General features: G+C 45.6%; 3 protein-coding genes across 7 annotated transcripts; 2 read left to right on the plus strand and 1 right to left on the minus strand.

Moving 5' to 3' along the window:
- The first annotated feature begins 2,936 nt into the window (after nt 1-2,936).
- On the plus strand, nt 2,937-6,981 carry LOC123166484 (iron-sulfur cluster co-chaperone protein HscB homolog). 2 transcript variants are annotated; one of them, XM_044584290.1, is made up of 8 exons: nt 2,937-3,245; nt 4,210-4,283; nt 4,397-4,830; nt 5,690-5,780; nt 5,871-5,960; nt 6,216-6,281; nt 6,432-6,500; nt 6,583-6,981. In XM_044584290.1, exons 3-8 carry the CDS (start codon nt 4,505-4,507, stop codon nt 6,718-6,720), a joined length of 780 nt encoding a protein of 259 aa, XP_044440225.1. In that variant the 5' UTR covers nt 2,937-3,245; nt 4,210-4,283; nt 4,397-4,504; the 3' UTR covers nt 6,721-6,981. The 2 variants fall into 2 exon arrangements, with proteins under 2 accessions (XP_044440225.1, XP_044440224.1); XM_044584289.1 differs by having other exon boundaries at nt 2,940-3,245; nt 5,684-5,780.
- Nucleotides 6,982-11,565: 4,584 nt separating this feature from the next.
- On the plus strand, nt 11,566-14,544 carry LOC123167033 (uncharacterized). The gene is made up of 2 exons (XM_044584872.1): nt 11,566-12,215; nt 14,065-14,544. The coding sequence occupies exons 1-2, from the start codon at nt 11,590-11,592 to the stop codon at nt 14,294-14,296; spliced, it is 858 nt and encodes a 285-aa protein (XP_044440807.1). The 5' UTR covers nt 11,566-11,589; the 3' UTR covers nt 14,297-14,544.
- Nucleotides 14,545-18,107: 3,563 nt separating this feature from the next.
- LOC123165584 (telomerase reverse transcriptase) lies at nt 18,108-29,372 on the minus strand. 4 transcript variants are annotated; one of them, XM_044583259.1, is made up of 13 exons: nt 29,012-29,070; nt 28,809-28,889; nt 28,604-28,672; nt 28,092-28,145; nt 27,831-28,010; nt 26,231-26,821; nt 24,421-24,547; nt 23,303-23,432; nt 22,570-22,753; nt 21,002-22,078; nt 19,677-20,173; nt 18,891-19,157; nt 18,108-18,761 (listed from the first exon to the last, which is right to left on the minus strand). In XM_044583259.1, the coding sequence occupies exons 5-13, from the start codon at nt 27,993-27,995 to the stop codon at nt 18,488-18,490; spliced, it is 3,312 nt and encodes a 1,103-aa protein (XP_044439194.1). In that variant the 5' UTR covers nt 27,996-28,010; nt 28,092-28,145; nt 28,604-28,672; nt 28,809-28,889; nt 29,012-29,070; the 3' UTR covers nt 18,108-18,487. The 4 variants fall into 4 exon arrangements, with proteins under 4 accessions (XP_044439194.1, XP_044439193.1, XP_044439192.1 ...); XM_044583258.1 differs by lacking the exon at nt 28,604-28,672 and having other exon boundaries at nt 22,570-22,669; nt 29,012-29,372; XM_044583257.1 differs by lacking the exon at nt 28,604-28,672 and having other exon boundaries at nt 29,012-29,372.
- Nucleotides 29,373-71,382: the final 42,010 nt, after the last annotated feature.

The raw sequence follows: 71,382 nt of genomic DNA on the forward strand, positions 1-71,382 counted from the left end.
TAGCCACTGGTTCTTGTATATTCTTTTTCTTTTTTCTTTATCCTCAAGTCTATGGCAGGTTGCTCCTCCTTTAACGTATCTTTCCATAAGCCCTCCCCCATTCTGGGTGCAGCACGGGAGCCTGCCCGTCCCAGGTTGCAGCGGTCCACATATAATTATTTTTTGCAAAGAGGCTCGCAACCCAAAACAAACAACCCAAAAAGGCCCACAACACAAAGGCCCACAACCCACAACAAACAACCCAGAAGTTACAACCAAAATGGGCCTTTTATTTGTTCCGTGCGGGAAGAAAGGAACAAGTCTGCTCGGTCTGCTGGGGGATCGGGCTGCGACAAACAACCAGCGACGTCATCAATACTTCATTCGACTGAGACCATTTTATATTTCATTCGAATGAGTTCCAGACGCTCCCTTTAATTTACAGGTGTAAATTACGGGGCCAGTAGCGATTTTGGGCTAGTAGCGAAACGGAGACGTGTATTTACAGGTGTAGTTGCTAGCGAAACGACATTTCAAACATGGCCTTACGGAGATGATGTATTAGTGAACGTTCTCTCGAAGCGGATCTCTGGAGCGTCCGATCCGAAGCACAAAAGTCAACACGGTGACATGTGACAATTACGGTGTGTGCATTTTTCGTTCCAATGCACCCCCTGAGCGAACCACACAAAACATTCGATCTCGATCTGAGGAAACAACGCAAGCCCCGTCTTATCCCTTATTCTCCCCCTCAAAATCACATCCGGATGGCAAATTCTTTATCTAGCACATCCTCCAAACTAGCATGGATTGATCATCAATCTCACCACACTACTACATGCACAATATAGCATTGAAACTGACATGGAAAACATATACATCTACCAAAACACTATGAGCATCATTATTCCCGACAACCGAAACCTACCATACTACCAAAACGACATCACTAGTATCTGATCTACCAAATCCTCTAATCTACCACATACTCACATATCTAAGCTACAACAAGGTCATAGATCTACTCTACAACGAGTAGGGAGTGATGCTACTTATAGCCATCGGAGTAGCAAGGCGGAGTCGGTTAACAACTCGAGGAAGAGGAGGAAGAAGAATCACCATTGCCGACCACTGCTGACCGGAGAAGATGGCGCAACTTACCTGCTTTGTCGATGAAGAAACATCCTAGGAGGGAGTGCTCGAGGGGGGAGGGGAAATGACGGCGTGGGTTCAGACGGTGAGCCGAAGGGAGGTAAATAGGGCGAGACAGTCAACAGGAAATGACGCATGTGTCATCTTCCTATTCACGTGAGCTCGGCGTTGTATTGCCCCTGCTTGCACGAGATAAGTCTGGTTGAGTGGAAACCGGGGATTCTATTGTTACTCGGAGGCCTAACTAAGAGGTTCTTTGAGATTCGTGTGGGACAAGATTTTAATGCAACCTACCTGAACAAACGGTCCAAAATTATATCCATGCACCTAACCAAACACGTCCATAGCGGTGCTCGGGACGAGACAAGAAGCGGCACGACTCGTAACTCGATGGCGGTGCAGGGTGAGTTGCCTCTCCGCCCTACTCCTCCTTCTATCTTCTCTCCGGTGAGCTTCCGGATGTCAGCATGCACCCTCCTTCCCAGCGCCAGTTCGCCTCGTCCTCCAGACTCCCCCGTTCGTGCCCCGATCTCAGACGCACTCGCTACCAGTGGTCGTTGTCTCCTCCCCCCCCCCCCCCCCCCCCCTTGGCCACCGCCCCCTCTCCCCATGTCCCCATGGTGACGGCCTCCCCCTACAACCCATGGACCCCCTCTTAACCTAAATCCCCTCTTGCCCTAATCCCCTCTAATTTAACCTATTTGTTGGGATTCTTACTGTCTTTTAATTCTGCAGGTTACTGCATCGGTGTATTGATCCATAGCGGGCCAATTTAAGATATCCGAGGTTTCCCTGAATTTTTTAGATGATTCTACAACATTTTGCTTTTGCCGTGAGATGCTTGATTGAGTGTTGCGTGTGAGGAGTAGGATAGAATGTTGAATTTTTAACTATTTTTTAAGAAACACCTGTAATGTTATTCATACTCATAACAATTACAGGTGCACTATTTTGGATCTAAGATCCAAGAAAATACAAAGTAACTCATATGACTAAAAATTACAATGAAATCCCTTGGAAACACCTTCGTTGTATCAATCTCTATTAGAAGAAATACTTCAAAGACTTCGGTAAAGAGGTTGTAATTGCTCTATCACTCACACAAAATTACCAATAATGATTTTTGAAAGCACCTTGAGTCGCCCATCCAAAAAGATGAGAAGCCTTGATCGATGAACGTACTTGGGCCGGGATGATCCCTTAGAAGTGCAGGCCATCGGATCACAATATCTTCACCATTGTGTCGATTTCAACTCCACAAAGAATCAAACCAACAAAAAAAGTTTGGCACACCGACATAAACTCATTACATCCGAATTATCGGATCTACGAGGATAAAAAACTCTCTAATCTCATGGCACCGTCATAAGAACGTGAGTAAATTTATTCTCACAAAATACGATGATCACTAGATGATGACGAAGAATATAGGATTTTTGAAGATGCCAGGTCCCCCACCTCTTAGCGTCAAGATGGTCACTAGATATTGAATTTTTAATTATTATTTTTTTAGGGGAAGGATGTTGATTTTTTTACTGGTCGTTGAAAAAAAAATTGAGGGGTGCTGAATTTTTATTTATTTATTTAGGGAAAGAGAGGTGTTGAATTTTTAATGGAAAGCACTCAGAGGCGGATCTACAGCCTACAGGACAGGATGGGTCGCGGCCTAGCCTGGAACTTTAGACCGGAAAATTACTTATGTCCAGAAAAAAAAAACAAGGCCCAACGCTTACTCGTCCCGACCCATCATCTCAGCCAGCTGGCCCAACAAACAACGCACGCAGGCACACTGGGACAGACGCACAAAAAAAACGCACCGCCCCTAAAAAAAGAATGGGACAGACGCACCGAGCCCCTACTCGCCCCCGAGGCCCCGATCTCGCCGGCTCTCCGCCTGCCTCGCCGGACGCCATCGCCCGTCGCTACCTGCCTCGACGTCGCTAGACGCCAAGGAGGCGCCCCTTACCGGAGCTCGGCGCTTCCGCGCCCCCTTGGCGCCCCTGCAATCCGGCGCCTGCTGCCCAGTCCGCTGTCCGCCGATTCCGGCACTCGGCCTGCAGCAAGACAGCAACCCTGCCCAGTGGCCAGCCTTTAGCCCGATTCGAGGACTTGAGGCAAGTTTTCCACTGCGCCACTTCCCATTCCCCAATTTCTGATTTAGGGTTTGCTCTTTGCTGTCTATTGCATCGATCAGGTGGAGGAGTCAAGTCTATTGCGTTAACTAGGCAATCAGATTTTCTATCCAGTACATGAACACACAGTCCTGTGAACACATACACATAATTTTGCTATCCAGTACATGAACACCTGATCAATGTCATAATAATGATTTGTCTGATTGTTTGCCACTCTAACAAGTTACTCTAACAATGCCACTCTAACAAATTAATAATGCCACATTGTCTTCTTTGAACTTCTCAAGGTATGTATTGCGTAGGCTTCTCATGCAAAATTGAGAATTTTAGTATGCCTGTAAGACCATATTGATCTGTTTTTATTGCTATTGGTAAATTAATTAGAATGTTGGCATGCCATATTTCCTGTCAACTTTTTTAGGTGGACCACCCTGTTTTGAAATCCTAGATCAGCCACTGGAAGCACTAGCCATCGGACTACTGATCCATGTGATCATCACATCCGACTAGTGTGCTGCCGTCGGATAGGAGGTGTATGCACGTTAGATTGGAGTGGCCCAGTACGTGGATGTTTACAGTTGATTAACTAATATTAGATGCATATTTGTTGGATGTGACATAACCTGTATTCAGGTGCGTATAAACTATTGTTAGATGCATAGTTGTTGGATGTGTAAAAGAAGCTGTATTCAGGTGCGTATGAACTAATGTTAGATGCATAGTTGTTGGATGTGTTACAGAAGATTTATTCAGGTGGGTATGAAGTAGTATAATATAGTAATGTCAGCAGCATAACAGTATGTAATGTTCAGTTGTTTACAAAGCATATTGGATTTGTGAAACTATCAGTTTAGTTGCTTCATATATAATTTTATAAAGCATAGTGACTTGCGGTTTCATGCTTAGGCAACAAATAATCAAGTGAACCTGCTTATTTTTTCAGGTTGACCTGCCGTTCTGTCTGAGATTGTGGTGGTGTACTGCTGGTTGTAGTGGTGTTCTTCTCCCAGGTTGAAGGTAATTCTTGATCCAAACTTTGTGCAAAAAATTACTGCTGTCTTGTTGTATGGCATGCATGTTATTTGTGTCTTACAAGTAGATATTTTTCCCATGCTTGGTACCTCCCCCAGGTTCTCTCTGCCAACAAAGAACCGCTCCGCTGCTATACTTGCTTGGACCCCTTGTTTCTGGGGCTTCCTCGCGCCTTCGCCCACCGAGTGGTCCACCAGCCAAAGACCATGTGGCGCCGAGCCGGACCGATCTGCCTCCATCTCTCCGGAATTGCCGGCCGCCGCGTCCGACGACCCCCACAGCCTCCTGCTCCCACTGCCACCTGCTCTACCTCCGCATTCGCTTCATCCTCTTTCCACCACAATCTTGGAACCTTTCTGGATTCCATCAGAGTTCCTCCCTCTCGAAGCCTATCGAACCAGGCAGGCGGTGATGGCAGCATCGGCGGAGAGTGCTGGAGTTGTGGCGCCAAGGGGGCATTCCTCTCCTGCGGGTCCTGCAGGAGCGTGCAGCCCGTTGATCCTGCGGTCGACTATTTCCGAATATTTGGCCTGTGAGTAGCAACCTTCCTGAACCTTCCATCTTTTGTTGTGTGTTTGTGGGCAATCAGGCCATATTTGCCTTTGTGCTGTGTCTTTTGCTGAATTTGCTGGTATTCTAGTTTCGAAACAACTTTATTTATTTTCTTGTGAGAAAATGCTGCATCTGGTATATAATTTATGAGCACACCTGAATTTGCTGCATCATGATGTTAGCCTAGTTAGGCTAATATACTTTCGTGTTCCCCATATATCAGCAAGCAAAATAATAAGGCATGGAACTGGCTGATGAATGAACTTTTGTGTGTCGCGCAACTTTGTACCTATGATAACTGGATGCATATCTCCTGTTGGAATTATGTCGAATATTTCAAGTCAGGTTAAGTTTGGACTTGGATTTGTATGGTGTGTAGATAGGGTATGGAGTCGTGTTCAAGGACACTTGTATCCTAGGCCTCCTATATAATGTGGGGGTAGACACACGATATAACCAATGCCAAAATAATAGCACAGGTCCACGGCGGAGCCGATGGCATCTCGGTGCCCGGGTGTCTGGTGTGCGGCATTGTAGTGGTGTCAACGGGGAGGAGCGTCCGTAGTCACGCCCCGGGATGTAGCCGAGTTCGGTGAACCTTGTGAACAAGTCTTGATGCCGTGCCTCGTGTGTGATTTCTTGTCCTCGGAAAATCGACTATGCGATCGGATTTTCGAACATCTTCAGCCGCCCATGCACTTGTCAGTTCCTGTAATGCTACAATATTGTACCATATGCTTTATCTCAACCATCACTTGTTCATGTCTTAGTAATCATGTCATTGATTTTTCTGCCTTAAAATGATTTTTTGAAATTTTAACTGGTTTCTGTAGGGACAGAGGATACGACGTAAAGGATACCAACTTAGAAGGGAAGTACAAAGACTGGCAGAAGAAGTTACATCCTGACCTTGTTCATTCTAAATCAGAGGTAGAGACTGGCATCCTTAGCAAAAGTTACATATTCCCATTTTAGTTTGAGCCTTCAAACCTCTTTTGATATGGCTTATGTCTCATGTAGAAAGAGAGAGATTTTGCGGCTGGGCAGTCAGCACTTGTCATTGAGGCATATCGCACACTGAGCAAACCTTTACCAAGGGCATTGTACTTGGTAAGTTGTTCTAGTGGTATTTTTAAGTTCCACTGATGCAGGCGTGTTCAATCATCCTGATATTTCTTTTTAATCGAGCTCGATGTAATGATGTGCTGCTGGTTGGACCACCCCAGCCTAGAATAAAACCATCCGTATGGTAGCCAGCTTTTTTGGTTATAGGGAGTTCTTACTTTTGCCGACTTATAAATAAGTAACTAGAAAATTACATCTTACTATCAAAAGGCTTTTCAACCATACCAAACCATTTGGCAGCTGCAACTTGAGGGGATACACGTTGATGAGGAGAAGACTATCAATGATCCAGAACTTCTTATGGAGGTAAACAATCTCCTCCTATGCTTTTGCATGCAACCAACTAAATCATCTAATTCTCTTTTCATATAACTGCAAGAATTAATCATTTCACCAGGAAATATATCTCACCACAAGATCACTGTGAAGAAAACTATACTTTCATTTAACTTGCAGATGATGGAGATACGTGAAGCTGTTAGTGAAGCCGGTGATTCTGAAACTCTGAAGAAGATCCAATCTCAGGTTCTTCTGTACATTATTACACAATGCCATTATCACCTATCGGGAAGCATAATTGGCTAACATTATATGTAACCTTTCCCAGATGAAGAGGAAGCTCGAAACCTGGTCCAAAGCCTTCCAGGAAGCGTTCGACAAGAGGGACTTCGACGGTGCAGTGGAAGCTACACAGAGAATGAGATACTACGAACGTGCTATGGAAGAAACTGTGAAGAAGCTTTGATCTTAGCCCCGACTGGGAGCTATGTAAATTGTACGCCTTCAAGAAAACTAGACGGGTACGGGCGCTCCACCGCTCCGGGAGTCTGGTGGCTGACATGTTACAGGTCGGTTGAGTGAAGTCATCGTGAGAGGCAGGGTCGTACCACGCAGTTTGACTGAATAAAGTGACTCTGTTTTTACGTTGTTTTCCTTGTGTTGTATGCTGGTCGACTGGTGTGGCCGTGGGAAATTACTGCAGACAAAATACTGTGCAGTTGCTTTTCGTGCGCATGTACCGAAGGCAGATCGAACTGTAGCTCCCCCTGATTTCGCTTCGTATGTCAGAGGATCTGGATAAATCTGATCATATGCAGGGCCGGGCCAGGTTTTGGGCTCGGCTTGAAAAGGCCTGAACCCCAGGCTAAGCCTGAGAACAGCCTGAAGCCTGAAAATGTCCCTTTTCTCAAGCTTGAGCCCGAAAGCCTGGCACGAATGCTGTTTTTTAGAAGAGTGAACACACGTAAGCCCAGCTCCAAAACCTGACCTGAAACGCTGGAAGATTGAAGCCCGAGCTTGTCCCAAATTTCAGCTGCAAAATGGAGCCTGGGCATGCCTCGAATGGCAAGCCCGACTTGGTCTGGCCTGAGGTTGTCGAAGAACATGTTTGTACCAGTTCGGTGATCACTGCAAGATCTATCACAAGTGATTGGACGAGTTCTGAGAAACTTAGCTCAAGGAGAACAATGCGCCATTAGAGATTAATTGGATTTACAATAGTTTGAATTTGGGTAAACAAATCACTCTGTCTTCACCAAGGTTACGAGTTACAATTCCTCGAAACATTTACTTTGAGTACATTGTTGTGTTTTGAAGAATTCTTCACTCTGTCATCTCTGTGACTTCTGTGAAGACTTATCGAGTACTTTCATTCCAGTACTTAATTTTGTTAAGTTCTGTACTCATTATTCCTTTTGAGAATTGTGTCTTCTGGCTGGAAATACACCCCGTCCCCCGTGCCGCTCCCGCGAGCGGCCCGGGCGGAAACCTAATCCCCGCCGCCGCCGCCCCCGCCCCGCACCCCCCTCCCCTCCCTCGCCGCCGCCAGCGGACGCCGCCGGGCAAAGCCCGTGCGCGCGTCGGCGGCGGCGGGGTCCCCTATTCCCTCGAGGCACTCCGGCGGCGCGGGACACCCTTCCTCTTGGTCAGGCGACTCGGCGGCGGCGCGCGTCCGGCCAGCGTCGGCGTGGCCCGACGGTGCTGGTTGGAGCGGTGCGCGGCTCTGGGATGGCGCGGGCTGGCGTGGTCCGGCCGGATCTGGCGGCCATGGCCGGCGGCGCTCGGAGGTTGGTGCTGGGCGCTGCTCGGGGGATGCAGCGCGGCCGGCGGGCTGCGGTCGGTCCTCCGGGAGCTGGCGGAGCAGGGACTGGTGGTGCCGCGGCGTCTCGCTCCCGTGGCGTCTCGCTCCCGTCTTGCTGTTGGCTAGCCACGGGTCGGTGGCGCTGGCTGGCGGCGCCCGGAGCGCGGATCCAGGGATCTCGGCCCGGATCTGGTGCGCGTCGGCGCTGGCCGGCGTCCTTGGGGTGCTCACGGCGGGGAATGTGGCGGTTGTCTCTGGAGCCTTGCGTGGGGCGTAGCAGGATGGGGGTGTAGGTGGTACACCGGCACTGGCGGTGGCGGCGGTGCGAGCGCAGCCATGGCGGCGACGACGCTACGAGGCCTTGCCAGGAAGGGTCTTGGCGGGCAGCGGGCGTTCGGTTGCTGCCGTGTGAGGCGGGCGGTGTTGCCTCGGCAGTGTGGGTGCCGAAGTGTGGTCGGAGGTGTGGGTCGGATCCATTCTGGTGGCAGTCCCCTGGCGCGGGTGAAGGCCACCGTGGCGGATCTGGCGTTGCACCGCTCGGTGGTTGCTGCGGCTCCTTGTCGATGTTGAAGGTGATGGCTTTAGGCGCGTTTCCTCGGCAGTGAGGGGGGCTTCGATGGCAAGTTGCTGCGGTGACGGCGGTGCGGGGCATCTGATCGGGACTGGCCAAGATCTTGGAGGCGTGGAGATGTGCAGCGCTACGGATGAAAATCTTGTTCGGTTGTGGCCGGACCGGCGTTGATGGCACCTGCGGGTGTCATTCACCTTCCTGGAGGCTTCGCTGAGTGCAACGCCATCCTCCTCGCGACCTCGTATCGGCAGCTGTCTCCAGGGCGAAAGCCTTGATTCGTAGGATCGGCATGATGGCAACGTCTTTGAGGTTGTTACTCTGTTGGGAGCATTGTGTTGGGAGACTCGAGGTCCCATGATGTGCTCCTCCGGTGTTCACCGCTGCCCGGATCTTTCTCCTCCGGCACCATGTACGATCGTCGCCGGCTAATCCAAGGAAGCTGGAGTTGCTGTTCTTCGGAGGTCTTCAGTGTCGGCCGAGACGCGGCGAGGGGCTCGGTGTTGGGTAGGCTTTTTGTGTCGTAGTTGTGTTGTTGTGTTTGGTTGTCCTTATACGATATGAGTGTGGAGTTGGTCGCCTTCGTTGTTCGCAGCAAGTGGTAGACGTGGTTGTATGTCTTATTTCTTTTTTTCTATAAAGCTAAGGTACGCAAGTTGCGTACCCTCGAAAAAAAAGAGAATGGTGTCTTCTTGCTAGTTTAGTTTAATTGCTTATTGGTTCTCTATTTACTATCTTACTAGCTCGCTCTTGTCTACTTTAGTTACTACCTCCGTCCTATTTTATTAGGTCCCCTCGTATTTTAGTTCAAATTTTGACCATCTATTTACTAGCAAAATATAAAGCACATGTTAAAAAATATATGTATATTTTTTTGACATGTAATTTACATCTAGTAGTTAAATCTATGGTCAAACGCTTAGCCCGAAACTTTCCACACTAGAAAAAAGTTAGCCCAAAATAAGAGGCGGGCTAAAAAATCAGATGGAGGGAATATTTGTTTTCATTGCGTGTTCCTAAGTTTAGCTTTCTACTGTTTTAGAATTCATCATTTCTGCTTAGTTGGAGTTCTTTTATTCTACTGTTCTTCGAATAACTTCTCTTTTTCAAAGAATTTATTCCAAATGCCCATTCACCCCTCTAATTGTATACTTTGAACCTACAGCTGGTATCAGCGCAAAGTACTTCCTTTGCCTCTGTGATTTGATTTAACCATCTTAGCACCATCGCACCCACAGATCCAACATACACCAATCATCTCACTGCTCGCCGTCCACTCGACGACTAATGTCGTTCTCGGTGGGTCACCGCCCTAGCTTACTACAGTGGCACGACAGTTGAGACGCCAACGGCAGAGAACCTCCCAACCACCAATAGGGCCCGCCGCCAACACAACAGAGGTCGGGGCTAGGGTTAAAACTCTCAAATCTTATTTTGCTAACCAGTCGCTGTAGTTTTTTTTCACCGGGTTTTCTCATTTTGTGTTCTTTTTCTTATTCCTTTTTTCATTTTATTTTTTTATTTTTTATTTTCTTTTTTATGTTTATCGAATTCGTGAACCTTTCCCAATTTCACAGACTTATTTTCAAATTTAAAAACCTTTTTCAATCTTGTGAATTTTTATTCAATCCATGAACTTTTTCTCAAATTCATGAAAAAATCCGAATTTTGTGAACTTTTTTCAAATCTTTTGTGAACTTTTATTTTCCAAATTCATGATTTATTTTCATTTTTGCAAACTTTTTCCAAATTATGAACTTTCCAAGTCTTGAATTTTTACCAAATTCATGAAATTTTCTCAAATTTTGGACTTCAAAATTTTTGTGAACTTTAAAAAAATTATGAACATTTTCCTAAAAAAAACAATGGCTAACTCTCCGGGGTCAACGGCCGCTGGCGAACCGGTTAACGGTCAATGGTCGCGGGCCCATCAGTCAACCAATTTAAATAAAACACAGCTGGCCGGCGCATACAGTATTGTGCATGAGCGCCAGTTATCCTAATTGGCCCAAATTAAAACTGAAAAAATTCAGCCGCGGTGGACTGGCAAATTCTACTAAAATTATTCCTGATAAGGGCGCTGCAGCCGCCGCCGCTGCCGCAAGGATATTTTTGGTCCCTCGCCTCTGGCTAACATCTTGGGGACCTCACATTTTCAAGAATTCTACGTCCTTCGCCATTTTGTGAGAATAAATTTACTCTCATTGTTTTGGCGGTGCCATAAGGTTAGAAAGTTTTCTGTCCTCGTAGATCCTGATGAGTTTATGTTGGTGTGTCAAACTTTATTTATTGGTTTCATTTTTTGTGAAGTTGAAATCTTTCATCGACATCATGGTGAAGATATTGTGATCCGACGTCTTGCACTTATAAGGGATGATCCCCGGCCCAAGTACGTTCATCGAACAAGTCTTCCCATCTTTTTAGATGGGCGACTCAAGGCGCTTTCAAAAACCATTATTGGTAATGTTGGTGCAGGCGAAAGAGTAACAACATCGTTGCTTCAGTCAAATTGCAGTCTCTTTACCGAAGTCTTTGGAGTATTTCTTTTAGCAAAGATTGATGCAACGAAGAAGGTGTTTTCAAGAGATTTCATTGTAATTCTTAGTTATAGGAGTTATTTTTCTTGAATGTTAAATTCAAATCAATGTACCTGTATGTGTACCTACAATTATTATATGAGTATGATAAAATTTCAGGTGTTTCTAAAAAAACTCATGTTATTCCCGGCCGTGGTGGGCAGCTGGCCTCTATTGGTTCCTTTCTTGGCCATGTACGAACACGCATCCGAGCACCGGTCTGTTGTTCCTTGCTAAACATAGAAGACATTCTTCGTCCTTGCTTGCTTGTGTAGGAGACGATGCTCACAGTCACATGGTCCACATGACACGGACGCCAAGTATACATGCATATACTCCAACATTTCTCTTGTACAAACGCGCGCCCTGAACCCAACGCCCCATACCAAGATGTCCGAGACGACACGGTCCGTCATGGACGCGGCTCCCGGCGACACCGTGCCAACAGCCACCGGTCACGGTCTGCATGGCATCCCCGTGCTCATCACGCCTTTCCACCAGCCGGGCGGCGCCGCCGCGTCGACAGAGACGATGCGCACGGCGTTCCAGGGCTTCCTCGTCCTCCAGGGGCAGGGGGAGGCCAAGGAGGACGAGCGGAAGAAGTGGTTCAGGGAGATGCGCGGGTGGCTGATGGTGCTGGCGACCGTGGCGGCGTCGGTGACCTACCAGGCCGGCCTGAACCCGCCCGGCGGGTTCTGGCAGGACACCAAGGAGGGCCCCGGCGGGCACCGCCCCGGCAACCCGGTGCTGCGCGACGAGCACTGGGTTCGGTACGTCATCTTCTACTACTTCAACGCGACGGCGTTCGTGACGTCGCTGGTGATCATGGTGCTGCTCATGAGCGAGCGGTTCTACCACGGGGAGGCCAAGGTGGTGGCGCTCATGCTCACCACCTTCGTCGACCTCGCCAGCCTCGTCGGCGCCTACACCGCCGGCACCACGCGCTACGCCACCTCCTGCGTCTACATCGTCGTCATCACCTGCGTCTCCTTCATCTGCGTCGTCTACATCGGAGAGTACGTAGCCACACATCTTCGAACAATCTTCTATATATGATCCATATTGCATACATACATGCAAATTTATAAATGTATGTGTTAGACATAAGCGACGCGGGCGGGTGCACGTCGAGCCAGGCGCCGGTGCGTGGCCGCGTCAATGGCTGTGGCGAGTGTGCCGGCCAGTTAGCTAGCTGCATGTGATGATCAAGTCAAGAGTTTGTTAGCTTGGCCAACCCGTACGTGCATGTAGGAGAGCCGGTGCATGCGGTTAGTGGCCGTGGTTGTTAGCGGGCCATGCGTGTGTGGGTTAGTTGAGTTAGTGGCCAGTGGTGGCCGGGTCATGCGTGCGTGCGTGGTGACCTTAGGCATGGTAGCTAGCTAGGTGTGTGTGCGTGTTGGGTATAAAACCCACCCCCGGTGTATTGGTGAATGGAGCCGAGCCAGCCATATAGCCATTGAAAAGATAAAGAAGATTAGGGCGTGCGTGCGTCCACGGCGGTGTTCGTGCGCCGGCCCGGAATTTTTTGTATCTTGTGTCTTCTTCTACCTCTAGCCGAGAGTGAGAGAGAGGGTTGCGGTTCCAACAATTGGTATCATGAGCTTGGTGTCTTGGGCGTGCTTGCCGTGCTGGAGACGTGGCAGCGATGGCGGCGCTCGCCGGCGGCTGCGCGATGGAGGTGGGCGCCGCACGTATGGAGGTGGGCGGCGCTGTGGCTGCCATGGCGCGTGGCGGAGGCGGCGGGCGGTGACGTCGTACGTGCGGCGACCGCGGAGGCCGCCGAGGCGCTGCGTGGTGGCGCGGCGGCGCAGCACGGCGTGGCGGCATGGAGGTGCTGCGCTGCGGTTGAGGCCACAGCGGTGCAGGGCAACAAGCCGTGGCGGCGAGCCAGGCGCGACCGGTGCGTGTTATGGGTGCGCACTGGACGCGTCGGGCGCGTCGGGACCACGGGCGCGCGTACGAGCGTGCAGTTGACGTTGGGAGGAGGCATATGTCGCCGTTGTGCTCGAGTCCGTGCTCGAGTTCGGCTACATCCTTCCGGCGTTTGTTGCTGGCGGCTGCCATGGCGGACGTGGAGGCGGCGCGCGGTGAGCGTCTGGTGTGGTCGGGCTCGTCGGGCGCGTCGGGTGCGCGCGGGACGTACGGGATACACTGGTGCGGTCAGGCTCGTCGGGCGCGTCGGGTGCGTGCGAGACGTGCGGGGCGCAGAGGGACGCCAAGCGTGTGTCGCCGGCGAAGAAGGAGCTCGGCATATGTCACTGGAGACGTGAATGGAGCACGGTGGGACCGGCGTCGTTGCGCCAGGTTGGGTCCGCGGGCTGGGTCTCCGACAACGTTGAGGTGTGGCTTAGGGGGAAAGTGTTAGACAAAAGCCACGCGGGCGGGTGCACGTCGAGCCAGGCGCCGGTGCGTGGCCGCGTCAATGGCTGTGGCGAGTGTGTCGGCCAAGTTAGCTAGTTGCATGTGATGATCAAGTCAAGAATTTGTTAGCTTGGCCAACCCGTACGTCCATGTAGGAGAGCCGGTGCAAGTGGTTAGTGGCCGTGGTTGTTAGCGGGCCATGCGTGTGTGGGTTAGTTGAGTTAGTGGCCAGTGGTGGCCGGATCATGCGTGCGTGCGTGGTGACCTTAGGCATGGTAGCTAGCTAGGTGTGTGTGCGTGTTGGGTATAAAACCCACCCCTGGTGTATTGGTGGATGTAGCCGAGCCAGCCATGTAGCCATTGAAAAGATAAAGAAGATTAGGGCGTGCGTGCGCCGTCGTGTTCGTGCGCCGGCCCGGAATTTTTTGTGTCTTGCGTCTTCTTCTACCTCTAGCCAAGAGTAAGAGAGGGCTGCGATTCCCACAGTACGTGATGTTTTTGCAGGGCGATGGGGGAGATATGCGCCTTCGTCCTGAAGAAGATAAAGTGCATGCGTAATCTGGCGAAGCGGAAGTGGTTCCCGGTGCCGGCGGGTGTGGTGACGAGATCGCTGCCGGAGGAGGAGGCTGAGGAACGCAGGAAGAGAGCGGCGACGAGCAACCGCCCCACTTGCTGCCTGTGCTGTGGCTGTGGGCAGTCACCGGCGACGTCTGGTAGGCGCGACGTGGAGGGGTAGTGATCCGGTCGACTAACCTGTATGCCATGCACGTATCATCTCTAGCTTCTTCGTGTTGTCAGACTGTTCATTTGTCTTTGGTTTTGTTGCTGGTTTAGTTGTTTCGTTGCCAAGATCTGTGCGTCTCGGTGAACTTGTCGGTCTCTATAAAGGAGCGACTATATTTAAGTGGCCTGATTTTTAATTAAGTCTATTTTTCACTGTATATTACTAGTAGTTTCTTCTCTATATACAAATGAAATGTGCAATTTTACACATATCTATATTTTGCAAAAAAAAACTAATTAAGGATATGATGTTTGATGTCCAGTAGTGTTACCTAAACGCTCTTATATTTCTTTATAGAGGGAGTACTCCATTAAAATGGTTGCATCTGTGAACAGATTAAATTTAATTTTCAAAAACAAAGATAAGGATGAATCTAAACTATAAATTTGCATGATACTCTATGTACTATGAGTTGACTCGCTAATAAGCATAAAATCATCTCTTTTTTCTTATTAATATTGCATACATATGCATTGTAAACTGAAGGAAACATGAACAAAAAACAAAGTTTATTCTAAGGTGGAATGAATTAAAGGCGTTGGTATCCTGAAGAAAAAACTGAAAAAAAAAACTCAAAACAAAGGATAACAAAAACTTGCACATGTTGCATAGAACTTGCACTAATCCATAGTCTGCAAAACCAACCATATGAGGCGTGTTTGGTTACATTGTCAATCCAGCCTGGCCCGGCGAGCCTGGCTCTAGTGAGGCGGTTTGAGGGGATGCAGGCAAAAGAAAAATCAGATGCACATAGTTTGGTTGCTTGCATGTCCCTAGTTGCATGAGACAACCATTTTTGACCCGGCGTTTGGTTGCCCGCATTGCATTAGGCGCACATATGACATGGTGTTTGGTAGCAACCTGCATAAGGTGTTGTCACCACTTCTAACTAGTGGTGAGCTTACCACACACAATCTAAACATGTAGTGCCGGATAGTTAAACAAATGACAGTTCATCATAACTACTATCAAATGACAGTTCAAATTATTAAGAGCCATTGGCTAAATAGGGGATAGTTCATCGGTGTTGCTGCTACCAGATCTTTCTCTTCCTCTTCCTCTTCTTTTGCTTCTGCTACTGTTGCTTCTTCTTCTTCTTCTTCTTCCATCTTCTTCAAATCCTGCACTGACCTCTGTTAAGCCACATTGTCTCTGCCCACTCCAACCTTTTATTCTTCCAAGCGTCATTGTCAAATGCCTCCACACCTTGGCCGGAGCTAACAACATCGTCAGGCTCGACCTCTTCCTCCTCAGGCACGTGCTCATCAAAGCCCCACTGGAGGATCCAGTTATGCAGAATGCAACAAGCAAGAACAAGTTTAAACTGAGTGGAGTATGGGTGGAATGGCTTCTGATCCAGGATCTTAAACCTATTCTTCAGAGCTCCAAATGCCCTCTCGACAGTTACTCTAAGGCTGGAGTGTCTAAGATTAAACAGCTCCTGTGCAGTCCTAGGATAGTTCCTACCAGAGAACTCGTTGAGATGGTACCTGGTTTTCCTGAAGGGTGGAAGAATACTCGGCCGACATGCATAACCAGCATCTCCAAGGTAGAACTTGCCGTCGGGGATGTTGATCCCATCGGGTCGACTCATGTTGTCACTGAGAATATTAGCATCATGCGCTAACCCCTCCCAGCCAACCAGCACATATGTGAACTTCAGATCAAAGTCAACAGCAACAGGCACATTCTGGCTTGTGTAGTGCTTCCTACCCCTGTATGCTGTAGACTGTGACCTAGGAACTCTGGCAGTGACATGAGTACCATCTATTGCCCCAATGCAATCCTGAAAATGGCAGCACAAGCCTGTGTTAGTGCTCAACTTGAACAATACAAGCATATCAAGCCATGAAAAGTGTATATTGTGAATGCTCACCTTGAAGTATGGATACCATCTTGGGCTTCCGCGAATCTTGGGTGGAGTCTGACCAGATGGTCGCCTGATCATCTCTCCTCTAAGCTCCCCAATAGCAAAAAGCACTTGCTTGAAGTACCTAGAGATGGTCTCCATTGATCTCCTAAACGTGTTGTGAATGACCCTGAACCTCTGGTTATGGCCAACAACATGGAGCAACATGGCCACTTGCTCTTTGACACTGGTGTTAATGTTATCTTGTAGCAGCCCCCTGCTCCTGAAGGTCTCGACAAGCCTGGCAAATGGTGCTCTTTTCATTCGAAGCATCCACAGAGCATCAACGTCATTGCAGTTGTAGATGTAGTTCAGATTTTGGATACTCTCTTGTTCCCGGACAAACAATGGACCATAGCGGATCAAAGGTCTCCCAGTACGACGAACAGCTCTCTGGTGCATGAACATGACCCATGCCTGAATCACACTAATCAATGTTGCTGCCTGAATTATCAGCCTCATCCGTGCGTCCATAACCTAGTCGACATCGATGGTTCGTTCAGTGGGAAATCGATCCTACACCTAGCCTAACGGCCTAACCACCGAGCTAACAAAGGGGGAGGGGTGCTGCTTACCGGCATCGGAGACGAGGACGGCGTAGGGGGAGCCATGGCACAGACAAGGTCGAACAAACGGTGGCCAACAGCAAGGGGAGCACCAGATCCGCCGCAAACACCGCCGCCTCTTCCGCCGCCGCCGCCTCTACGCAGATCTAAAATCGCAGCCGGCGCCGGTGGTAAGGCAGTAGGGAAGAAAGGGGGTACTGGCTATGGGTGAGCGAGTGAAAGAGGGGTGAGGCTAGATTTGGCGCCAGGACAGCGCGCCAGATTTCCATCTCCCGCCATCCCCCCTCGCCCTCGCGTCGCACCCGCCCGTGCGACCTCGCGCTGCACTCAGCCAGGCTCGCGAGAAACTGCCAATCCGAGCATTTCCAGCAAGCCAGGCTCTGGGCTGCTTTGAGAAGCATGCGATGCAGGCCCAACAGTGAATCCAGGCAACCAAACAAGCCTCTTGCTTCCCGCGCGGGCCTGGTTGGGCTCGATGCAGGCAACCAAACATGCCCATAGTAGTGTAACTTTCGGACGATATGATTTGCACACGGATTATATGAAATATGCATGTACACATCCATATTTGTACTCAATATTCAAACAATAAAACAACAATGTTGGAGATTAATCATCTATTGACACGACGAATACGAATTGCACCTCATGTCACCTTCCCATCTCTCTCACGCATGCGCGGACATCCACATACATACACACATGCATGGTTCCCCAACCCAATAAAAAAAAAATTAGGTGACTTACAAATAGCCCGCACGAATAAATAAATTATGCACATAGAATTTGCTCGTAGTTTCTAACGAGTGAACTTGTGTTTATTTCCTAGAAAGAATATCTTATATACTCCTCCGTGTGTGGTCACCAGTTGTGCCATTTCCCATCACCAGCAACTGATTCCATTATGAAGAGCTACAACTTGGAATCAAACGTTAGAATCACGATTTACTTTCACCATTAGGTTTCCACGATGGGCTGATCAAAAACTAGATATCATTTGATGAATACTTTTCTAGAAAGAAACTCCCCTAGTACTAATTGCATACTTCCTTCGTCCCAAAATAAGTGTCTCGGCTTTAGTACAAATTTGTATTAAAGTTAGTACAAAGTTGAGACACTTATTTTGGGGCGGAGGGAGTATGAGTAAAGATTTGGTGTCAATAGTCAGCATGTATTCCCTCCGTCCCAAAATAAGTGACTTAACTTTGTACAATGTAACTGAAAGTTGATTGAACAGTCTGAAACAACCAGCTGAGTGACCATCAAGAAAAAATGACTACTACTCTCGTTTGCTCATCAAGGCTTCTATAATAAGAATCTTTCGATGATGTTCTTTGACATTTAACCATCTCTTCATAACAACGGCGCAAAAGATTAATGACTAAAGTAAAATGTGATGTAGAGCTATGATGCTTGTTTGTTAATGAATTTAGCAGCTAATCAGACACATGGGATCAGATATAGGAACATATAAAATGCTGCAACAAGACTATGAAGTGAAAGCTTGGCGCAAACATGATGAATGTTACTGCCATTCCAGAAGCAACTAGTTTTCACCCTTTCTACCTGATGATATGGCAGGTAGAGCTGTATATAAGCCAAATCCTGCTAAAACTGTACCCACAAAATAAGAGTTCTCTGCAATACTCAGGCCCCTCGAGTTTCCTTCTAATATTTGAACTTCCAGAACATTGACGAGTGAGAATCATCCACAGCATAGCACAAACTGTCAGAATCACGGTCCATATGACCATAACCCTCAGCCTCTGCTATCAACAACGCCAACAAATCCTTGTAACGAGATTGTTTCTTTTGAAGCACGCGGATGTAGGCAGATAGTCCAAGCCAATTGGTTTCTTTGCGTCTTAGCTTTAGAACTGGGCGAACATTGGATTGCAGCTCCATATCTTGCATACGGCTAACAATCAGACTATGCATGTACCTATTCAACGGAAGAAGGGATTAGAAAGTTATACCTTGTTTGATGAAATAAGTGGATAGATAGTAAAGATAAAGCACTTCAGCGTAGTTTTTTGTATCACAAATATAAATGTCGAGAGAAATGAAATACCTGAAGGTCTTCTTAATGACATGCAGCAACTCGGGTTTGCTTATGCTGGAATAAGGCATGCTCTGCATATAGCAATGAAACTTCATTGCGCATAACAGGAAGGCTTGATATATATTCAGTCTTACAGTGCCCAGTGAGTTGATATTGGAGTCATAGAAAATGGGATGGCACTTCGGGCGCATATAATGACATAGCTTGCTACGAAGGTACTTCATGGAAGAATGCATCTTCACAGTGATCGTGGAGATGATTGTAATGCCTAAATACCTGTTTGAGAAATGTGCATACTCATTACTAGTTCTTCAACAGTGTTTTATTAGGAAAATTAGTTTGTGAATACTCGTTGAACAAAATTAGAGAGGGGGGGGGGGGGGGGGGGGGGAGTTTGGACTGGATCACTGGAGAACCAGTAAGACGAACACTGCCAAATTAGGCAATAAAGCAAACGGACACCTTTGTTAAATTTACAAAATTTTGCTAACAGAAGCACTGGAGCTCATGTGGTCTACTGTAAGTTCTCAACAAGCTTTCTAAAATAGACAAAAATTCAGGAGAATCTTGTATCAACATTTCAACTTATGTAATTGCCTGTGGTTTAAAAGAAATACACAAAAATGATTAATCCAGGTTTCAACAAAAAGATGGCAGAACCACAGCGGTGGTCAATGTATTTCTCAGGGTTATAAACAGGTCAACCGTCCTAGATCCATGTTCTGTATCACTGAAGATGGTCTCAATATTGATGAACTGAATCAACAAACTAAAACTAGAAACTGACAGACATACCTTGTATAATCAGCTTGAATTTCTAAATTTTCACAGTTTATAAGCAAACCACTCCATGGTATGAAAGTGACTCCATCATCGCCCCTGTAGAGCCTATTATCGCACTGCTCGTTATCTCCAATGTTGAAATTAAAACCATATTTGCTGTCATTCATGTAAGTATTGTAGTACACAAAACCTCTTCTCATCCTATTAAAGAAATTCAAAGCATGCTTCTTTGAGAGAGAGATAAACATGAAGTCATCAATGAACCTCATCATTAAAAATTCCGGTTCTGAAATAGCATCTCCTGAATTTCCATCATGCAGAAAATTCAATATCACAGAATTCTCAAGGTGACCATAGTATAGGGAACAAAGGTTAGGGGATAACTTGTTTCCTTGAGCAATCCCTACTTGCTGCAAGTAAAAATTATGCCCAATCTTCAGAATATTGCACTTGACTTGTTCGAAAAGGACACGTTGAAGCTCTTCCTTCCGAATTGTACTAACAGTTCCCTGATTTCACAAAAGGTAGAGCTTTAAGATATTCGGTTGGTCAATACTTGTATTCTGTGTGAGAAACAAACAACTGGAAGTAAACAGAATGTCAAAAAAGATAGAGCAACAGCATGGGCAAGCAAAAACTGAAAACATGTTCCAAAATCACTTTCTACTCCCTTAGCCCTTCTCTCAGCTAATGGACCATGGATTTTAACTGTGGTGAAACTTCAATCAAATTTCATGAAACTTGCATATCTTGGTAGAGGACAGAACATGGCAATTATCTGCCAAAATATGGGTCAAATTTGAAAAATAAGCTCAGCGTTCACCGTCCTCACAAAGGCAAGACACCTAATCTGATATGTTTGTGTATTAGGTTAACAGACCAGATGACAAATGTGACCTATGCAGATATACTAGAAATCTGATTGCTCAAGAAGTTCCAAAGTGATTTTCTGAACATGGATGTGTAAACCCTTTTAGAAGCAAAGATTGTGTACATACATCATACGTCAATGCAATTGTGTGATCACAGCTTTACTTACCAGATGGATTACATATTTACATTAAAGAACTCACCCCAGAAGTATGTGCCAGAATATATAACATCGCTAGCATTTTATTAATTATGTTCCATAATTAGTAGGTCCTGTGAAGAACTTTTATTTTTGCATTAGACTTCCATAGACATGAAGGTGGAAATGCAAAGCTGACCCCCTAACTAAATGGGATAGGCAGAACATTATGATTTCAGTAGCTTTCGCCTTTAGTGACAAGCATTTGCATACACGTTCAGTAACAAGTCAAACACCAGAACAAATGAAATAAGCTCTGATACAGTACCTGATCAACTAGAATGCCACCACCTGATGACGGCTGAATTGAGAAATCGTTAATACCGTTTCCGTTGCTGACGGATACATTTGAATCAAAGCGGTAAGCCACATTCTTAGACCTACTGTAAATTACTTTGGTACATTTTCTCAAGGCATACTCATCACCTTTCAGAACATCATCCATAATTTTCAGTAGCACGTCATGATTAACACAATCAAATGCCTTAGATACATCAGCAACCACAATATATATCTTTGACTCTTTCAACTGTCTTCTTACTGAAGACATAAAACTGGAAAGATTTTTGTAAACACCATCATAATCAAAAACAGAAGAACCAAACATCTCTGGGTTATCATCCCTTATTTTTTTAATAACTAAATGACACTTGTAGAGAATACCATCCTTTGACTGAGCTTTAAAATTTACTAATGGTCTGATATCTTTTGCTTTTGGAAGAAATCTCACTCTTGAAGAACGGTACAAATGTTTTATTGCTCTCCTCGATGTACCACGCAAAATCTTGAAGCTCTGCGCATTTAAGGAAGCAATAGTATTGCTAGTTAGGTTCCTCCACACTGACTTTGGATAATAGAAAACATCATATCGTTTTGTTTCTCTTTCTGTAACATAAAAGTATGTACTGATCAATGGGATCACAATGTCAGAAAATAACCAGCTAATCCAACAATGCAAGAGATTGTTCTGTTTCTGCTCCTCTGTACCATTTGACAGCCCAGTCTCTTCTCCAAGTAGTACAGAACAAAAGCAACTAGTGAATCCAATTTTTGATAGCCAAGAATATTCTGGTGCTTTCAACTCACGAATACAATCAGTTACTTGAAATGTTTCAAACCTGCGTAACCTTATAAACTTCCAAATGTTCACCCTTAAAGATCTCTTACTAGAAGGATTCCCTAACAAAGGCTGTGGTATGATACGTGTCAACACTGCCCAGACAAAGGATACTACTTGCTGATGTGTACTGTAAGCTTCCAACTGAGCAAAAGATTCACCACAATATGCTGATTTTCCTCCTGTTGAATATTGTATGTTGCCTGAAGGGAGCCCATCTTTTGCCACCTGCTTTGTATTAAAAGAGAATATGGCATCATTCTTCTAGTTTCACATTAATACGTTTGTGCCATTTCGACCAAGTAAACAATATACCAGCCTGTGTAGAATGAAACGTCCAAACACATACATAATGCTGCATGTTTCACCAGCATAACAGTTAAGAGGCCAGTAAGTCATGCCCTAACAGAACATTTTTTTCCCTATTCTAACCAGATGAAAAGTAGGAGGGGGGTGTTTCTCCTCTCTAAGAGTCAAAGTATATAAGCAGAATCAATTATGCTGAACCAGTGACAGTGGGACGTAGCTTGCCACACTTGACACTAGATTGTGGCGAACTGTAGAAAGCAACAAAAACAAGCCCTATAATTTCAACACTTAAAGCAAATAACTATAGGATAGTTCAGACAAAAGGATAAGAGAAGGCAAAATAGCCAGACTATTTTATTGTTTGATTCTTAGTAATAGTACTCAAAAGTGGTTTAATTGTTCAAAAGTACCTTAGACTTAACAGAACAATGCTTCAGAAATAGTTTCTTGTACTGGCAGCGTTTAGAATTCCTTACGAGATTTTTCACTAGTTGAAGCATCCAATGATACCTGGTAACAGGAATCATTAACCACTTACAATAATAGAGCCAGATAGATAAAAAATCAAAAAGATGAAGTGATGAACATATTATCCTGCATAAGTGTGACAACGGGTGAGAAAGTAATATCTTCAGAATAACGATATCATGGCCTCCATTAATGCATTTGCAGTGGCTTACATAAGGTTAACATGTGTGACTAAAAAAGGATGGGAACGGAGCAAAAATACGGAGACATTTTTAAGGAGTAGTGTATAATGTATATATCTCCATATGCCCTTTAGCACAAGATATAAAGGCCCGCATAAATGTTTACATGTATCTTATTGCAGTAGAGGAAAACTGATCCAATCTTTCCTGTTAATAAACGAACAAAATTGTGTACACACCTCCTCATCCAATGGTGACAAATTTAAACCTTTAAGATACTTTATTCGCCTGGCAGTAGGCCACTAATATATTGTCATTACTTTGGATTAGTAAGTTAGATAATAAAATATGTAGTAATGGTATCTCAAACAGACGTGTTCAGTAGTACCATGTGTTTGACAGAGGAAGGTGAAATTGAGATCCTCACATGCAGTCTAAAGCATATGTGCAAAGTTATGCAAAATGCTGAACTGACATGCTGGTATTGACTCACAGGCAATTAGAATTTGGTCTGGAAGATCCATGGCAATCACATTGGAAGAACTTTATGCAGCATTCCTTGATTCCAAATATGCGCTTTAATAAAGACAGTGCGTCTGGTCCTTTCCTTTTATTTGTCAAGTCTAACAGTATTAAGGAAAGTTTGCAGAAGATACTATGACAAATAATATATACAGCATACATACAAATACACGGTAAGATTTGCCAAGTGTCACCTGTGAACCTCCAAATGTCAGCATTTCAACAATCTAGTGCTTTACGTTTTTTTCCATCATGTAACATCTTGTAAAATGTAGGTCCTCAAAAGAGTAAGTATAAAATACAGAGGAAACACATGCAACAAAAGAAGTATTAACATAAAACAAACCAAACACATACCAGAGCTACAAAATAATATCCACGAGACCTTTTTAGCAGAAGAAATTAGCCTGGAATGAACTGATTTGGTTTTTCATATATCACACATTCATGCATATCATTTGAAGGGAAGACTAAGGCTGATTAATGTAAACTATTTACAAGTTATTTGAAACTATTCGGAAGTTTCCTCCGAGTAGCATAGAAGATAACGAAATTTTGCAACTAGGTGTTAGTTCCGCCTACAAAATTTTGAACTGATTTACCCTCAGATCCATAGTTGCAAGCCTCATATTTCATGAAATTATATTCAGATACACATCTCTATCAAAATAGGAACGGTACATTGTATTTACAATATGGTTGAACGTTTGTAAATCAGATGATGTGGTCAATGGTAACTAGGAAAACGTTACTGTGAGTACACCATACGAGATACATGGCAAAATTATCCAGGGAAGGGTGCCAACATACTGTGACAGAGTACATCTAGTGACATACATATGGAACAAAAGCTCCAAAAAATATCCCACGTTGCTATGTAAGTCACTAATTATCTTATCACTTCCACACAGAACCTTGCTCCCCTCCACTGATACTCCCCCAACAAGAAAGACAAGAAAACTGAGAGTAGGTTTCGTTCTCCAGTTACTGCAACTTTAGAACTATTCTGTTGACAATAATTGCAGGGTACCATTTCAAGAGATTGACACACTTCGAGCTTTGACAGGTACTAAAATAGCAAAAGGATACTGCTGCGATGGAAGACATTCTCAGATATTTCTTTGTTATAGAAAATGGCCTGTCTTGGTATCAAAGAATCTACTGACACACATTTCGAAGCATTCAACATTAAGCAATTGAAACAGATGGAACCACTCTGCAAGTAAAAAAATATGTTGAGGAAACAACAGCAACATAAAAACTGCAAGTGGTTGTGTAGCAAGCCAATTGATCAGTGCTGCTGAATTTCAAGAACACTCCAAGTAGAAACACACAAAGCCCATTATCAAACAGCAGTAGCAATGTCCACAAAAATCGCAAAAAAAGAGTCACATGCTGCACTTAGTAGGTTGCAGTTTCGGCGAGTTCCACCGCATGGGCATACAGTATTCGCCTTTGGTGGTGACTGGAGAGGTAATGTCTACCAGTGACTAATGCTGTAGCTCTAGAGTTTAACATCCCTTTCGGTATTATTGATCAAAACACAATGGTGGCCTCTCTTTAGAGACTAAAAAAGATGAATCAATTCATCAGGATATGGCAAGCAGCTAAATACTTGGGAAACAAATTCAAGCTAATCAATCTAATTAGATAGATATCCTGGCTGACTTGGCTATAAAGTCACTGTCCCTGGGGGGGGGGGCATGCCGCATGCGGCAGCACTCATATAAGCAGCCCCGCACACATTTACCAATAGAGAAGCTTGTCCAACATCATCTGAGATGGTTTGACCATTTGAGCATATTCAGCGCAGGCATCCAGAAGCTCCAGTGCATAGCGGGCGGCTAAAGCATGCTGATAATGTCAAGAGAAGTCGGGGTAGACCAAACTTGACATGAGAGGAGTCCATAAAGAGAGATCTGAAGGACTGATCCAAGGGTGCTAATCCATGCATCAGACGTAATGAAAGGACCAGCTGACTCATCGTGCAAGTAGTGCCGTGTGTAGCATCGCTCTATCACCAAAGAAACAGCAATGGGCAGGGGTGCGTGGAAGTTAGCTATCCACGTGCCAGAACCATGAGTTGATTTTGAGATCTTATGGGTTTCAGCTCTAGCCTACCCCAACTTGTTTGGGACTAAAGGCTTTGTTGTTGTTGTTGTTGTTGTATGGGTTAATGAGATCTACTAGAGATGCCAGGCTCACCCAGCAGCAAGACTTTGTACAAGTTATGTAGAGAAGCTCATTTGGGTGCAGTCATATGGAATTCTAAGAAAGGGTGGTATATAAGCCCAATGACAGGGATGTTTTGTAAGAAAAAAGGGTAACCAAGCTAGTAATAATTCATTAGAAACATTCGCGTAATTATCAAATGAAACAGGAACGGGAGAATGCATATAATCCTGAAGACATGGACTTGACTAAAATCACAAATTGTATCCTGCAAGAGCACATCATAGTTCCAATTTTATGACTAACAAATATTCAATGCACAAATATATGATTTTCATGACTGATTGAGAAATAGTCACAACAAAGATATGGTTTTCTGGTCTACTTTTTACCACATGCTGGTAAAATATGCAGTTTGACAATGCAAAGAGGTGCTATTGAGGATTTATCATTCCATTGTCTCACCAATATGTGACCCTAGGATCAGCATGTCGGTGAGGCACTAAGTGGAAAATCTTCAAGTGTCAATATTCGCATCTTCTATTTTCCTCTCATCCAAGTTATTGCTTTTGACACTACTATATAACTTGGAGACTATAACGTTACAACAGTAGTCAAAAATCAAAATGAATGGAATAACTAATGATTTAGGCAGGTAGACAGAACTTGAGTGTAAGCACAAAAGAAACGGTAATAACAAATAACAGGAGATTGGGAAGGAACTGACATTCAGTTGTGAGTAGCTGGAGGGTCCTACTTTGGGACTTGTACATTGGACTCCTGATTTACTGTAACCACACAATAGATCCTGGGAAGGACTAGTATCTAACACAGAACTAGGTGGCTTCTTTAATGACAGGACAGGTACATTGCATGGCTCTTCAGTTTGTGAAACAAATTCACCATTGTTCATTCCAATAGAAATGTTATCTGCAGTACGCTTCAAGGAGTGTGTTTGACCATTGACTCCAGCAGCTGAGCCATCTGATAAGAGATTACACAGAGCGTAATTACTGTCGTTTAATTTACTTAACTCTGTCAAGTTATCTTCGTTACAGAACTGCTTCTGCTTACTGCAGCGCTGCCAGCTGTACAATCTTTTTCTTTTCCTAGGCTTCCGGGTAAAGCAATTGGAACAGTTACATCCATCACTTGAACAATTAGGCTTTATAACTCTTTCAGCATCACAACTTCCAGAACTTTGTAGAGCATCACATTTCTGAGTGTTATCTGAACAGTAAAACGCAGAGTCTGAACTGTTGCCACGATTGCCTCCGGTTATGTTTAGTTTCATCTTTGCATTACGCAACACATGGCACTGAGATCAAAAGACATGCAGTATCCGATCAGTTTATTAGAAAAAATATACCATAGCATTCACAGTGTGCTTGTTTGATAAAAGAACATTCGGCAGTGAGGTCATCAAGACATTTTAAGCATGTAGTATCAAAGAACATTATCAAGAAAGCCAATTCCTGGTTGAAGAAAACTCGGGACATGGTAATGAATTCTACAACAAACTGGGTGCTGCCATCTTGATTATTTGTATTCAAATGCTTAATCAGTTTGTTTACTTTTTAAATGCAGATATAAAACAAACCAGAGTAAACTACCAATTGTTTACACCACATAAAGAAAAGTCAAACTATTAAGAGTAGTACTAATACAACGCTGTTTTCCATCCCCAACATAATAGCATGTATGTAGAGACTTGTTTGGAATGGAAAAATGGAAGATTCTCTCAGCTATTGAAAACCTGAACCTGCGTGAGGAGCCTTATTTCCATGGCAGAACATCAGTCAAATAAAATTTATAATGTCATTTGGGTTAGTAACCACGTACTAGGCCCAGCCACCCATAGCCGGTTTCGATTAAGGGATAAGATCCACCATTAGAATTGGAATTTTTTTATTAATATGTCAATATATACTCATCTGACATAGTTTGAGTTGATAGGCCTCTATATAGAGAGGAGCTTTTGATGAATTAATCAAGCAAGAACAATATAAATTAATTACTAGTCTCCTACATCATCCCAGTCTCTGATCTCTCCTATCTCCTTGCAGACGAGCCGTTATAGCTATCTTTCTGGTGGTATTTATCCGTCATCAACCCTAGTGCATCGCAGTATGTCCGAATGGTTTTCGCTGTGCATGTGCCAGTCCAGACAGGTAGTATTTTTGTGTGCATGGAGAGTCATAGCCAGGTTGAAATTAATTGTAACCTGAAGAGCTTCCAGACTGGGACCAAAGATTTAAGTTGGCATAACAAGACACGGACCTAAATAAATAATCACTGGGCCACATGATCTGAAGATAAATTCTTACCATAGGACATTTGACTTTTGTAGATCTGGATTGTTGTTTTCTTGCCATGGTACTGGCAAATATAGGCTTGTGCAGAACAATGTTGAGTGGAACACCAGTCACCTGAAAGTAATCACTCTTTTTAATGGGCAAAAAGACTGCTGAATGCCGCAGAATATAGCACATGAGAAGATCCCCAATCTGAAAGACAACAAGTTTCTGTCAAGCAAAGGATATGAGGAACTTTACTAAGCCAAGAAAAAGGATTTCCTTTACACTTACTCTATGCAGGAGAATATTCCAGGATGAAGAAGAAACAAGGTTAGCCTGGCCACCCTAGTAAGCATAAAGATTTAAAAGCATTAATGAAAAATATAAAAAGAGCAAAAAATAATTGTACCAATGGATCAAGCATGTCAACCTTCCAATCCAAGAAAAGGTTGTCCTTACCTACTAAGATTAAGCTCCGTATGTAGTGAGGACATAGAGCAGCAAGAATTGGTTATGGGGTTTACTGGTTTATATACAATTTTGAAAAGTTTTACATCAGTACAAAGCTCGTACCATTCTCACATATCCAATACAAATGTCAGCAAATATATTGATGGTCAAACATTAAGATCAAATGCACTCATCGTACGATGCCACTTACAAAGTTGTCGATGCCAAAGAAAAGTAGTACAAAACTTTGTACTCAAAATTACATGGTATATTTTCACAACTGAAGAACCTAATCTGGTTACACGAATTGCAGACTGCCAATACCACACATCCACAACACCAACAACCCTTACATGAAGGAAGATGCTACTGAAGTGGCACAGCCTTCATCACTGGTTTTCACAACAGCTCACAATTTGTTTCTGGAGAAGTGCGAAAAATTGATAGTAAAACATACGAAGGCAATGCTATGCTAGACAATAAAACGTGCGGCAGCAATTTCTTTTACATGCCACAAATCATTCGCCACCTTTCAATAAAAAATGGCATTCATCGTACCTGATGGATACCATTGCAGAGGACGTTCTTGGTTCTACAGGAGCGATCCGTCAAGATCCACTTTATCGTCTCCCGAACGAGCTGGGGCGTACGTAGCACAATGCAGGCAAACGAACGGCAGCCTCAGATATATATACCCAACAAGAAACGAGAAATCTAGCCACCCCAAGCACGACACGAGCAAGGATAGAAAATACAGAAACCTGGGCCTGCGAGTGCCCGGCGTTCCCTGGGGTGTACCGCGGCGGCGGGGGCGCGGCCGGCTCGGGCTCGACGGCGCAGACGGCGCGGGTGACGAGGCGGCGGTACGCGACGGGGTCGCCGTCGCGGAGGAGGTGCGCCCAGCGGCGGCACGCGAGGCACCCGGAGGCCGCGCCGCGGCAGACGGGGCAGGGGGCGCCGGGGGGCGGGGACGGGGGCAGCAGCGCGATGATCGCGCGGCCGAGCGGGCGGGCGTGGGAGCCGTAGGCCAGGCGGAGCTCCGGGCGGCCGCCGAACGCGCGACGGCGGCGCCGCCGCGCCATAATGCGACGGGGCGAGCGAGGGGGGAGGCGCCTGCGGCGGGCTGGGTGGGGGGGGGGGGGGGGGGAGTGGCGTTTGAGGCGGGATTTTGAAGCGGCGGGGCGGGTCAAAAAGTTTCCGCCAAATTTTCTTCCGTGCCTCTCCTCGTGTTTTTTTTAATTGTTTGGATTGCTTACCACATGGTTTCATATGTTGTGCCTTTTCTCGCGGTTCGTGCGCTTGCGTCGGGATTCGGGGAGGGTGGACCTACTACGGTGTTCTTTTTTTTTAGGAAATCGTTGTCACTTTATTCAAAGTTCATGGCTCCTTCGGTAGCAATCTTCGAGCTAACACACTCACAAGATACATGAAGCCAAATTTTACATAAAGATTTAATAAAACATTTCCTAGCTAAAAATGTGCGACTTTATTTCAACGTCGCATCCAAGCAACCCTAAACTTCTGAAAAAAGCTCAGTAAATTTTTGACCTCCTCAACTAGTTGCCCATTAGTTGAGAAATCATTTTATCCATTCTTGATCTTACTCACCGCTCCCTGAGAATCTGTTTCGAGGATCATCTTCTGGACTTGTAGTTCTTGAACCAGGATTAGAGCCCTCCGGCACGCCAATAGTTCGTCCACCTCTGCATCGTGAGTGGAGGGGAAAAAATGGCATGAACTACGGTGTTATGTGCCAAGCGGATGTGGTGTGAGCCAGTCACGTCAAAGCCCTATGGCGCCTTCCCATTGACCAATCCACGGCAACAGAGTTCAAAATGAGAGCACATAGTGATTCTCTGAGATGGTCATGGAGATATGATGTGCATGCATGTGTTTGAATATATGTGTGTGTATAAGCGTCTGTGTCTGTACTGTGATAAATACTCAATGGCGTAGCCAGGATAGGGCCAGGCCCCAGGCTGAACACGGATCGAGGATGCTACAATCAATAAAGGAAAGTGATTCCTCGTCCAGCGTCGGATCATTGTTGGTCATACGGTGCAGAAGACGCGTCTCGATTGAGTCGTGCATGCTATTACTAGGGGTGAAGGGTGTCCCACCAAGACATTTTGGCTCATGATTTTTGCTTCCAGCTTACTGTTGCTTTCACCGATCCATTTTGTCCTTGCACTCGCATAGACGGAGCACGGGCGATTTGGCGGCGATCATGGACCGAGGGTGGCCTAAATCGCTATAACCCATCTGGACCGACAATAGTGAACGACTGGTATGTCGCAATGCTCGTAGCAACTCGCCATCAGCGACCTATGGAACATCAATTCGTTTGAAACCGGTAGACCTTAGACATGGAGGTTGAAATTATAGTAGATCAGAGGTGATTTGTGAGATTTGATCCCATTCTTGATTGTGATCGCCTCCTATTTAGTTTTTGGCCCAATTGCCCTGCAATTGATGATGCTTCAGTTTTAACAATATACATGAGATACATGTCTGTATGTTATGAAAATTTGAGGAATACTCACGTAAAAATGCATTTAAAAATTTGTCGTCCAAACAAGATTTGGAATTGAAGCCTAACTAAAATTCCATGAACCAATTTAGTGAACAACCAAACAAGTGATTTAGAATTTAAACTCATTTTAGTTTCGCTCAGTGGGAGCATATCAAAATAGCTCAGTAACTGCAAGAAGCTTACCCTCATAAATATGTCCTTTAATGCCTTGCAATATGATTCAAACTCACCAGAACAGAATTCCATCCCTATTCCTATATTATTCACCTACGAAGCTAGATACCTACTAGAATGAAGATTGGAAAGTCATGGAAGTCGTGGGAAGGAAGGAATGAGGTATAGCGAATTGATATTCCAACCCAATTTAATACGAGTAAATTGAAAAAATTCATCACAATTGGGGACTCTAATTCACAAAACCACCACCTTTCGAGCTTCGTGATGGAGACGACGGCGTCGGCGCATAGGAGGTGTTCGTAAGAATGCTTGAGGAAGAGAGAGGAGCAAACACACTGGATGGGGTCCTATGTCTAGCTTAACATGGAGCGAAACTTTCTAACCGCGTGTGACGAGCACCGTCTTTACCCGGCCCACGTGGCACCTGTCATCGGGACCCACTGGTCAGATTTTCACCCAAACAACTCCAATTGCTCATTTAGTGTTTTCTCAAAACTGCCAACACAATAGTGGTGGTTTTTTGAAAAAAAGACCATAAGGTGGTGGTTTTGTGAATTAGGGTCCCCAATTGTGGTGATTTTTTTTTGCAATTTACTCAATTTAATACAGAGCTCTCCAATATGGACATCCAAACGAAGCTTAGGCCAACTCCAACCGGGAGACCCATTTTGTCCGTTTGGGTCATCAGGACAAAAAACTTGGCCCAAGGAAAAGATCCATTTGGACAAATTGTTCGTCTCGTGCCCGTTTGTTGTCCACCCCGAGCCAAACTTGGCCCAAATATGGGTAAAAATGTTGGGGAAGGTAGTATTTCAAAAATATTCCTACGATCACGCAAGATCTATCTAGGAGAAGCATAGCAACGACCGGGGAGAGTGTGTCCACGTACCCTCGTAGACCGAAAGCGAAAGCGTTAAGTAACGTGGTTGATGTAGTCGAACGTCTTCGCGATCCAACCGATCAAGTACCAAACGCACGACACCTCCGCGATCTGCACATGTTCAGCTCGGTGACGTCCCTCGAACTCTAGATCCAGCTGAGGCCGAGGGAGAGTTCCGTCAGCACGACGGTGTGGTGACGATGATGATGAAGTTACCGGCGCAGGGGCTTCGCCTAAGCACTACTACGATATGACCGAGGTGTAAAACTATGGAGGGGGGCACCGCACACGGCTAAAGATCAACTTGTGTGTCTATGAAGGAAATATGCCCTAGAGGCAATAATAAAGTTATTATTTAGTTCCTTATATCATGATAAATGTTTATTATTCATGCTAGAATTGTATTAACAGGAAACATGATACATGTGTGAATACATAGCCAAACAGAGTGTCACTAGTATGCCTCTATTTGACTAGCTCGTTGATCAAAGATGGTTATGTTTCCTAGCCATTGACATGAGTTGTCATTTGATTAACGGGGTCACATCATTAGGAGAATGATGTGATTGACTTGACCCATTCCGTTAGCTTAGCACTCGATCGTTTAGTATGTTGCTATTGCTTTCTTCATGACTTATACATGTTCCTATGACTATGAGATTATGCAACTCCCGTTTACCGGAGGAACACTTTGTGTGCTACCAAACGTCAAAACGTAACTGGGTGATTATAAAGGTACTCTACAGGTGTCTCCGAAGGTACTTGTTGGGTTGGCGTATTTCGAGATTAGGATTTGTCACTCCGATTGTCGGAAAGGTATCTCTGGGCCCTCTCGGTAATGCACATCACTTAAGCCTTGCAAGCATTGCAACTAATGAGTTAGTTGTGGGATGATGTATTACGGAACGAGTAAAGAGACTTGCCGGTAACGAGATTGAACTAGGTATTGAGATACCGACGATCGAATCTCGGACAAGTAACATACCGATGACAAAGGGAACAACGTATGTTGTTATGCGGTGTGACCGATAAAGATCTTCGTAGAATATGTGGGAGCCAATATGAGCATCTAGGTTCCGCTATTGGTTATTGACCGGAGACGTGTCTCGGTCATGTCTACATAATTCTCGAACCCGTAGGGTCCACACGCTTAACATTTCGATGACAGTTAAATTATGAGTTTATATGTTTTGATGTACCGAAGGTTTTTCAGAGTCCCAGATGTGATCACGGACATGATGAGGAGTCTCGAAATGGTCGAGACATGAAGATTGATATATTGGAAGCCTATATTTGGATATCGGAAGTGTTCCGGGTGAAATCGGGATTTTACCGGAGTGCCGGAGGGGTTACCGGAACCCCCCGAGGGTTAATGGGCCATAGTGGGCCTTAGTGGAGAAGAGGAGAGGCGGCCAGGGCAGGGCCGCGCGCCCCTCCCCCCTAGTCCGAATAGGACAAGGAGAAGGGGGCGGCGCCCCCCCTTTCCTTCTCCTCCTCCACCTCTTTCTCCCCTTCTCCTATTCCAACAAGGAAGGGAGGGAGTCCTACTCCCGGTGGGAGTAGGACTCCTCCTGGCGCGCCTCCTCCCTTGCCAGCCGCACCTCCCCCCTTGCTCCTTTATATACGGGGGCAGGGGAGCACCCCAAAGAGACAACAATTGATCGCTTGATCTTTTAGCCGTGTGCGGTGCCCTCCTCCACCATAGTCTACCTCGATAATACTGTAGCGGTGCTTAGGCGAAGCCCTGCGTCGGTAGAACATCATCATCGTCACCATGCCGTCGTGCTGATGAAACTCTCCCTCAACACTCGGCTGGATTGGAGTTCGAGGGACGTCATCGGGCTGGACGTGTGCTGAACTCGGAGGTGCTGTGCGTTCGGTACTTGATCGGTCGGATCGTGAAGACGTACGACTACATCAACCGCGTTGTGCTAACGCTTCCGCTTTCGGTCTACGACGGTACGTGCACAACACTCTCCCCTCTCGTTTTTATGCATCACCATGATATTGCGTGTGCGTAGGAATTTTTTTGAAATTACTACGTTCCCCAACAGTGGCATCCGAGCCTGGTTTTATGCGTTGATGTTATATGCACGAGTAGAACACAAGTGAGTTGTGGGCGATATAAGTCATACTGCTTACCAGCATGTCATACTTTGGTTCGGCGGTATTGTTGGATGAAGCGGCCCGGACCGACATTACGCGTATGCTTACGCGAGACTGGTTCTACGGACGTGCTTTGCACACAGGTGGCTGGCGGGTGTCAGTTTCTCCAACTTTAGTTGAACCGAGTGTGGCTACGCCCGGTCCTTGCGAAGGTTAACACAGGACCAACTTGACAAACTATCGTTGTGGTTTTGATGCGTAGGTAAGAACGGTTCTTGCTAAACCCGTAGCAGCCACGTAAAATTTGCAACAACAAAGTAGAGGAGGTCTAACTTATTTTTGCAGGGCATGTTGTGATGTGATATGGTCAAGACATGATGCTACATTTTATTGTATGAGATGATCATGTTTTGTAACCGAGTTATCGGCAACTGGCAGGAGCCATATGGTTGTCGCTTTATTGTATGCAATGCAATCGCCCTGTAATGCTTTACTTTATCACTAAGCGGTAGCGATAGTCGTAGAAGCATAAGATTGGCGAGACGACAACGATGCTACGATGAAGATCAAGGTGTCGCGCCGGTGATGATGGTGATCATGACGGTGCTTCGGAGATGGAGATCACAAGCATAAGATGATGATGGCCATATCATATCACTTATATTGATTGCATGTGATGTTTATCTTTTATGCATCTTATCTTGCTTTGATTGACGGTAGCATTATAAGATGATCCCTCACTAAATTATCAAAGTATAAGTGTTCTCCCTGAGTATGCACCGTTGCGAAAGTTCTTCGTGCTGAGACACCACGTGATGATCGGGTGTGATAGGCTCTACGTTCAAATACAACGGGTGCAAAACAGTTGCACACGCGGAATACTCTGGTTAAGCTTGACGAGCCTAGCATATAACAGATATGGCCTCGGAACACGGAGAATGAAAGGTCGAGCGTGAATCATATAGTAGATATGATCAACATAGTGATGTTCACCGTTGAAACTACTCCATCTCACGTGATGATCGGACATGGTTTAGTTGATATGGATCACGTGATCACTTAGAGGATTAGAGGGATGTCTATCTAAGTGGGAGTTCTTAAGTAATATGATTAATTGAACTTAAATTTATCATGAACTTAGTACCTGATAGTATCTTGCTTGTCTATGTTGATTGTAGATAGATGGCCCGTGCTTTTGTTCCGTTGAATTTTAATGCATTCCTTGAGAAAGCAAAGTTGAAAGATGATGGTAGCAATTACACGGACTAGGTCCGTAACTTGAGGATTATCCTCATTGCTGCACAGAAGAATTACGTCCTGGAAGCACCGCTGGGTGCCAGGCCTGCTACAGATGCAACTGACGACGTTAAGAACGTCTGGCAAAGCAAAGCTGATGACTACGCGATAGTTCAGTGTGCCATGCTTTACGGCTTAGAACCGGGACTTCAACGACGTTTTGAACGTCATGGAGCATATGAGATGTTCCAGGAGTTGAAGTTAATATTTCAGGCAAATGCCCGGCTTGAGAGATATGAAGTCCCTAATAAATTCTACAGCTGCAAGATGGAGGAGAATAGTTCTGTCAGTGAGCATATACTCAAAATGTCTGGGTATAATAATCACTTGATTCAACTGGGAGTTAATCTTCCGGATGATAGCGTCATTGACAGAATTCTTCAATCACTGCCACCAAGCTACAAGAGCTTCGTGATGAACTATAATATGCAAGGGATGGATAAGACGGTTCCCGAGCTCTTCACAATGCTAAAGGCTGCGGAGGTAGAAATCAAGAAGGAGCATCAAGTGTTGATGGTCAATAAGACCACCATTTTCAAGAAAAAGGGTAAAGGGAAGAAGGGGAACTTCAAGAAGAACAACAAACAAGTTGCTGCTCAAGAGAAGAAACCCAAGTCTGGACCTAAGCCTGAGACTGAGTGCTTCTACTGCAAGCAGACTGGCCACTAGAAGCGGAATTGCCCCAAGTATTTGGCGGATAAGAAGGATGGCAAGGTGAACAAAGGTATATGTGATATACATGTTATTGATGTGTACCTTACTAATGCTCGCAGTAGCACCTGGGTATTTGATACTGGTTCTATTGCTAATATTTGCAACTCGAAACAGGGGCTACGGATTAAGCGAAGATTGGCTAAGGACGAGGTGACGATGCGCGTGGGAAATGGTTCCAAAGTCGATGTGATCGCTGTCGGCACGCTACCTCTACATCTACCTTCGGGATTAGTTTTAGACCTAAATAATTGTTATTTGGTGCCAGCGTTAAGCATGAACATTATATCTGGATCTTGTTTGATGCGAGACGGTTATTCATTTAAATCAGAGAATAATGGTTGTTCTATTTATATGAATAATATCTTTTATAGTCATGCACCCTTGAAGAGTGGTCTATTTTTGTTGAATCTCGATAGTAGTGATACACATATTCATAATATTGAAGCCAAAAGATGCAGAGTTGATAATGATAGTGCAACTTATTTGTGGCACTGCCGTTTGGGTCATATTGGTGTAAAGCGCATGAAGAAACTCCATACTGATGGACTTTTGGAATCACTTGGTACTTGCGAACCGTGCCTCATGGGCAAGATGACTAAAACGCCGTTCTCCGGAACTATGGAGTGAGCAACAGATTTGTTGGAAATCATACATACAGATGTATGTGGTCCGATGAATATTGAGGTTCGCGGCGGGTATCATTATTTTCTCACCTTCACAGATGATTTAAGCAGATATGGGTATATCTACTTAATGAAACATAAGTCTGAAACATTTGAAAAGTTCAAAGAATTTTAGAGTGAAGTTGAAAATCATCGTAACAAGAAAATAAAGTTTGTACGATTTGATCGTGGAGGAGAATATTTGAGTTACGAGTTTGGTCTTCATTTGAAACAATGCGGAATAGATTCGCAACTCACGCCATCTGGAACACCACAGCGTAATGGTGTGTCCGAACGTCATAACCGTACTTTATTGGATATAGTGCAATCTATGATGTTTCTTACTGATTTACCACTATAGTTTTGGGGTTATGCATTAGAGACATCTGCATTCACGTTAAAAAGGGCACCATCTAAATCCGTTGAGACAACACCGTATGAACTGTGGTTTGGCAAAAAACCAAAGTTGTCGTTTCTTAAAGTTTGGGGTTGCGATGCTTATAAGAAAAAGTTTCATCCTGATAAGCTAAAACCCAAATCGGAGAAATGTGTCTTCATAGGATACCCAAAGGAGACAGCTGGGTACACCTTCTATCACAGATCCGAAGGCAAGATATTCGTTGCTAAGAATGGGTCCTTTCTAGAGAAGGAGTTTCTCTCGAAAGAAGTGAGTGGGAGGAAAGTAGAACTTGATGAGGTAACTGTACATGCTCCCTTATTGGAAAATAATTCATCACAGAAATCTGTTCCTGTGACTACTACACCAACTAGTGAGGAAGCTAATGATGATGATCATGTAACTTCAGATCAAGTTACTACCGAACCTCGTAGGTAAACCAGAGTGAGATCCGCACCAGAGTGGTACGGTAATCCTGTTCTGGAGGTCATGTTACTTGACCATGACGAACCTACGAACTATGAGGAAGCGATGATGAGCCCAGATTCCGCAAAATGGCTTGAGGCCATGAAATCTGAGATGGGATCCATGTATGAGAACAAAGTGTGGACTTTGGTTGACTTGCCCGGTGATCGGCAAGCCATAGAAAATAAATGGATCTTCAAGAGGAAGACGGACGCTGATAGTAGTGTTACTATCTACAAAGCTATACTTGTCGGAAAAAGGTTTTTGACAAAGTTCAAGGTGTTGACTACGATGAGATTTTCTCACTCGTAGCGATGCTTAAGTCTGTCCAAATCATGTTAGCAAATTGCCACATTTTATGAAATCTGGCAAATGGATGTCGAAACTACATTCCTTAATGGATTTCTTAAAGAAGAGTTGTATATGATGCAACCAAAAGGTTTTGTCAATCCTAAAGGTGCTAACAAAATATGCAAGCTCCAGCGATCCATCTATGGACTGGTGCAAGCATCTCGGAGTTGGAATATACGCTTTGATAAGTTGATCAAAGAATATAGTTTTATACAGACTTGCGGTGAAGCCTGTATTTACAAGAAAGTGAGTGGGAGCACTACAACATTTCTGATAAGTATATGTGAATGGCATATTGTTGATCGGAAATAATGTAGAATTATTCTGCAAAGCATAAAGGAGTATTTGAAAGGAGTTTTTCAAAGAAGGACCTCGGTGAAGCTGCTTACATATTGAGCATCAAGATCTATAGAGATAGATCAAGACGCTTGATAAGTTTTTTCAATGAGTACATACCTTGACAAGATTTTGAAGTAGTTCAAAATGGAACAGTCAAAGAAAGAGTTTCTTGCCTGTGTTACAAGGTGTGAAATTGAGTAAGACTCAAAGCCCGACCACGGCAGAAGATAGAAAGAGAATGAAAGTCATTCCCTATGCCTCGGCCATAGGTTCTATAAAGTATGCCATGCTGTGTACCAGATCTATTGTATACCCTACACTGATTTTGGCAAGGGAGTACAATAGTGATCTAGGAGTAGATCACTAGACATCGGTCAAAATTATCCTTAGTGGAATAAGGATATGTTTCTCGATTATGGAAGTGACAAAAGGTTCGTCGTAAAGGGTTACGTCGATGCAAGTTTTGACACTAATCTAGATGACTCTAAGTCTCGGTCTAGATACATATTGAAAGTGGGAGCAATTAGCTAGAGTAGCTCCGTGCAGAGCATTGTAGACATAGAAATTTGCAAAATACTTACGGATCTGAATGTGACAAACCCGTTGACTAAAATTATCTCACAAGCAAAACATGATCACACCTTAGTACTCTTTGGGTGTTAATCACATAGCGATGTGAACTAGATTATTGATTCTAGTAAACCCTTTGGGTGTTGGTCACATGACAATGTGAACTATGGGTGTTAATCACATGGTGATGTGAACTATTGATTTTAAATCACATGGCGATGTGAACTAGATTATTGACTCTAGTGCAAGTGGGAGACTGAAGGAAATATGCCCTAGAGGCAATAATAAAGTTATTATTTATTTCCTTATATCATGATAAATGTTTATTATTCATGCTAGAATTGTATTAACAGGAAACATGATACATGTGTGAATACATAGACAAACAGAGTGTCACTAGTATGCCTCTATTTGACTAGCTCGTTGATCAAAGATGGTTATGTTTCCTAGCCATTGACATGAGTTGTCATTTGATTAACGGGGTCACATCATTAGGAGAATGATGTGATTGACTTGACCCATTCCGTTAGCTTAGCACTCGATCGTTTAGTATGTTGCTATTGCTTTCTTCATGACTTATACATGTTCCTATGACTATGAGATTATGCAACTCCCGTTTACCGGAGGAACACTTTGTGTGCTACCAAACGTCACAACGTAACTGGGTGATTATAAAGGTACTCTACAGGTGTCTCCGAAGGTACTTGTTGGGTTGGCGTATTTCGAGATTAGGATTTGTCACTCCGATTGTCGGAAAGGTATCTCTGGGCCCTCTTGGTAATGCACATCAGTTAAGCCTTGCAAGCATTGGAACTAATGAGTTAGTTGTGGGATGATGTATTACGGAACGAGTAAAGAGACTTGCCGGTAACGAGATTGAACTAGGTATTGAGATACCGACGATCGAATCTCGGACAAGTAACATACCGATGACAAAGGGAACAACGTATGTTGTTATGCGGTGTGACCGATAAAGATCTTCGTAGAATATGTGGGAGCCAATATGAGCATCTAGGTTCCGCTATTGGTTATTGACGGGAGACGTGTCTCGGTCATGTCTACATAATTCTCGAACCCGTAGGGTCCACACGCTTAACGTTTCGATGACAGTTAAATTATGAGTTTATATGTTTTGATGTACCGAAGGTTTTTCAGAGTCCCAGATGTGATCACGGACATGATGAGGAGTCTCGAAATGGTCGAGACATGAAGATTGATATATTGGAAGCCTATATTTGGATATCGGAAGTGTTCCGGGTGAAATCGGGATTTTACCGGAGTGCCGGAGGGGTTACCGGAACCCCCCGAGGGTTAATGGGCCATAGTGGGCCTTAGTGGAGAAGAGGAGAGGCGGCCAAGGCAGGGGCGCGCCCCTTCCCCCTAGTCCGAATAGGACAAGGAGAAGGGGGCGGCGCCCCCCTTTCCTTCTCCTCCTCCACCTCTTTCCCCCCTTCTCCTATTCCAACAAGGAAGGGAGGGAGTCCTACTCCCGGTGGGAGTAGGACTCCTCCTGGCGCGCCTCCTCCCTGGCCGGCCGCACCTCCCCCCTTGCTCCTTTATATACGGGGGCAGGGGAGCACTCCAAAGAGACACAATTGATAGCTTGATCTTTTAGCCGTGTGCGGTGCCCCCCTCCACCATAGTCCACCTCGATGATACTGTAGCGGTGCTTAGGCGAAGCCCTGCGTCGGTAGAACATCATCATCGTCACCACGCCGTCGTGCTGACGAAACTCTCCCTCAACACTCGGCTGGATCGGAGTTCGAGGGACGTCATCGGGCTGAACGTGTGCTGAACTCGGAGGTGTCGTGCGTTCGGTACTTGATCGGTCGGATCGTGAAGACGTACGACTACATCAACCGCGTTGTGCTAACGCTTCCGCTTTCGGTCTACGAGGGTACGTGGACAACACTCTCCCCTCTCGTTGCTATGCATCACCATGATCTTGCGTGTGCGTAGGATTTTTTTTGAAATTACTACGTTCCCCAACAGTCTATGGGGTGCCCCTTCCCCCGTATATAAAGGAGGGGAGGAGGAGGCCGGCCGGCCACAAGGGGCGCGCCAAGGGGGGAGGAATCCTACTCCTAGTAGGTTTCCCCCTTTCCTAGTCCAACTAGGAGGAGAAGGAAGGAGAGGGAGAGGGAGAGGGAAAGAGGGGCCGTGATAACCCACAAGTATAGGGGATCGCAACAGTTTTCGAGGGTAGAGTATTCAACCCAAATTTATTGATTCGACACAAGGGGATCCAAAGAATATTCTTAAGTATTAGCAGTTGAGTTGTCAATTCAACCACACCTGAAAGACTTAATATCTGCAACAAAATATTTAGTAGCAAAGTAGTATGGAAGTAACGGTAACGGTGGCAAAAGTAACAGTAGCAGTTTTTTGTAGCAATCGTAAAAGTGGCAACGGAAAAGTAACTAAGCAAAGATCAATATGTGAAAAGCTCATAGGCAATGGATCAATGATGGATAATTATGTCGGATGTGATTCCTCATGCAACAGTTATAACATAGGGTGACACATAACTAGCTCCAGTTCATCAATGTAATGTAGGCATGTATTCCGAATATAGTCATATGTGCTTATGAAAAAGAACTTGCATGATGTGACGCCCCCGATTCAATCGTACAGTAATCATGCATGCAAACATGTACGATCAAGATCAGGGACTCACGGGAAGATATCACAACACAACTCTAAAAACATAAATAAGTCATACAAGCATCATAATACAAGCCAGGGGCCTCGAGGGCTCGAATACAAGTGCTCGATCATAGACGAGTCAGTGGAAGCAACAATATCTGAGTACAGACATAAGTTAGACAAGTTTGCCTTAAGAAGGCTAGCACAAACTGGGAAACATATCGAAAGAGGCGCAGGCCTCCTGCCTGGGATCCTCCTAATCTACTCCTGGTCGTCGTCAGCGACCTGCACGTAGTAGTAGGCACCTCTGGTGTAGTAGGAGTCGTCGTCGACGGTGGCGTCTGGCTCCTGGTCTCTAGCATCTGGTTGCGACAACCAGGAAGAAAGGAAAGGGGGAGAAAGCAACCGTGAGTACTCATCCAAAGTACTCGCAAGCAAGGATCTACACTACATATGCATGGGTATCTGTGTAAAGGGGCAATATCGGTCGACTGAACTGCAGAATGCCAGAATAAGAGGGGGATAGCTAGTCCTGTCGAAGACTACGCTTCTGGCAGCCTCCATCTTGCAGCATGTAGAAGAGAGTAGATGGTAAGTTCACCAAGTAGCATCGCATAGCATAATCCTACCCGGCGATCCTCTCCTCGTCGCCCTGTTAGAGAACGATCACCGGGTTGTATCTGGCACTTGGAAGGGTGTGTTTTATTAAGTATCCGGTTCTAGTTGTCATAAGGTCAAGGTACAACTCCAAGTCGTCCTGTTACCGAAGATCACGGCTATTCGAATAGATAAACTTCCCTGCAGGGGTGCACCACATAACCCAACACGCTCGATCCCATTTGGCCGGACACACTTCCTGGGTAATGCCCGGCCTCGGAAGATCAACACATCGCAGCCCTACCTAGGCACAACAGAGAGATCAGCACGCCGGTCTAAATCCTATGGCGCAGGGGTCTGGGCCCATCGCCCATTGCACACCTGCACGTTGCGAGGGCGGCCGGAAGCAGAACTAGCCCCCTTAATACAAGAGCAGGCTTATGTTCCAATCTGGCGCGCGCCGCTCAGTCGCTGACGTCACGAAGGCTTCGGCTGATACCACGACGTCGAGTGCCCATATCTTTTCCATGTAGTTGGTTAGTGCGTATAGACCAAATGGCCAGACTCAGATCAAATACCAAGATCTCGTTAAGCGTGTTTAGTATCCGCGAATGCCGACCAGGGCCAGGCCCACCTCTCTCCTAGGTGGTCTCAACCTGCCCTGTCGCTCCACCACAAAGTAACAGTCGGGGGCCGTCGGGAACCCAGGCCCACCTCTACCGGGATGGAGCCACCTGCCCCTTCAGCCCCCATCTCCAAACAGTATCATAAGTAATGTAACAGTATAAAGTATATATCATATGCCCGTGATCACCTCCCGAAGTGATCACGGCCCAGTAGTATAGCATGGCAGACGGACAAGAGTGTAGGGCCACTGATGGAATACTAGCATCCTATACTAAACATTTAGGATTGCTGGTAAGGGTAACAACTGTAGCAACAATGACAGGCTATGCAGCAGAATAGGATTAATCAAAAGCAGTAACATGCTACACTATTCTAATGCAAGCAGTAGAGATATGGAATAGGCAATATCTGGTGATCAAGGGGGGGCTTGCCTGGAAGCTCAGCCGAGAAGGAGGGGTCGTCGATGACGTAGTCGTAATCAATCGCATCAACGCCGGTCTCGGGGTCTACCGGAGAAGAAGAGGGGGGGGGGAGAAACAGTAAATACGGAGCAAACAAATCATCACAAAATATAACAAGGCAATACGCGGTGCCAGGGGTGATCTAACGCAAGGATAGGTGGTACCGGCGAAGGGGGAAAACATCCGGGAAAGTATTCCCGGTGTTTTGCGTTTTCGGACAGACGAATCGGAGGGAGAAAGTTGTGTGTTCGCTATGCTAGGGATGTGTGGCAGACGAACGGACTGCGTATTCGGATTCGTCTCGTCGTTCTAAGCAACTTTCATGTATAAAGTATTTTCATCCGAGCTACAGTTTATTTTCTATGATTTATCAAAGTTTTATGCATTTTTGAAATTTAGTTTATTATTTAAATCGAACATTATCCAGAACAGTGAAAGGTGATGTCAGCATGACATCACCATGATGTCAGCAGGTCAAACCCAGCTGACCAGAGTCAAACCTGGGTTGTGGGTCCAGTGGGACCCACCTGTCATAGACTAACATGTTAATTAGGGTTTTATTAAGCAGGATTAAATAAGTTTAATTAATTGATTAGGTTAATCTAATCAGAATTAATTAAGTTAATTAAGTTAATTAATTAATTAATTAACTATTTATTTATTATTTATTTTTTTGGATTCTTTTTTTAATTAAAACGTTCTGTGGCATGGGGCCCGGCCGTCAATGGGCCAAAGGGCCCTAACGGGCACGGGCGCTAGCGGGAGCTGGCGGGCAGTGCGGGCGTCAGCCCGTTTGGGCGCCCGCCCAGGCCAGTGGAGGCGCTGGGTCGCCGGCGGCTGCGGCGAGCAGGGGAAGCAGAGGGCGGCCAGCGGGAGGAGCGGGCGAGCGCGAGGCGGAGCGGCGCTGGCTGCAGAGGGAGGGCGCGGCTGTAGCTGCAGCCTACAGCAGCGGCAGCAAGGCAGCCGTAGGCGAGCGCGGCGGGGCTAGCGAGCGAGTCGGCGGCAAGCAGCGGCGGACGGCGAGCAGCACGGGCGGGGCGACGACGCCGACGGGCGAAAGGTGTGGCGCGTGCGCGAGCGCGTCGGAGACTCAGGTAGGGGGCAGCGGCGACAGTTGGCGCACGGGGGGTGGGGAGAGCAAGCGGGCGGCGTGCGCGTGCCAGGGAGGGCGCGGTCCCCACGGACGCTGGACGCGAGCGAGGCGCCGGTGCGGGCGGCAGAGCACGGCGACGGGCGTGCGGCGCGTCACGCGCACGGTGAGGCCACGAGGGGGGAGGTCAGGGGCGGAGTAGCTCGTGCTAGCGCGTAGTTTGGGAGCTCACTGGGTCGAGCGGGGCAAGGGTAGAAGAGGGGGGTTGGGGTCCTCACGGGCGAGTAGAGACCAGGGGGAGGCGAGGCTCGAGGGAGGCCCTTTGGGAGGAGGACGAGGAGGACGTGCGTCGACGAAGAAGGGGAGGCGGTCCGGCGACGGGCGCGGCGATGATGTGGCCGTTGAGGGAGAGGGCGAGGAGGCGGAGCCGACAGGGACCTCCGGCGACGGTGGACGGCGAAGGGGGGCTGCAGGGCGACGGGATCGAGGTCGATCCTGATCCAGATCGTGGGGGGGGGGGAGTGGGGGAACGTTGGAGTGGCGCTAGGGTTCGGGATGGGGGAGGGGGTTAAGCAGGGGGTCGGGGTGGGCCGTTTCGGTAGGGCCGGCCTGTGGGGTGGGATGGGCTGAGGCCCATGAGGAGCCGTGGGTTTGTTTTCTTTTAGTTTCCTTTTATTTTCGTTTTAGTAAAATACCAAAATGGCACCTAATTTGATGTTACCAAATATGCCATTGCCACACTAACTTGCTACCCAATCTAAAATAGTTTCGTAATTATTTAATATATTTAAAAGTATTTAAATAATAGGTTTCATTACTGTTTTATTCATCTTATAGTATTTAAATATTTTATAAAGGTGTGGTCTCCATCCTAATTACCTAAGCAATATTTGGTTCACTCCGAACATTTTAGTTTTAATATTTGAAAACTTTTATTGTTTCCTTGATTTTGATTTTGAATTTGAATCGGTTTCGAACTAACGCGATATTAGCAACAGTAATGGAAGTGACGTGGCATCATTAGGAGAGGGTTACTGTAACTTAATTATCCGGGCGTCACAATTCTCCTCCACTACAAGAAATCTCGTCCCAAGATTTAAGAGGGGAGTAAGGGGGAAAGTTCTGGTTATGATATTCTAACAGATCTTCTCGAAGAAGTTAACCCCTTTCGTTGATATCTTCAATTCTTTATTCCAATGCATCATGATAAAGTTGTCGTCCTTTCTTCGGGAACTCCATCGTACTTACGAAAGGATAAGGGGGTATTACGGAAGAAGGGACCGTTACAATGTTTGCTTATCTAGTAGATAACATCAGGGAAGGTGGCGGAAAGTAACTCTCGAATTGAAACTTAAGACATTATCGAGAGCAAAGTGAGGAGGTATTATGGGAAGTTTCGAGCGGGCAGGCAATCGTTCGATGCCTGAAACAACATGTGAAAGGGGTTCAGAGCAATGGGAATAAGTATTGTGTCTGATACCGGAATTGATTATCTCTCTGAAGGTGGCTCATGAATTACATATGAGGCCACGCGTGAGGAACAACCTTGGGAAACAAGGGTGGGGTGTACAAGAGTCAGGTTTTGATCCTGTGGAACTGTGGGTTGTGGGCCCACCATGTGCGTAGGTAGGGCACTGACATCTTGCACGGACATGACAACAAGGCAGGTTAGAGGATAGCTTGTCAGTTATGTTGGCGACAACATCGGTACCAAGGGCGAGGGACGAAGAGAACCATTTTCCTGCTCGTTGAACGAGGCGGACCAATAAGTAAGGTTCTCGTCTATCGGTGGTTACCGGAATGTCATCAACAATAATAACAGGGTCTTACCGACACGATTGTACACCAATGTGTTTACATAAGCAGAAGAATATTACTGCTTAGATCATATAGATCACAAGAAAGGGTAAACAAAACAATGAAAAGGAAAAAGTGGTTATCAGATTAAACAGAACAATGGAAAGAAAAATGTGCTTAAACACATATTCCAGGGGTATATCCTTCCCAAGGACAAGCAGAGCATGATATCCATGACAGGATAGAAAGTAGAAAACCATTTATGTAAGGGGAGAGGAATTTCATGACATAACCCAAACAACGGTGTTTGGATAATGGACAAAGAAAATTTAGCATTGTTCTTCAAATGCTCTTATTGAAAATCGGAGTACGACGGACATGCTTCGAGATAGCATTGACATGGTCTTCAAGCAAAGGTCAGACTTTGGAAACACAACGGATCCATCAGGAATAACGTGTAGAATAAGTCTTACATTTTCCTCATGGAAGAATGGATAACCCTGCTGAAAAGGGCCAGGTGTGCTAGGCACGACATCACCTTACCGGGTCACCTAAAGACCAATGTTATAACTCTTGGAAATATGTTCCAACCATCATCTGATCGAGATTCAGACATGATTGGTGTTAGGATAACCCAGATTCAAGATGCCTAAGAAGGAAGGTGCAACGCAATTGACGAGATGACATTATGAGATTCTCAGCCAATGAACTATGGAAGGGAGTTCTGAAACAAGAGTTCATCATTAAAACAAGGAGAGGATGAGGAGGTGGCTGGTGGACTCAACAATTCATCGAGACTTCCACCAAGACGGATTTCCACAATTGTGTGAACACGGAGATATCATTTGTCAGATAAAATGATATAATGATGTATGCTCTAGGAAAACATACGCAATTAAACATTGGTTGAAAATTGCACCCGAAATATGGGCTTAGGTAGCATGATCAATGTTAGAATGATGATTCGATAACCAATGGTCTAAGAATGAAATATCGACCATTAACTTCAAAGCAATAGGGTTACTAGGAGTACAGAATTCAAGCGGCATCGTTCACTTGTTGTTATTCTGGTTATAATCAACATGGGGACCAAGAAAGAATGGTGATTGTGATAAATATCACTATACCAAGAATTTTTAAGAGGTGGAGAAATTCACACGACCTTCTTGACATAAAAGATGGTAATCCTCCAAGGTAAAGAAGAACAGATGCTAGATAGCAAGGAACTAAAGATTCAATCCAAAACATGAACACATTTGTGTTGAGGGAAGACAAGGATGTTGTCGATGATAACACAAATCATCAAGGAGCAAGGATGGTATTTCTCAACATGAATTCGATCAATATCCTTGAAGAGCTCAGAATGTTGATGATGATCATGACACATTTGTCGAGAGATTTCATGAAGATGTAATCAATCAACGACGACATCAAGTCAAAGGAATGATGAAGCAAAAAGTTTTTGGAACCATGGGTATGACATCAACTCGGAATCAAGCTCGCTGTTCGAAGTGAACGATAAGATGAGGAAGATCGACATAAGCTTAGCTCATCGTCGAAAGCTGTGCTCTGGGAATAAGGACCATGCGGCACAATTTAAAATTGAGCACAATAATGATATTAGCCAATCAGGCTAGGAATGACTTCAAGGATTATTAAACTCATAAGCAACGAAAATTACTTTGAGTTATCGTATCGGAGCACGGAATTGATTCACTTGTGGATATTCTCGGTTGACGACAACCCAGAACCCGTGGAGTCACTATGACAGGGAAGGTACTACTTCATCAGAAATTCATAAGACGTAGTGCAATAGCATGATATCCTCGAGATAGCAGGGGGCAATACTCGAGGTAGTTCGGTATAGAGGTTGGACAAGCATATTGATTTGCAGAAGACAAGTGCTTTAACTTGTCCGCGAAATGGGATCAAAGAAGAACAATCATGGTCAGAACCACGACTGCAAAGGACCAAAACCAAATACAAGATGATTTTATAATGAGGGAATAATTATTATTACAAGAAGCTTGCATGATAAGTTCCACATCGGGTCCATGGGCATGAACGCAAAGGTTCAAGGTCGACTCCCACTTCTTCAATGCCTAACCTTTCATTCACTTCTCGTCTTCGAAGAAGTTGTAGAGTTGAAAAATATCTGGTAAAACACCAGAAGGGTATGACTTGTGAAAACTTTCGGGTTCATAGGGTTTTAGAGAAGGTGTATGTTCATCCCATAGGGCATCTTGGGAACATATAACATAAACTTCAGGAGTAATTAACACAAGCTCGAAAGCAGAGCATGTTCGACAAAGCAGAGGATACAATTTACCAAAGGCGTTATGTATCCGAGAAAAGACTCACAAAGTTATTGAATATGAAGGACATTGTCGGATAAAATCCAATAAATGATCTGGTGGTCCACCAGGGACCTGATGTGAGCACCGGTACTCAACCAGAAGAAGAAAGAAAGCAAGGATATCGGATTATTGAAACAACTGACTAATTCAAAGCTCAAATGCAAAAGAATTATGATTTCCAAATCAAGGGATCTGAAGCAAACGCTCTGATTAAGGATGGACAAGTTGAGTAGGCTTAGGGGTACAATCGATGGCAATTCGATGGGTCGATAACCAGCTCATGTTTCAAATGATGTCTGAGCCGGAAGGATGAATTCTAGGATTTGATTGAGGATTGCGAGCATTCGCGACATTTGAATCAACGGACTCAAAATGATAATGACAAGGGATGCCAATAAGATTACGAGACTTATGGGATTAACCATAATGCAAGCAAGCAAGAATTTCAAGAGCAATAGGCTGCTCAGGATTTTTGGAAGTTCAAATAGTATTCCGTAGACTTTTGTGAAACACATGAATCAACTGGGAATGAACGAATACTCGATAAGTGCGAGAAACTATCCGTAGGGGTATTCAGGTGGCAAAGAACTGCAGGGCAGTAGGCACAAAGTATTCTCGGAACAATAGAGAGAATTTCGGGGGTATCTTGTAATAACAAGATCAACTGGGAATAAAAGTAAGGACGACAGGTGTATGTATTTATCCATAGGGATATTTCGGTGAAAGGGGAATTGCAAACGCGATGAACACAAGTTCTCGGGATAACATCGTAGAGTATCATCTGGGTCTTCTAATGAATCAGGCCATCATTTGGAATGAAGGGGCTCTCCGGGAGGAAGTAGTTACGAGATCCTAGTTTTAGAGTTAGCAAAATCATTTAACCCGAATAGAAGAGAGATCAGAGTCCCAGATTATAGATGGGGAATAAAGGATCCTAATACCACCCAATGGCAACGTGGGCCCATGGGCCGCACAGCCATGTTAGTAACAGTTTTGTAAAGTCTAGACTCGACTTCAGCCAAGGAGTGTGGAAGGGGGATTCCTACAAGCAGTCGGCTCTCATACCAACTTGTGACGCCCCCGATTCAATCGTACACTAATCATGCACACAAACGTGTACGATCAAGATCAGGGACTCACGGGAAGATATCACAACAAAACTCTAAAAACATAAATAAGTCATACAAGCATCATAATACAAGCCAGGGGCCTCGAGGGCTCGAATACAAGTGCTCGATCATAGACGAGTCAGCGGAAGCAACAATATCTGAGTACAGACATAAGTTAAACGAGTTTGCCTTAAGAAGGCTAGCACAAACTGGGAAACAGATCGAAAGAGGCGTAGGCCTCCTGCCTGGGATCCTCCTAATCTGCTCCTGGTCGTCGTCAGCGACCTGCACGTAGTAGTAGGCACCTCCGGTGTAGTAGGAGTCGTCGTCAACGGTGGCGTCTGGCTCCTGGTCTCCAGCATCTGGTTGCGACAACCAGGAAGAAAGGAAAGGGGGAAAAGGGGGAGAAAGCAACCGTGAGTACTCATCCAAAGTACTCGCAAGCAAGGATCTACACTACATATGCATGGGTATCTATGTAAAGGGGCAATATCGGTGGATTGAACTGCAGAATGCCAGAATAAGAGGGGGATAGCTAGTCCTGTCGAAGACTATGCTTCTGGCAGCCTCCATCTTGCAGCATGTAGAAGAGAGTAGATGGTAAGTTCACCAAGTAGCATCGCATAGCATAATCCTACCCGGTGATCCTCTCCTCGCCGCCCTGTTAGAGAACGATCACCGGGTTGTATCTGGCACTTGGAAGGGTGTGTTTTATTAAGTATCCGGTTCTAGTTGTCATAAGGTCAAGGTACAACTCCAAGTCGTCCTGTTACCGAAGATCACGGCTATTCGAATAGATAAACTTCCCTGCAGGGGTGCACCACATAACCCAACATGCTCAATCCCATTTGGCCGGACACACTTTCCTGGGTCATGCCCGGCCTCGGAAGATCAACATGTCGCAGCCCTACCTAGGCACAACAGAGAGGTCAGCACGCCGGTCTAAATCCTATGGCGCAGGGGTCTGGGCCCATCGCCCATTGCACACCTGCACTGTCACACCCATGATGCGGCTATATCTCCCACGTGTCGAGGCACAACTTAGAGGCATAACCGCATTGTGGTTTTGTTGCAAGAAGGGTCATCTTCACACAATCCCATGTAATGAACAAGAATGGGATAAAGAGTTGGCTTACAATCGCCACTTCACCCAATACATAAATGAATTCATACAACATTCAAGATACACACATAGGTCCGACTACGGAACCGAAATAAAAGAAGACAACCCAACTGCTAGATCCCCGATCGTCCCAACTGGGCACCACTACTGATCAACAAGAAAAGAAACGACACAACGAACAATATCTTCATCGAGCTCCCACTTGAGCTCAGTTGCGTCACCTGCACTGTCATCATCGGCACCTGCAACTGTTTTGGAAGTATCTGTGAGTCACGAGGACTCAGCAATCTCACACCCGTGAGATCAAGACTATTTAAGCTTAAGGGTAGGAAAGGAGTAGTGAGGTGGAGCTGCAGCAAGCACTAAGCATATATGGTGGATAACATACGCAAATAAGAGCGAGAAGAGGAGCAACGGAACGGTCGTCAACTAGTAATGATCAAGAAGTGATCCTGAACTCCTACTTACGTCAAACATAACCCAAAAGCCGTGTTCACTTCCCGGACTCCGCCGAAAAGAGACCATCACGGCTACACACGCAGTTGATGCGTTTTAATTAAGTCGAGTGTCAGGTTCTCTACAACCGAATATTAACAAATTCCCATCTGCCACATAACCGCGGGCACGGCTTTTGAAATATAATACCCTGCAGGGGTGTCCCAACTTAGCCCATTATAAGCTCTCACGGTCAACGAACGATATTCCTTCTCCCGGGAAGACCTGATCAGTCTCGGAATCCCGGTTACAAGACATTTCGACGATGGTAAAACAGAACCAGCAAGACCACCCGCTGTGCCGACAAATCCCGATAGGAGCTGCACATATCTCGTTCTCAGGGCACACCGGATGAGCCAGACGTCGGGTTGGCATAGACCCTGGTTGCCCAGGGGGCGCTGGACATCGCTCGGTTTGGACCAGCACTCGAAGGAGAACTGGCCCGGGGGTTAAAATAAAGATGACCCTTGAGTCTGCAGAACCCAAGGGAAAAAGGCTTAGGTAGGCAAATGGTAAAACCAAGGTTGGGCCTTGCTGGAGGAGTTTTATTCAAAGCGAACTGTCAAGGGGGTCCCATAAATCACCCAACCGCGTAAGGAACGCAAAATCATGGAACATAACACCGGTATGACGGAAACTAAGGTGGCAAGAGTGGAACAAAACACCAGGCATAAGGCCGAGCCTTCCACCCTTTACCAAATATATAGATGCATTAATAATATAAGAGATATTGTGATATCCCAACATAAACATAATCCAAAATGGAGCAATCTTCATCTTCACCTGCAGCTAGCAACGCTATAAGAGGGGCTGAGCAAAGCGGTAACATAGCCAAACAACGGTTTGCTAGGAAGGGTGACAAAGGTTAGAGGTTCATGGCAATTTGGGAGGCTTGAAGAGCAAGTGAATAGGTAGCGCAGCATAGCAATAGAGCGAACAACTAGCAAGCAAAGATAGAAGTGATTTCGAGGGTATGGTCATCTTGCCTGAGATCCCGCAAGGAAGAAGAACGAGTCCATGAAGAAGACAAACGGGTGTAGTCGAACGAATCCTCACAACTCCGGAACGAAACCGAAGCTAACGAGAGAAGCAACCCGGAAAGAAACAAACAACATAGTAAAAAACCACCACATACACATGGCATGATGCACAGTCAAGTATGATGCATGTCCGGTTTAAATATGCATGGCATGGCAAAGCAAAGTGCACAAACAAAACTACAAGTTAAATGGAGCTCAATATGCAACGAGTTGCATATTGACGAAACACCCCATCAATTATTTAGTTCTCTCACATTTATGTACCCAACAATATTAAATGTTGATTAACATGGCAAGAGGTGAAGCATAAGTAAACTAACTATCTAGGCAATTTAAATGAGGCCGGAACAACAAACAACAATTCCGGAAAATCCCCATATGTCATTTAGCAATTTAAAGCAAACAACAATTTTAAACATTTGAATGTTGTTATCATGATGCGGATGACAATGCAAGTTTTAAGCAATTTTTTATGAAAATGTTGACATGAGCATGATACGAGGCATTTGTCGCCGTGGTGGAAGAAAAAGGGTGCCACGGCGGTGAAACGGAAATGGTGCCACGGCAACATATCGGTTCCGATAGCTCACGGAGATACCGGTGCAAAAGAAGTGGGCGCGAGCGTGTCATGCAAGATGGTGGGGTGTTCCCGGATTCCGGGTTCCCACGGTACGGCGGCATGGCAATCGAGGAACGTGCAAAGACCTCTCTCGGACACGGTGCACACACGAGCAACTCATACAACACATGCATTCGTTCACGGGCGGTCGTTCTCGGCGGTTATACCTTTGAAGCGTGTATTTCGGGGCGGTTCAAAAACGTCGAGGGAAGTAGTGGTTCACAAGTCGGAGAGGAAGTAGTCGTTCATGTTCCGTAGATGCTCGGGGTCACGATAAGGAACTTGACGTCCACGGGGTCTTCGCGGGTCGACGGTAGTGGTACATGTTGTCGGGGTACTTGTCGGTTCGGTCTTGGCGACAGTAGTTGTACACAAGTCGTAGAGGAACTTCATGCATCCACGCGTAGGGGTACTTGGCGATCGACGGACGTCGTGGTACTTGTCGGTCCGGGTCTTGCAAATCCAAAGTGCTCATGTGCGGGGACGTCTCGGTCATTCAACGAAGATGCCGTGTAGACGAACCGAAGTGGCCGTAGACGAGTTACACGGCCACGGCAGTCTTGAGACTTGGAGTTTCGTGTAGACGAACTTGAGGATGTTTCGGTGCGGCACTTGGCGGACCAAAACAAGGCAGCACCAAACGGTCTTCGAGGGACTTGGCGCGGCTCAACGGGAGCTAGGCATGGATGCTCTGGTCCCAGCGAGCGAAGCAAAGGGCGGGGTCAACGGAGGTGATGCAGGGGGCGCGGTTCAGGCGAAGCGGAGGCGAGACTTGGGGCTGGCGACGAGGATCCGGGCGAGGACGACGTCCTCCAGCGAGGCTTGCTCGCCGGCAACGGCTGGAGGCGGAGGTCGTCGGCGCGGGCGCATGGAGGCGCGGCGGGTTGGTGGCTCAGGCAGAAGGCCATGGAGGGGCACGGCTGGCTAGGAGGGTGCGAGCAAAAGGGGGGCTTGACAGGGGAAACGACGGCGAGGCACAGGTCTTGGCGTCCATGTCAGGTCGGTGTAGGAGCAGGAGAAGGGGAGGCGTCGCGACGGAGAAGGACGGCAGGGACAGGCGATGCCGAGGCTGCGAGGCGGGGCGCGGCGGCCATGGAGGTGGGGCGCAGCACGACTGCAAGACGGCGGCGGCTGCAGGGCGCCGGCGGTGGGTGTGGGTGGCGACGCCATGGGAGCGAGGAGGAGGTCGGGTGCTGGCGTGCGGAGGGAGATGGGGATCGGGCGCGAGGAGAGGGAGAGGGGGTCGGGCACTGGCGGCGCTGGAGGGAAGGAGATGGGGATTCGATCGGGCTAGGGTTTGGCTTCGGTGGGCCGCGGGGATGGGCCGGCTTGGAGTTGGGAGGCCCAGCTGGGCTGGCTGGGGGTCTCTCTCTTCTCTCTCCCTTATTTCTTTGGCAGAAAAGAAATTAGAGAAAAGGGAAAAGAAAGAGAGGGTTAGGGAAAGATGTTGGACCTGCGGATAATTTCTCCGGACTCACAAAAACGTACTTGTTCCGAGAAAATAGAAAAGGCCATGATTGAAAGATTTAAATTCAAATTCATTTGATTTGAATTCAAATGATTTGAATAGGAAGAGAGGGTTGGGAAGGTCCAAAAATGTTCGGATTTTTGATGGAGCTCCGGAATATGATGAAAAAATATATGGCGAGGTTGGAGACCAAGAATTAAGATAACAAAGGCATTGGGATATTTGCAAGTGTGTTATGGTCAATTCCAAATTAATGGAATATTAACTATAGCTCCCTAATATTGGGAGGATATGTTATAAAGAGAAGTCACTCTTCCCTCGATTTAAATGGATCGAAGATCCATGCAATTTACTTAGTTGAGTTTTAAAAAAATTAAATGACATGATGGCATGATGACATGATGCAATGAAAAATAAAAGAGCAAGCACAAAAGAAACACACGGTGATCACGAAAAAAATATGGAAGTCTTCTGAAGCGTCGGTCTCTGGGCGTTACATGCACGTTGCGAGGGCAGCCGGAAGCAGAACTAGCCCCCTTAATACAAGATCAGGCTTACGTTCCAATCCGGCGCACGCCGCTCAGTCGCTGACGTCACGAAGGCTTCGGCTGATACCACGACGTCGAGTGCCCATATCTTTCCCACGTAGTTGGTTAGTGCGTATAGACCAAATGGCCAGACTCAGATCAAATACCAAGATCTCGTTAAGCGTGTTTAGTATCCGCGAATGCCGACCAGGGCCAGGCCCACCTCTCTCCTAGGTGGTCTCAACCTGACCTGTCGCTCCGCCACAAAGTAACAGTCGGGGGCCGTCGGGAACCCAGGCCCACCTCTACCGGGATGGAGCCACCTGCCCCTTCAGCCCCCATCTCCGAACAGTATCATAAGTAATGTAACAGTATAAAGTATATATCATATGACCGTGATCACCTCCCGAAGTGATCACGGCCTAGTAGTATAGCATGGCAGACGGACAAGAGTGTAGGGCCACTGATGGAATACTAGCATCCTATACTAAACATTTAGGATTGCTGGTAAGGGTAACAACTGTAGCAACAATGAAAGGCTATGCAGCAGAATAGGATTAACCGAAAGCAGTAGCATGCTACACTATTCTAATGCAAGCAGTAGAGAGATGGAATAGGCGATATCTGGTGATCAAGGGGGGCTTGCCTGGAAGCTCAGTCGAGAAGGAGGGGTCGTCGATGATGTAGTCGTAATCAATCGCATCAACGCCGATCTCGGGGTCTACCGGAGAAGAAGAGGGGGGAAGAAACAGTAAATACAGAGCAAACAAAGCATCACAAAATATAACAAGGCAATACGCGGTGCCAGGGGTGATCTAACGCAAGGATAGGTGGTACCGGCGAAGGGGGAAAACATCCGGGAAAGTATTCCCGGTGTTTCGCGTTTTCGGACAGACGAATCGGAGGGAGAAAGTTGTGTGTTTTCTATGCTAGGGATGTGTGGCAGACGAACGGACTGCGTGTTCGGATTCGTCTCGTCGTTCTAAGCAACTTTCATGTATAAAGTATTTTCATCCGAGCTACGGTTTATTTTCTATGATTTATAAAAGTTTTATGCATTTTTGAAATTTAGTTTATTATTTAAATCGAAGATTATCCAGAACAGTGAAAGGTGATGTCAGCATGACATCACCATGACGCCAGCAGGTCAAACCCAGCTAACCAGAGTGAAACCTGGGTTGTGGGTCCAGTGGGACCCACCTGTCATAGACTAACATGTTAATTAGGGTTTTATTAAGCATGATTAAATAAGTTTAATTAATTGATTAGGTTAATCTAATCAGAATTAATTAAGTTAATTAATTCTTTAATTAATTAATTAATTAATTATTATTTATTTTTTGGATTCTTTTTTTAATTAAAATGTTCTGTGGCATGGGGCCCGGCCGTCAATGGGCCAGAGGGCCCTAACGGGCACGGGCGCTAGCGGGAGCTGGCGGGCAGTGCTGGCGTCAGCCCGTTTGGGCACCCGCCCAGGCCAGTAGAGGCGCTGGGTCGCCGGCGGCTGCGGCGAGCAGGGGAAGCAAAGGGCGGCCAGCGGGAGGAGCGGGCGAGCGCGAGGCGGGGCGGCGCTGGCTGCAGAGGGAGGGCGCAACTGTAGCTGCAGCCTACAGCAGCGGCAGCAAGGCAGCCGCAGGCGGGCGCGGCGGGGCTAGCGGGCGAGTCGGCGGCAGGGAGACGGCGGCAAGCAGCGGCGGACGGCGAGCAGCACGGGCGGGGCGACGACGCCAACGGGCGAAAGGCGTGGCGCGTGCGCGAGCGCGTCGGAGGCGCAGGCAGGGGGCAGCGGCGATAGTTGGCGCGCGGGGGGTGGGGGAGAGCAAGCGGGCGGCGTGCGCGTGCCAGGGAGGGCGCGGTTGCCACGGGCGCTGGGCGCGAGCAAGGCGCCGGTGCGGGCGGCAGAGCACGGCGACGGGCGTGCGGCGCGTCACGCGCACGGTGAGGCCACGAGGGGGGAGGTCAGGGGCGGAGCGGCTTGTGCTAGCGCGTAGTTTGGGAGCTCACTGGGTCGAGCGGGGCAAGGGTAGAAGAGGGGGGTTGGGGTCCTCACGGGCGAGTAGAGACCAGGGGGCGGCGAGGCTCGAGGGAGGCCCTTTGGGAGGAGGACGAGGAGGACGTGCGTCGACGAAGAAGGGGAGGCGGTCCGGCGACGGGCGCGGCGATGATGTGGCCGTTGAGGGAGAGGGCGAGGAGGCGGAGCCGACAGGGACCTCCGGCGACGGTGGACGACGAAGGGGGGTTGCAGGGCGTCGGGGGCGACGGGATCGAGGTCGATCCTGATCCAGATCGTGTGGGGGGGGGGAAGTGGGGGAACGTGGGAGTGGCGCTAGGGTTCGGGATGGGGGAGGGGGTTAAGCAGGGGGTCGGGGTGGGCCGTTTCGGTAGGGCCGGCCGGTGGGGTGGGATGGGCCGAGGCCCATGAGGAGCCGTGGGTTTGTTTTCTTTTAGTTTCCTTTTATTTTCGTTTTAGTAAAATACCAAAATGGCACCTAATTTGATGTTACCAAATATGCCATTGCCACACTAACTTGCTACCCAATCTAAAATAGTTTCGTAATTATTTAATATATTTAAAAGTATTTAAATAATAGTTTTCACTACTGTTTTATTCATCTTATAGTATTTAAATATTTTATAAAGGAGTGGTCTCCATCCTAATTATCTAAGCAATATTTGGTTCACTCTGAACATTTTAGTTTTAATATTTGAAAACTTTTATTGTTTCCTTGATTATCGGTTTCGAACTAACGCGAGATTAGCAACAGTAATGGAAGTGACGTGGCATCATTAGCAGAGGGTTACTGTAACTTAATTATCCGGGCATCACATATGACATCTTTTGTCCTACCCTCCCGTGGCAGCGGGCTCCTATTGGAAACTAAGGGATATTAAGGCCTCCTTTTAATAGAGTACCGGACCAAAGCATTAACACTTAGTGAATACATGAACTCCTCAAACTACGGTCATCACCGGGAGTGGTCCCGATTATTGTCACTTCGGGGTTGCCGGATCATAACACATAGTAGGTGACTATTGACTTGCAAGATAGGATCAAGAACTCACATATATTCATGAAAACATAATAGGTTCAGATTTGAAATCATGGCACTCGGGCCTTAGTGACAAGAATTAAGCATAGCAAAGTCATAGCAACATCAATCTTAGAACATAATGGATACTAGGGATCAAACCCTAACAAAACTAACCCGATTACATGGTAAATCTCATCCAACCCATCACCGTCCAGCAAGACTACGATGGGATTACTCACGCACGGCGGTGAGCATCACGAAATTGGTGATGGAGGATGGTTGATGATGACGACGGCGATGGATTCCCCTCTCCGGAGCCCCGAACGGACTCCAGATCAGCCCTCCCGAGGAAGATTAGGGCTTGACGGCGGCTCCGTATCGTAAAACGCTATGAATCCTTCTTTTTTATTTTTTTCTCCCTGAATGTGAATATATGGAGTTGAGGTCGGCGGAGTCCCAGGGGGCCCACGAGGCAGGGGGCGCGCCCTAGGGGGGTGCCCTGCACCCTCGTGGATAGGGTGTGGGCCCCCTGATGTTGATTCTTTCGCCAGTATTTTTTATTAATCCCAAAACGTGTCTCCGTGGATTTTCAGGTCATTCCGAGAACTTTTATTTCTGTACAAAAATAACACCATGGCAGTTCTGCTGAAAACAGCGCCAGTCCGGGTTAGTTTCATTCAAATCATGCAAGTTAGAGTCCAAAACAAGGGCAAAAGTGTTTGGAAAAGTAGATACGTTGGAGACGTATCGACTCCCCCAAGCTTAAACCTTTGCTTGTCCTCAAGCAATTCAGTTGAGAAACTGAAAGTGATAAAGAAAAACTTTTACAAACCCTGTTTGATCTTGTTGTTGCAAATATGTAAAGTCAGCATTCAAGTTTTCAGCAAAGATTATGAACTAACCATATTCACAATCACATTTAGGTCTCATGTTTACTCATATCAATGGCATAATCAACTAGCGAGCAATACTAATAAATCTCGGTTGACAACACTTTCTCAAAACAATCATAACATGATATAACAAGATGGTATCTCGCTAGCCCTTTCTGAGACCGCAAAACATAAATGCAGAGCACCCTTGGAGATCAAGGACCGACTAGACATTGTAATTCATGGTAAAAGAGATCCAGTCACAGTCATACTCAATGTAAATTAATAGCAATGCATGCGAATGACAGCGGTGCTCTCCAACTGGTGCTTTTTAATAAGAGGATGATGACTCAACATAAAGTAAATAGATAGGCCCTTCGCAGAGGGAAGCAGGGATTTGCAGAGGTGCCAGAGCTCGAGTTTTGAAATAGAGATTGAATAATATTTTGAGTGGCATACTTCATTGTCAACATAACAACCAAGAGATCTCGATATCTTCCATGCTACACACATTATAGGCGGTTCCCAAACAGAATGGTAAAGTTTATACTCCCCCACCACCAACAAGCGTCAATCCATGGCTTGCCCGAAACAACGGGTGCCTCCAACTAACAACAATCCTGGGGGAATTTTGTTTGCAATTATTTTGATTTGAGCATGGGACTGGGCATCCTGGTTACCGACCATTTTCTCGTGAGTGATGAGCGGAGTCCACTCATCGTGAGAATAACCCACCTAGCATGGAAGATATAGACAGACCTAGTTGATACATGAGCTCTTCGAGCATACAAAACAGAATTTCATTTGAAGGTTTAGAGTTTGGCACATACAAATTTACTTGGAACGGCAGGTAAATGCTGCATATAGGAAGGTATGGTGGACTCATATGGAATAACTTTGGGGTTTTATGGAAGTGGATGCACAAGCAGTATTCCCGCTTAGTACAAGTGAAGGCTAGAAAGAGACTGGGAAGTGACCAACTAGAGAGCGACAACAGTCATGAACATGCATTAAGATTAATCAACAATGAGTGCAAGCATGAGTAGGATATAAATCACCATGAACATAAATATCGTGGAGGCTATGTTGATTTTGTTTCAACTACATGCATGAACATGTGCCAAGTCAAGCCACTCGAATCGTTCAAAGGAGGATTGCTACCTCTTGAGCACTGCGTTGGTTTTCCCTTGAAGAGGAAAGGGTGATGCAGCAAAGTAGCGTAAGTATTTCCCTCAGTTTTTGAGAACCAAGGTATCAATCCAGTAGGAGACCACACGCAAGTCCCTCGTACCTACACAAACAAATAAGAACCTTGCAACCAACGCAATAAAGGGGTTGTCAATCCCTTCACGGCCACTTGCAAAAGTGAGATCTGATAGAGATGATAAGATAATATTTTCGGTACTTTTATGATAAAGATTGAAAGTAAAGAGTGCAAAATAAACGGTGCCAGAAATAGCTAGTTGACAGGAGATTAATAAAATGGAGAATAGAACCGGGGGCCATAGGTTTCACTAGTGGCTTCTCTCAAAATAGCATAAGACTGTGGGTGAACAAATTACTGTCGAGCAATTGATAGAATAGTGCATAGTTATGAGAATACCTAGTCATGATCATGTATATAGGCATCACGTCCGCGACAAGTAGACCAAAACAATTCTGCATCTACTACTATTACTCCACACATCGACCGCTATCCAGCATGCATCTAGAGTATTAAGTTCATAAGAACAGAGTAATGCATTAGGCAAGATGACATGATGTAGAGGGATAAACTCAAGCAATATGATATAAACCCCATCTTTTTATCCTCGTTGGCAACAATACAATACGTGTCATTTCCCATTCTGTCACTGGGATCGAGCACCGCATGATTGAACCCAAAGCTAAGCACTTCTCCCATGGCAAGAAAGGTCAATCTAGTAGGCCAAACCAAACTGATAATTCGAAGAGACTTGCAAAGATAACAAATCATACATAAAAGAATTCAGAGGAGATTCAAATATTGTTCATAGATAATCTTGATCATAAACCCACAATTCATCGGATCTCGACAAACACACCGCAAAAAGAGTTATCGAATAGATCTCCAAGAAGATTGAGGAGAAATTTGTATTGAGATCCAAAGATAGAGAAGAAGCCATCTAGCTAATAACTATGGACCCGAAGGTCTGAGTTAAACTACTCACACATCATCGGAGAGGCTATGGTGTTGATGTAGAAGCCCTCCGTGATATATTCCCCCTCCGGCGGAGCGCCGGAAAAGGCCCCAAGATGGGATCTCACGGGTACAGAAGGTTGCGGCGGTGGAAATAGGGTTTCGTGGTGCTCCTGGATGTTTTCGGGGTATATGAGTATATATAGGCGAAGGAAGTCGGTCAGGGGAGCCACGAGGGTGGGGCCGCGCCCAGGGGGGCAGGCGCACCTCCCTGCCTCGTGGCCTCCTCGTTTCTTTCTTAACGTCCACTCCAAGTCCTATGGATCACATCTGTTCCAAAAATCACTCCCCCGAAGGTTTCATTCCATTTGATATTCCTTTTCTGCGAAACACTGAAATAGGCAAAAAACAACAATTTGCACTGGGCCTTGGGTTAGTACGTTAGTCCCAATAATAATATAAAAGTGCATAATAAAGCCCATTAAACATCCAAAACAGAATATATAATAGCATGGAACAATAAAAAAATTATAGATACGTTGGAGACGTATCAAGGATACCACCCTATCATACCACATCACAACCATTTTAATAGCATGTTGGCACGCAAGGTAAACCAGTATAAACTCCTAGAAAATTAAGCATGGCATGAGCTACTATATTCTTTAATTGTCATTGCAAACATGTTTCATTCATAATAGGCTGAATCAGGAACGATGAACTAATCATATTTACAATAACAAGATAGGTCGAGTTCATACAAGCTTCTCTCATCTCAATCAGTCAATCATATATCGTCATTATTGCCTTTCACTCGCACGACCGAACGGTGTGGATAATAATAATAGTGCACGTGCATTGGACTAAGCTAGAATCTGCAAGCATTTAATACAAGGGAGAAGACAAGGTAATATGGGTTCTTGGTTAAATCAACAATAATGCATATGAGAGCCACTCAACATTTTCATCATGGTCTTCTCCTCTCGACTCCCAAAGAAAAGAAAAGAAATAAAACTATTTACACGGGAAAGCTCCCAACAAGCAAAAGAAGAACGAGAAATCTTTTTGGGTTTTCTTTTAATTACTACTACTACAGGCATGAAAAGTAAACTAGCTAAAAGCTACAACTATTTTTTTGGTTTTTCTTAAGGTTTTTCAGACACACAAGAAGAAGGCTTAGAAAAGAAAATAAACTAGCATGAATAATACAATGAAAAAGTATGAGCACCGACAACTAGCATGAGTGTGTGAATATGAATGTAATGTTAGTGTGAGATACGTACTCCCCCAAGCTTAGGCTTTTGGCCTAAGTTGGTCTATGGCCACGTATCAAAGTTACTCTCTCCGGTGTACTGAGGAGGGTCCTCAGGGTGCCACTGGTTGGCGATCTCCTCCAGATCCCACTGATAAACAGACTGTCGATAAGGGTCAAGTGGTGGCTCAGGCACAGGCTCTGGAACTTGTGTCAGCCTACAATATGCATAAATGGCCTCGGGCAAGATGAGGTACGTGCCTGAAAGTATGTTAAACAAAGAGGGTGCAGGCAAGGTAATAGTCTCACAATGAGTTTTATCAAATATCAAATTATACTTAAGCATCTTCTTCGTATTTTTAACAATAAAGTCATGTGCTACCATACTCTTATAATCTAGAAAAACAGGGGGCAACAACTTTTCTCCTCTCTCATAATGCCTAATAGGTATCTCAAAGTGTGCGGCAAGGCGTGAAGCAAAGATGCCTCCGAAGATGGGGCACTTTGTACGGTTCAGACTTAATCGTTTAGCAACAATAGCGCCTAAGCTGAAAGTTGTATCACAAAACAAAGCACGACACAAAATGAAAAGATCAGGAGCACTAAGATTTCCACTGTTCTCGCGACCAATTAAGCATCTACTAGCAAATATCGCAAAGTAACGTAGAACAGGGGAATGTATACTAGTAATTCTTGCATCAGAAACTTTTCTCGTTTCCCCTACAGCAATTCTATCAATAAATCCATCCACATCTCTACGATGTGGTTCCTAGATGTTGCCCACAAAGGGTATCTTGCAGACCCGACAAAAATCATGGAGTGACATGTCCTTAACCTCATCATATAAGTGAAACTCCACGGAAGGTGGTGATTTCTTAGCATGGAAATAAAAAATTTGCACGAAAATATTAGTGAATAGGAGATACTGTTCGCGCTGGTCGTGGAGGAAGTCGGTGAGGCCTGCATTCTCAGCCAAGTAATAAAAGTCATCATAAATTCCAGCGGCTCTCAAGAACGCATCACAAGGCCATTCGTACGGCCGAACCTCCGCGTTGAGAGGAAGATTGTATTTGGGCTTTTTATTCTCCTCATTCTGCTTATCCTTCGAGCTTCGGCTCGAAGAGCCCCTCAACAATTTCTTCATCATTTTCTTTCTTTGAAAAATTTCTGAAATTTTAGTGACTCAAAAGAAAAGTGAACCAAACTCAACAAGATTGATAGCAACTACTCCCACAAGTGCCTAGAGGCTATATCATGCATTAAAACTACTTTGGACCATATAAATTTGACATGCAAGCTCAAGAACAGGGTCACCTAAGTAGAATTTTTTTGCAATAAATAAAGCACTAGAATAAAAACTAATTAGACCATTGGAGGAGTCACATACCGAAGAACAATCTCCCCAAACAGTTTTGTGAATGGAGCTTTGAGCAAAGAGATAAAAAATGGCAGCAAGATGAGCTAGAACACAGGTTTGAGCTATGGGAGGATTTTTTCTGGAGGAAGACGAAGTGAGTGGGTGCAGGAATAAGTGGAGGGGGTCCACGTGGGGCCCATGAGGCAGGGGGCGTGCCCCAGAGGGGTGGGCGCGCCCTATGCCCTCGTGGCCAAATGGTGGGCCCCCCTGGTGTGTTCTCAGTGCCAGTAATTCTTAAATATTCTATAAAAAATCATATTTCATTTTTGGGACGTTTGAAGAACTTTTATTTTCGGGGTATTTTTTATTGCAAGGATAATTCAGAAAACAAACAGAAAATACTATTTTTTGCTTTATTTAATCTAAATAACAGAAAGTAAAAGGAGGGTATAGAGAGTTGTGCTTTCTAACTTCATCCATCTCGTGCTCATCAAAAGGAATCTGCTAACAAGGTTGATCAAGTCTTGTTAACAAACTCTTTCCGAATCGCATGAAACTGGAGAATTTTCGAATAACACTAGGTTACCTCAACGGGGATATGCATGTCCCCAACAATAAGAATATCATATTCCTTCTTGACAGTAGGAAGAGGGAATTCAAAACCTCCAATAGTAATCGTTGAAATTTTTCCAATAGAATTGATACTGTGGACTTGAGGTTGTTTCCTCGGAAAATGTACCGCATGCTCATTACCATTAACATGAAAAGTGACATTGCCTTTGTTGCAATCAATAACAGCCCCTGCAGTATTCAAAAAGGGTCTACCAAGGATAATCGACATACTATCGTCCTTGGGTAAATCAAGAATAACAAAGTCCGTTAAAATAGTAACGTTTGCAACCACAACAGGCACATCCTCACAAATACCGACAGGTATAGCAGTTGATTTATCGGCCATTTGCAAAGATATTTTAGTAGGCGTTAACTTATTCAAATCAAGTCTACGATATAAAGAGAGAGGCATAACACTAACACCGGCTCCAAGATCACATAAAGCAGTTTTAACATAGTTTCTTTTAATGGAGCATGGTATAGTTGGTACTCCTGGATCTCCTAGTTTCTTAGGTATTCGACCTTTAAAAGTATAATTGTCAAGCATGGTGGAAATTTCAGCTTCCGGTATCTTTCTTTTATTTGTAACAATATCTTTCATATACTTAGCATAAGGATTCATTTTAAGCATATCAGTCAAACGCATACGCAAAAAGATAGGTCTAATCATTTCAGCAAAGCGCTCAAAATCCTCATCATCCTTTTTCTTGGATGGTTTAGGAGGAAAAGGCATGGGTTTCTGAACCCATGGTTGTGACGCCCCGAGACCGACGCTCCAGAAGACTTCCATGTTTTTCGTTGTCGCCGTGTGATTTAATTTTTTTTTTTGCATTGCATCATGTCATCATGCCACTAAATTTTACAACTTAAATAAATTGCATGGATCTCTGATCCATTTAAATTGAGGGAAATGCACATGGTGATTTCTCTTTAAAACATATTCAAAGTCTCCTACTATTATTAGGGAGCTATACTAAAATATTTCATTAATTTGGAATTCACCATAACACACTTGCAAATTATCCCAATGCCTTTGTTATCTTAATTCTTGGTCTCCTACCTTGCCATATATATTTTTTCATCATATTCCGGAGCTCCACCAAAAATCCGAACATTTTTGGACCGTCCCAACCCTCATGCCCTGCTCACTTTCTACTTTTCTTGGATCAAGCTCATTTTTGTGAGTCCAGGAAAATTAACCGCATACCCAAGTTCCTTCCCAAATCTTTCCTTTCTCTCTTTTCTCTCTTTCTATTTTGTTTCTCTGCTAATAGAAAATAAGAGAGAGAGGGAGAAAGGAATCCAGCAGGCCACGAGGCCCAGCCGCCCCACTTAACCTAAACCCTAGCCGGTCCCCTGCTCTCTCTCGATCCCTTGACCCCTCCTCCTCGTTCCCTTCCGCCGCCACCACCCACGCACGCAGGGGCCTCGCGCCCGATCCCCATCTCTCCCTCCTCTCGCTCTCTTCCTCGTGCCCGATCCCCATGGCCCCGACGCCCGCACCTCCTGCTCGCCGGTCGCCTCCGCCGCTGTCCTCCATGGCCGCTGCCGGCCGGGCTCGAAGCTCCGTCGCTGCACCTCATCGCCGGAGTCCCGCTCCTCTGCCTCCCTGCTTCGCCCGCCGTGATGTCCGGCCGCCGTGCCGTCATGCTGCAGCGCCACCGGCCTCGACCTCCCCCCTCGCCGTGGCTGCACCCTGCAGGAGCTCCGCCTCCTCTGCTCCGCGCTGTCCCCGTCGTCTCTGTCGCCGGACTGCGGCACCTTCGGTCGTCCCCATCGACCGCAAGCCTCCTCGCCCCGCCTTCTGCTTGCCATGGCCGACCATCTATAGCGCGTCCAGGACGTTGGGTGGTTCCTTTCTAGACCACCACGACCTCGGCGTCATCCCAGCACCCATGGTCGCCCGTGCTCCTCGTTGTGGATGCCTCGAGGGCATGCTCAAACTCCACCGCAGGGCCGCATGCTTGCCCTGCTTGTTCTCCTTCCACGAGCCCTGCCGCTGACCAACACCATCGTCTCCTTGCTGCTGCCGCCCCGAGGCCCCTTGTGATGTTTTGTGTTGGACCGTCAAGATCGGCAAGATCGACTACATGGACGCCAAGACCATACCAGGACCGCCAAGCATCGTCTCCGGGATTTTCCCCCAAGTACCACGACGGCCGTCATTCGCCAAGTACCCCTTCGGATCACCAAGTTCGACTACCATCGTCGTGAACCGCTTTCGGAATGTGTACTACTACGCTCAAGTTCCACTACAAGATGTACCACTACCGTCACCGAAACCCCGCGTAACGCAAGCGTCAAGTTCGACTACCCTTGTCGTGTACAACTACCATCGACCCCGAGTTATTCTGATTCGTCAAGTTCCTATCTGAAACGAACGTGTACGACTACTTCCACTACCATCGCCGTGTGCCACTACTTCCACGACGACCATCCCGAGAACGTCTACTTCCTCTACATCGCACCGACTCGATCCGCTCCGAAAACGCACGCTTCGAAGGTATAACCCCGAGGCGACGCTCGTGAACGAATGCATGTGTGTTGTATGAGATGCTCGTGGTTGCACCGTTTTCGAGTTGTCATTGCACGTTTCTCCTAGTTTGCCATGCCGTCGACCCGTGGGAACCCGGTTACCGGGAGCACCCCACCATCTATTGCGTGTTCCACACATCTGCACACTTCTCTTTTGCATCGTTATCTCAATCGAGTTACCGGTACCGATATGTTGCCATGGCATCATCTTCGGATTCGTTGCCGTGGCACCCCTTTCTTCCGCCATGGTGACCAAATGCTTCATAACATGCTCATGTCAACATTTTTCATAAAATTGCTTAAAACGTGCATATGCCATCCGCATCATGATAACAACATTTAAAATGTTTATATTTGTTGTTTCCATTAAATTGCTAAATATGCATATGGGGATTTTCCGGAATTGTTGTTTGTTGTTCTGGCCTCATTTAAACTTGCCTAAATAGTTAGTTTACTTATGCTTCACCCCTTGCCATGTTTAACAACATTTAATATTGTTGGGTACATAAACGAGAGAGAACTAAATAATTGATGTGGTGTTTCTTAAATATGCAACTTGTTGTATATTGAGCTCCACTTAATTTGTAGTATTGTTTGTTGCATTTTCCCATGCGATGCCTCATTAAACCGGACATGCATCATACTTGACTGTGCATCATGCCATGTTTATGATTGTGTGTTTACTATGTTGTTTGTTTCTTTCCGGGTTGCTTCTCTCGTTAGCTTCGGTCTAATTCCGGAGTTGTGAGGATTCGTTCGACTCCATCCGTTTGTCTTCTTCATGGACTCGTTCTTCTTCCTTGCGGGATCTCAGGCAAGATGACCATACCCTCGAAATCACTTCTATCTTTGCTTGCTAGTTGTTCGCTCTATTGCTATGCCGCGCTACCTACCACTTGCTATATCATGCCTCCCATATTGCCATGTCAAGCCTCTAACCCACCTTTCCCAGCAAACCGTTGTTTGGCTATGTTACCGCTTTTGCTCAGCCTCTCTTATAGCGTTGCTAGTTGCAGGTGAAGATGAAGTTTGTTCCATGTTGGAACATGGATATGTTGGGATATCACAATATCTGTTATTTAATTAATGCATCTATATACTTGGTAAAGGGTGGAAGGCTCGGCCTTATGCCTGGTGTTTTGTTCCACTCTTGCCGCCCTAGTTTCCGTCATACCGGTGTTATGTTCCTTGACTTTGCGTCCCTTACGCGGTTGGGTGATTTATGGGACCCCCTTGACAGTTCGCTTTGAATAAAACTCCTCCAGCAAGGCCTAACCTTGGTTTTACCATTTGCCTACCTAAGCCTTTTTCCCTTGGGTTCTGCAGACTCAAGGGTCGTCTTTATTTTAACCCCCGGGCCAGTTCTCCTTCGAGTGCTGGTCCAAACCGAGCGATGTCCGGCGCCCCCTGGGCAACCAGGGTCTATGCCAACCCGACGTCTTGCTCATCCGGTGTGCCCTGAGAACGAGATATGTGCAGCTCCTATCGGGATTTGTCGGCACATCGGGCGGCTTTGCTGGTCTTGTTTCACCATTGTCGAAATGTCTTGTAAACCGGGATTCCGAGACTGATCGGGTCTTCCCGGGAGAAGGAATATCCTTCGTTGACCATGAGAGCTTATAATGGGCTAAGTTGGGACACCCCTGCAGGGTATTATCTTTTGAAAGCCGTGCCCGCGGTTATGTGGCAGATGGGAATTTGTTAATGTCCGGTTGTAGAGAACTTGACACTTGACTTAATTAAAATACATCAACCGCGTGTGTAGCCGTGATGGTCTCTTTTCGGCGGAGTCCGGGAAGTGAACACGGCTTTTGGGTTATGTTTGACGTAAGTAGGAGTTCAGGATCACTTCTTGATCATTACTAGTTGACGACCGTTCCGTTGCTCCTCTTCTCGCTCTTATTTGCGTATGTTAGCCACCATATATGCTTAGTCGCTGCTGCAACCTCACCACCTTACCCTTTCCTACCCTTAAGCTTAAATAGTCTTGATCTCGCGGGTGTGAGATTGCTGAGTCCTCGTGACTCACATATTCTACCAAAACAGTTGCAGGTGCCGAGGATACCAGTGCAAGTGGTGCTACTGAGCTCAAGTGGGAGCTCGATGAAGATCTTGTTTGTTGTGTTATTTCGTTTCCTGTTGATCAGTAGTGGAGCCCAGTTGGGACGATCAGGGATCTAGCATTTGGGGTTGTCTTCTTTTATTTTGGTTCCGTAGTCGGACCTATGTGTGTACTCTGATTGATGTATGATTTATTTATGTATTGTGTGAAGTGGCGATTGTAAGCCAACTCTTTATCCCATTCTTGTTCATTACATGGGATTGTGTGAAGATGACCCTTCTTGCGACAAAACCACAATGCGGTTATACCTCTAAGTCGTGCCTCGACACGTGGGAGATATAGCCGCATCGTGGGCGTTACAAGTTGGTAATCAGAGCCATCCCCGACTTAGGAGCCCCCTGCTTGATCGAATCGCTGACGTTGTTGAGTCTAGAACAAAATTGTTTTGAGTCTTAGGATTATATATATCGGAGAGTAGGATTCTTTTTACTCCTCAGTCCCTTCGTCGCTCTGGTGAGGCCTCCTGACGTAGAAGTTTTGACTTTTCTCTCCTCAAATTTCACTAAAAAATTTTTAGGATCACGCGGGTATCTTGGAATCGTTCCGATGGTTTTGTGACGAGAACATTGTTCTTGGTGCCTCCTGACATTTAGGGGTTGTGGCAGTGTCCCGGGGAGTTGAGCTCCGAGGTGTTGTCGTCACAATTTTATCGTTGCAGTTCTGGAATACCTGAGTTTCGCCGACATCGAAAATCTCTTTTATGCAGTTGTTGGTGAGATCACCTCGACGCCACCCAGTACTGGGGCGGGAGTTCGGGAGTATTGCCATAACTCGTATAACGGATGCTTTTCGAAGGTTGAGGTAAACGATTTTCGAAGGTTTCTTGGTTATGTGTTGAAGGATGGATACATCTGGATCTAGGTATTGTTAGTTTGGGTGATATATTTTGTGTCCTCTGTATCCCCAACACCTGATTGCATAACCAGAAAGTTTCGGGAGTTTATAAGTGGGAATTCAAGTAGCTCCTAGGATATCTTTCCGACAGATGCATGATATGAGATTGGGGTTCGACGTCTAGTGGTCCGCCTTTCCACGGTTGGTTTTACAGTGGTCTCGTAGTGTCTTAAAGAGTCCTTGGCTATGCCGACTCGGGGACGCTTCGTATGTCATGTGCACTGCCTTGTACATGATGGTGTTGTACGATCGAGCCCGTGTGGGCCCCACCACGAAAACTTCGGACGAAATCTCTATCATATGTTTGTTCCGGCTTATTCTGCGAGCCAATCCTTTGTTTTGTTTTAAGTTGTGGTATTCGAGTTGCTTCAAAGTCAAATGTTGAATCCATACCTTTCCTAAACGGTGTTCTTATATTGCTATGTGAATACTAATCCTTCTTGATCATCAAGGTTGTCTTTTCAATCCTTTCCAACCGGTGTGCTTCTCTTCAAGTATATCCGATCATTCCAACATTCGCGAGATTAATTCTAAGTTTTTTTCTCAACGGTGTTTGTCTCATCCGTCCCAAGTTGCCTTTGTTTTTCCCGCCCTCCCACCCTTTTCTTCAAGGACTTAGATTTTTTTAACCAAGTATCCTTTTATTGATGGGAAGTCACTCCATTCTTTTCCGTCAATGTTCTTATCCGGTGGTTCTCAGGAAGATACTAACGGAGTTTCGAGTTCATCATTCTCTTTTCTTCTCCGGTGGATTCAATTCAAGCTTACAGTGTTGATCATATTCCTTTCCTCGTTTCAAATGTTTTCTCATGCCGGTGCACCTCTTAATCATCCATTTTTCGCCATTCATTTGTATCCGGACTGCTGAAGATATCTCAAAAAATTCAAGCTTCCATTCTTAATCAGTTTAAACTATTTTGAGGTTGTTATCTCATTCAAGCCATTTAATTCAACCGGTGCAATCTCCATTTCAAGTAATCATTCCAACGGTGTTTCTTTTGAGTGGGCCCTAACCCACAGGTTTTTCCCAGGATCTCACCTAACTCTTCTAATTCTTTCCGGAGTTATTTTTAAATTCATTGCAAAGTTTGATGTAAGAATGAATTTTCATCAGTCATATGTCTTTCTCCAAGATCATTCAAGTTCTTTCATTGTTGGTTCATCATTTCTATTATCCATTGTTCCGGAGTGTCTCAATAATTTTGGTGGTATTTTTCGTCGTCATTCTCGAATTTTGAAGACCGAGGAAGAGTTCCTCTTAAATCCTTACCCGTTCTTCCAAAGATTCATGGTTCTAACTTGTTGCCATCCTCTCAAATTGTTTCCAATCGCGCAATTCTTTTCTTACCCATCCGGAGCATTTCAGAGTTGTTTTCATTTCTTGATCATCCAAAGGCCATCATTTCAGAAGATTTCTTCGTTCTAAGTTTTCAGCTTCGTTCTCCAATTATTCTAAATTGATGTCTCTTCGTTCATCTCCATATTCTCCCGGTGCATCGTTCGAGTATCCTCTAGTCAGCTCGTGATCTATTCGTTCTCATGTATCAAATTCCCTCGAGTATTTTCGCGCGCTCTTTAATTCTTATGGTGATTCTTTCTCTTTTCTTCATTCATTTTCAATTCTTACGGTGGTTCGTTCAAGATTCCTTTTCCTATGTCCTCATATTAATGTATTCGTTGTTTCAATCCTACCGGTGGTTCCATCAAGACCTTCTCAAGTTTGCGCTATATCTCTCTTAATCCTTTCTACGGGAATAAGTAGTATGCCAAATCCGTTGCTTGTCATCAATCTAAATTGGTGAAGGCTAAGCATAATGTAATTCTTATTCTTGTTTCATCCAAGTGATTAATT

Source organism: Triticum aestivum, chromosome 7D (assembly GCF_018294505.1).
Source record: "Triticum aestivum cultivar Chinese Spring chromosome 7D, IWGSC CS RefSeq v2.1, whole genome shotgun sequence".
In the NCBI taxonomy this organism is placed as follows: Eukaryota; Viridiplantae; Streptophyta; class Magnoliopsida; order Poales; family Poaceae; genus Triticum; species Triticum aestivum.

What these genes read in the sequence shown, in the direction of transcription:
- LOC123165584 (XM_044583257.1), bottom strand. Translation starts at nt 29,332, where the DNA reads ATGGCGCGGCGGCGCCGCCGTCGCGCGTTCGGCGGCCGCCCGGAGCTC. An exon ending in ATTGTTCTGTTAAGTCTAAG is followed by an intron (nt 22,079 to 22,569) that starts GTACTTTTGAAC and finishes AATACAAAGCAG; the next exon opens with GTGGCAAAAGATGGGCTCCC. An exon ending in GTGGCATTCTAGTTGATCAG is followed by an intron (nt 20,174 to 21,001) that starts GTACTGTATCAG and finishes TTGTGAAATCAG; the next exon opens with GGAACTGTTAGTACAATTCG.
- LOC123167033 (XM_044584872.1), top strand. Translation starts at nt 11,590, where the DNA reads ATGTCCGAGACGACACGGTCCGTCATGGACGCGGCTCCCGGCGACACC. An exon ending in TGCGTCGTCTACATCGGAGA is followed by an intron (nt 12,216 to 14,064) that starts GTACGTAGCCAC and finishes ATGTTTTTGCAG; the next exon opens with GGCGATGGGGGAGATATGCG.
- LOC123166484 (XM_044584289.1), top strand. Translation starts at nt 4,505, where the DNA reads ATGTGGCGCCGAGCCGGACCGATCTGCCTCCATCTCTCCGGAATTGCC. An exon ending in TTGTTCATTCTAAATCAGAG is followed by an intron (nt 5,781 to 5,870) that starts GTAGAGACTGGC and finishes TGTCTCATGTAG; the next exon opens with AAAGAGAGAGATTTTGCGGC. An exon ending in ATCCAGAACTTCTTATGGAG is followed by an intron (nt 6,282 to 6,431) that starts GTAAACAATCTC and finishes TTTAACTTGCAG; the next exon opens with ATGATGGAGATACGTGAAGC.